The sequence below is a fragment of the Rhipicephalus microplus genome, unplaced genomic scaffold (assembly GCF_043290135.1).
Source record: "Rhipicephalus microplus isolate Deutch F79 unplaced genomic scaffold, USDA_Rmic scaffold_18, whole genome shotgun sequence".
NCBI lineage: Eukaryota > Metazoa > Arthropoda > Arachnida > Ixodida > Ixodidae > Rhipicephalus > Rhipicephalus microplus.
In genome coordinates, this window is record NW_027464591.1 from 5,755,722 (window position 1) to 5,827,810 (window position 72,089).

The following is a 72,089-nucleotide window of genomic DNA, read 5'->3' on the forward strand; positions in this document are numbered from 1 at the left end:
CTGGGATACTGCGCAGTTTATTTCGCAATACTTCAATCATAGCCAAATGTTCCAGCAGGTCCCTGGCCTGTAGAACCACTGAAGTCCTCTTTCATAACCAGATATCTAAGTGCGCAACACATCAGGGCATTCGCTTGTGGTATATGGACACGCTCAAAGTAAAACGCCCAATACAGGTGATAGCAAGAGAAGCAATGTTCAAAACCGGGTCAAAATGAACAAAGTCTAAAATACCAAAGTTGACACAAATTATTTAGAAGTGATTCAAATAAATATTTAATATTACTAAAAAGTGGCAGCATATCCACGGAGTGAATGATGGAGAGTGGGGCGAAGCATCCGTCCGTCCATTCGTTCTTGCTTCCGTCTGTCCATGCGTCTGTCTGTGTGACCATCTGTGCGTCCATCCGCCCGTCCGTGCGTGCGTCTGTTCGTGCACCCACACGTCCATCTGTGCGTCTGTCCCTGCGTTCACCCGTGCATCCGCCCCTGCGTCCGTCCGTGCATCCATCCGTCTGTGCAGCCATCCGTGCGTCCGTCCATGCATCTGTGTGTGTGTCCATTAATCCATCTATTCAACACTCCAAGTACCACCATCTCGCATCTTTTGATCATATATTCCCCATATAGAAGCACCGCCATCCAGCGGACATTCCAAGGACTAAAGGAGAGGTGGCACGCGCACACTTTCTTACGGCTTGCGCTTTGTGTCTACTTCCCACCTTTAACCACCTCGAGTTCATGGTATATACTAGTTCACTGTATTCATGGCACTGCGGCCCAACGCTCGCTAAACCTTTCTAAAACCAAAGAGGTTACGCAAAGCAAGTATAAGGCAGCAACTCTTTCTTGTAAGATAGTGCTCAATAGCTACAAATTGGAAAGTCACGCGCAGAATGGCAAGCAGATCGAAACGTGCCCCGCGTTTCTCACGAACAAATTACGCACAAAACACACTCACAGAGAGAGATGAACGCGAATAAGCGTCTGAGTTGTTACTTTGCTGTGTCTCAAAAGCGCGCCCTTTTCGCAAACGGAGGCCGTGCAATGATTGCAGTGACCTTTGTGCGCCCGGTAACAACAACAGAATCGTTCCAGTGAACGCCCAACGCCAGCCAACACATACGATCTTCCTCACCACAAGATAAAGCTACTCGGGAGAGTGTCCACTTCTCTCTGCAGGCCAAAGTACGCGTGGGAGATGAGAGCGCGCGCCGCCACGTCGTGGCGATGTGGCGACGCGCGCTCAATGCGCCATCTTGCTGATAATGCTCAAAACAGGATAGTTCCTTTCCGAGATTCCCTTCAACAGCGTTAAGTGGTAGATATAAATAGCTTGGCTATTGAACGTTGAAAGAGGTACTCGTCGGTGGCTGAATGGTTAATGCCTCGCATTCAGATTCAGGGCCCCACGTTCAATTCCGCGCGTCGGAGTCTTTCTCGATTATTTTTCTTTCTTGCGTTTTCGTGTATATGGATACGTATACATATACAGTGAGTGACAGCGACGCCAGCGGCAAAATCCAGTGGAGAGTATATAATTGCTATGGCAATAAAAACGAAGTGCTCACGCTGCAGAACCGTTCACTGGCCACCCCGTATGTGTACAGTCACCGCATCTTGACCTCCAAACTGTAGTGCCGGTAGGAGATTGCTCCTCTGTATTGTTGAACAATAAATGTTTACAGCGTGTGCGTTAATTAAAAGCGGATTGAAGGTCTCTGCGTCCAGTCAGAGTATCCTTTCTCACTGCCCATTAGCAGCGATCAGTATGTTCCAGTAGGAATCCCCGGTCCATCACTGCATGCTTTGCGCCTCCCCAGGTTTCACTTCTGCGCAACACCGTGATAAGCGCCAGCGTCAACGTCGTGACCAGTAAAAGCGTTATGTGATTCTTAAAAGAGAAAAGAGATGAGCCCCGTAACTGTCTGCATCACAGTGCGACACCTCAACAGCAGCTCACGAGGGATGGGGGTAAGGAGGGATACAAATAATAGGAATAAAGGTATGGATAGAGAGCAGGAAAGAGAGAGCGTGGCACAGGGACAGCGAACGACGGAAGTAAGGAGAAGATGGGTGTTATGCCCGCGTCAGTAGGCGCCATACTGTCGCTGCGAACCGCAGCCCGGCAGCGCTCCAGCGTCCAGCGGCGGGGAGCGACAAGGGGATTAGAAGATGGTCCAAGAGCCAATGTCCCTACAAGCAATTTCTCCGGGCCAGCTTGTTTAGCGAGACGGCGAAACAGACCAACCGCACAGGTCGTGTCTCTACGATTCAAGTTGTTACTCCTTGGCTGTCCTTCCAGGGAAAGGCGGAAGAAGCAACCCAACCACCAAATTGTTCCGGGTGTAAAGGGGGTTTATTGAAGGACTGAGCAAGCGGGTGGTAGCTCTGATAGGAACGCAGGCGAACCCAGATGACGGTGCTTGATCGCCGATCTCGTGCCTTCTTCTTGTGCTGATGATAGCTCACCTGCTGGTATCAACGTCTTTCTTCTTCACTACAATTACCCCCGGCGAAAAAGTTGAAGCCATCCTGGCGATCTAACACGTGGGGACAAGCGGGTCAAAGTACGGCTTCAGACGGTTTACGTGAACGATATCACGTCCACGCCGACGACGGTCGCTCGGTGGTGTGAGGGGTTCAATGGCGTAGTTCACGGGTGAAGTACGCTCGACCACGCGGTAGGGACCATGATAATTGGAGAGTAGCTTGGGTGATACACCAGGGGCGCAGGGCGGTACATGAACACATACAAGTGCTCCAGGAACGAACGTTGGTGCAGAAGGATGGTCGTCGTCACGGATCTCCTTCTGGCGCTGTTGGTCGGATGTAGTAAGCCGCTTGGCTAGCTTGCGGCACTCTTCTGCGTAACGAGCGGCTTCCGAGACAGGCTTGTATTCGGAGGGATCTGGCGAGTATGGGAGTAAAGTGTCGATGGTGTGTGATGGTTCGCGACCGTACAGGAGAAAAAATGGGGAAAACCCTGTAGTGACTTGCGTAGCGGTGTTATACGCGTATGTCACAAATGGGAGAACGAGGTCCCAGTTTGTTTGATCAGAAGCGACATGCGTAGCGGGCATGTCCCCCAGAGTACGATTAAACCGCTCAGTCAAGCCGTTCGTCTGTGGGTGGTAGGCTGTACTCTTCCGGTGAACCATATGGCACTGTTGAAGAAGTGCTTGTATTACATCGGAGAGGAAAACACGCCCTCGGTCACTGAGGAGTTCTCGAGGAGGACCATGACGAAGCACAAAACGATTGAGTATGAAAGTTGCGACGTCTTGTGGTACAGCTGTGGGGAAAGCAGCAGTTTCAGCTTACCGTGTTAGATGATCCACTGCCACGATAGCCCATCGGTTGCCTGCCGTTGTTAATGGGAGTGGTCCGTAGAGGTCAATTCCTACACGGTCGAATGGGCGGTCTGGGCATGGAAGTGGCTGCAATGAACCTGTTGCAGGATGTGGCGGGCTTTTCCGCCGCTGACATTCGTGGCAGCCGCGAATGAACTGGCGGACGAAGGTAAACAATCCGCGCCAGTAATACCTTTTTCGTAAGCGCTCGTAGGTCTTGAAAACACCGGCGTGAGCACATTGCGCCAGCGACAGCACGTAACTTAGCCGGGTCTGGAAGTATACCGTCCTTTGATACGACGTGCCCGAGAATCGTAAGTTGGCGAGCAGCGAAGTGACACTTCTTGAGGTTGAGTTGGAGCTGAGCATTCTTCAGGCACGTGAGAACGTGTTTGAGGCGCTCGAGATGTGTTCCAAAGTCTGGCGCAAAGACGACTATATCGTCGAGATAGCAGAGACAGATTTGCCATTTCAAACCCCGAAGAACCGAGTCCATCATACGCTCGAAGGTGGCAGGCGCATTGCAGAGGCCGAAGGGCATGACATTAAACTCATACAGACCGTCCGGTGTCACGAAGGCTGTTTTTGGTCGATCGGCATCGGCAAGGGGGACCTGCCAATACCCTGAGCGCAAATCTAATGATGAAAAAAACTCGGCACCTTGTAAAGTATCAAGGGCATCGTCAATCCTGGGTAAAGGATACACGTCTCTTCGAGTGATCTTATTTAGGCGCCGGTAATCCACGCAGAAGCGAACGGAACCATCCTTTTTTTTAACGAGCACTACAGGTGAGGCCCATGGACTTTGGGAAGGTTGAATGACGCCACGTTGCAGCATATCGTTCACCTGTTCGGTAATAACTTGGCGTTCCGTCACGGAAACACGATATGGTCGCTGTCGTATTGGCGCATGGGAGCCGGTATCGATGTAATCTAGAGTGGTAGAAGTGCGGCCAAGTGAAGGTTGAACAACATCGAAAGATTCGCGGTACTGGTACAGCAGTTGGAGGAGTTCAGATCGTTCAGATGGTGACAGTCCGTCTGCGATCGCTGAATCGAACACTTTTGAAGCCTGTAGATGAGAGTGGTTAAGAGCACTGAGGGCGGTGAGGTCACTTTGGGATGATTCTTGCGGCACGGTAAAAATTTGTCCGTTATCAATGGGCTGTACGCATCCAAGAGACTCGCCTTTAAACAGTTTGATGGTATGCGGAAAGGGATTGGTAAGGCAGAGAGCACTGGCTCCATTAGAAATTGAGAGGGCTGAATAAGGGAGCAGAAGTGGTTTCCAACTTAGAAAGAGGCGTGATGGCTCGAAAAATGCTACTTCATCACGCATGCCGTCGGAGACCACAGGGAGCAAAACAGCTGTTGTCGGTGGAATGTCAGTGTCTTCTTTGACAACTAGCTTGTGCGCGGCTTGATTAGTGTGGTCGTAGGGCTGCTCGAAGAACGGAAGCAGTTCAAGTTCGGAACGGGCACAATCTATAACGGCACGATTACGGGATAGGAAATCCCAGCCAAGTATGATGTCATGAGAGCACGAGGAAAGGACGATAAACTCAACAATGTAGTGGTCCTCCGCAATTTTGAGTCGGGCAGTGCAGGCGGCTATAGGTCGAACAGGTTCTCCATTTGCTGCCCGTAAGAACATATCAAGCGGCGTGGTCACCTTTCGGAGCTTGCGGCAAAGTTTGGCGTCTATAACAGACACAGCGGCACCGGTATCCACAAGAGCGTATGCATGGGCGCCGTCTACAAAAACTTCGACGATATTTGACGGCAAGGTGCGAGGACTTGAACATTTCGATAGCGCAGTTCTTGCCCCTTGAACTGCGACGGCTAGTTTCCCTCATTTTGAGGGGCTGGTCGCGGACGCATGGGTGACAAGGAGCGTCGATTGGGTGTAGGTGAGCGACGAGACGAAGTTGCCGGATAGTCACGGGAAGACATGTTTGACTGACGATCCGAACTTTCATAACCAAAAGGTGGTCGGTCCATGTAATTGCTTCGTGGTCGGACGTCTGTGTAGGCGGGCACGCGACGACGGCAGTATCGGGAGATATGGCCAGGTCCGCCGCACGCAAAACAAATCGGCCGGTTATCGCGCGTTCGCCAGGCATTTGCAGCAAGGGGCGCCGCCCACGCGGCATACGGCTGAGTCGAGGCTGTGGTAGCGAGGGGAGGAGCCCATGCGACGGAAGACTGAGTAGGAGCGGTGACATGCGGCAGTCCATTGAACGGCGAGGGCTGGTGTGGCTGCTGCCTCTTTACTGCGTCAGCATAAGTAAGGGGCGCGGCGACAACTTGCTGCTGAAAGGGCACTGGCATAGCCTCGGCAATCTGGTCCTGAAGTGCATGTCGGAGCATGGGAGCTAACGGTGTCGGTGGTTGCTCTTGCTGCTGCTGCGGGAGCTCTTGGCGCTGACAAAACGGCAGGAGGAAAAGCTGACGTGCGACCTCCTCACGCACAAAGTCTTTCATTTGTGCTAGAAGGCGGGAGTGGTCAGGTACGACGTCCAGGGCAGCGAGTGGTTGGTTAGGCTGAAATGGACGACGGGTGAGAGCTTGTTGCCGTCGCAATTCGTCGTAGTTCTGGCACAGAGTTACCACTTCAGACACCGTGCAAGGAGACTTCGCCAGGAGCATTTGAAAGACGTCGTCATCAACACCTTTCATAATGTGCTGGATCTTGGCACTTTCGCTCATTGCGGCATCGACGCGCTTGCAGAGATCGAGTATATCTTCAATATAGGCGGTAAACGTTTCGCCAGGTTCTTGTGCCCGTGAGCGCAGGCGTTGTTCGGCGCGCAACTTCCGCACGGCAGGGCGACCGAAAACCGAGGATATTGCCTGCTTGAAAGTGGCCCAGTTCTCGAACTCGGATTCGTGGTTTGTATACCACAGTTTCGCCACATTAGCCAAGTAAAAGTTGACGGTGCTCAACTTAGCAGCGTCATCCCACCTGTTTGGTCCACTGACTTTTTCGTAGGACGACAGCCAGTCCTCGACGTCCTGGTCTTCGGCGCCCGAAAAGATCGGGGGGTCTCGCTGGTGAACCGGGCCGGGGCAAGTAAGAGCCACGAGAGGTGCTGTCTGTTGGGCAGCGTCAACTTGCATGGTCGACGGCAGCGTGCGGGATCGGAGTTCCAGGGTGTAGGTGATGCAGTTACCCAGCACGATCCACCAAATGTAAAGGGGGTTTATTGAAGGACTGAGCAAGCGGGTGGTAGCTCTGATAGGAACGCAGGCGAACCCAGATGACGGTGCTTGATCGCCGATCTCGTGCCTTCTTCTTGTGCTGATGATAGCTCACCTGATGGTATCAACGTCTTTCTTCTTCACTACACGGGAAGGAACCCCATTTCCCCTCTTTTTAGAGCATTGCATCAAGAGGTGGAATAACTATTCGGCGGACCGTGCGTTACTGACCGATGCCCTGTGGGTAGTGTTTTGTGTGTGTGATCGGTGTTCCACTCAAGGAGGAGGAGCCCGACAGGGCTTAAAACGACGCTGCAGAGTGCTGGATGTCGCTGTGAACCCCGTAGCGGTTCAACCACTACGCTCGTGGCTTGTGAAACTCCTAACCTCAAGCTGTAAATAATCGTAAATAGTGCCATAAAGCTGTTTGTTTTCGTATTCCCATCGTATCAGCGTTCGTTTCCTCCACCTGAAGTTGTGCCACGCCACCACAAGAGACCGTGTAGACCCCCATTCTCAACATAGGCAAGGTGGACACGGTCGCAAGAGTCCGAGGACGGAGAACCACTCGGCGACAGCTCCTGTCACTGCCAGGAGATGGCCCAGGGGGAGTCCAGTCGGCCAGAGCTGCGCTGTCGTCGGAGATCGCAAGGGCACAACCGGTCGCCACGAAATCCAGAGAGCGAGTAGTGTAAGCTTTAGCGCACGCTCCTTCGCATCTGCCCATGGTTCCCAGCATGTACACATGGTTGCCTTTAGCGGGGGATGGCATCATTTTTTTTTTGTAGCGTAGGCCAGACTGGCCGAGGTCAAGCAATATCGTGTGGCTTATCGAGATCCGTGCTGCGCATGCCCGATGACAGACAATGCACAGGTGGCGGACAGGAGAAGGCGTGGAAACTCCTGTAGGGACGTGTCACTAGTGGGATGGCGCTTGACTCGCTTGAGCTCGCCAACTAGACTGTTCATCAGTCCGTCCATCCATGCGTACATCGGTAGCTCGCACTCCGTATTTCCAGGCATAGCAGAGTGAAGTGACTGCTAGGTTTTTCACATTATGTTATTTTTCTCCTATTCCCCATTCATTTACGGCTGGACGATGTTGACACTAACGAGAAAGGGCACCAGGTGTAAATTTACCCCAAAAGCGCAAAAAATAATCGCTGAAATGGCTGCTGTAAGGTCCTAAAAAGATAGCACAGCTCAAATAATCATCGAATGACATCGCCAGTGGTTCGTTTCTGGTGCCGGCTTGATATGTATGCTGTGATTACATTACTGAAAAAAAGTTGTATCGTCGTAGTAGACGTTGCAAGAAATAGCTACCTTGTTCAGTTTATGTTCCCGTACATCGTTCTCTGGTTATTTAAGGTTATGGATAAAGCTCTAAGCTACTTGAACTGGCCTAACTCTTACAGGGCTGTTGATATCATCGGATGGTATTATTTGTGAAGCAGTGATGTCACAACAATGTTTTATATGGAAAGCCTAGTTGATTTTTCATGTGAAAAATTGCTTATGAAGCAGGTGCTACATGCATCTCGCAATTCATTGCTGATGCGCGCTTCCTTGAAAGATTCAATGAGAAGGAAGGTTATCTTACCACGCGTCACTGTCGCGTTTATGGACTGTTATACATTCTTAAATAAATATATTAGGAGTGATGAAGGAAACGTTTATTGCGTCCTTGTCAGTGAGGCTTCGGAGGAGTGAACGTACAACTAAAGTTACTAGCTTTATGACTTTCGTAGTTCTTTCGATGCATTTAAAACGTGTATTACATCGCCCCGCTCGTAGTGGTGTTCGTGGCAGTGTAATTCTTTCTGGTGGCCCCCGTGGGCTTTCCTATGCTCTACTTGGAGACTTTCCTGGGACAGTTCGCCGGATCGTCCATCCCGCAAGCCTTCGGCGGATTCCCCATGGCCAAAGGTACACCCACTGAAATCCTTTGGGGAAACCAGTACAGATTTCAGTGGAAATGTTTCCATTTAAGAAATCATTATGCGTTAAGGCTACGTTTTTTTGCTCACTGTAGACTTTTAGATGCGGAGCATCTTATACTCGCGCCTTGTAGTGCGCCGTCCGCACCGCTTCTCGAACATTCGACAGCTGACGCGCGCGCATGCGCCGTCGCGCCGTCGCCCACTCTTCCACCATCTGTGCATCCCTTCCTCCTCTACACACCGCGCGCGCTTCACTCCTCCACCATCTGTGCACCCTTCCTCCTCTACACACCGCGTTCGACATCTACAATTCTCCTGATTCTCCAGTGGACGCGCATGTAGCGTCGCGCTTCGAGAACATTCAACAGCTGACAGTGCATGAGCCGTCGTGTCGTGCTATATATATACTCAAGGTCGGCGCTCGCTCGCTCAGTTGCCGCTCGTCGGTTGGTTTGTACGGCGCGTCGACGTCCAAGGTCGCGGTGAAATGAATTCCAACGAATCCACAAACACAATGATCGACGTCCCTTCGACCAGCGCCGCCCTTTCGCATACGTGTGTACGTGTTCACTCATTTAACACCCCCTCCTACAACCACGTTAACCAATTTAGCCATCGACCCAAGTAAGTCGCAATTTAACACCCCATTTCACAACCACGTTAACCAACTTAGCCATCGACCCAAGTAAGTCGCACTTTAACACCCCGTTAACCAGTTATATGGTCCGCATCCTCCTCAGTGTTCCCCCGAGGGAAGCTGCGGGCATTTTTTTTTTTTGTGAGATGTCATTGAACATCAAGTATGAGTTTTGTAACGGTTAGCAGGCTGAGCCATCCGTGCGGCTATGGCCCACGGACACGGGCTCACGGAGGTTGCGTTCTATATGAATTTTTGTGACGTCACGGCTGGTTTCTTTATGTGGCTATGAGATTTGGCCCATGACGAACAACAAAGACATTCATTCGGTACTTATGGTCCCGTCATTATGAGCTTAAGCGCATTTTACGTGCCTTTTTGGCCCGAAGTTGGTTTTCTTGTTGTCCCTACGTCGTTTTCAGGAATCGCGAACCAGATGGCCAATTAGGAATAGGCGATAGCTGTTAGATTTTTCTCGATCGTTGAAGCTATTTGAGATCACCTCCTCGTGTAGTGTCTATCTTTGTTAGCGATGCCAATGTGTTTGGTAGCAGTTAGTGTATCCGCCACATGAACAGTATAGCATGTTGACACGTGGTCATGACGTGGAAGAATGCAGCAGTATGTTTCTGCCATTCTTCAAGCTGAAACTCTTTAATTGACCGTACTCGTGGCTGCGAGACAAAAACAAATTACAGCAAGCAATGGGCGCTGTTCACTGATATCGGCGTACGGAACATCGGTCATCGATGAACTGATCATCGCCGGGTCGTGCCCGTCTTGCATACATCACGCATCGAACTTTCCAGACTTATTCCTGGTGGTTGCGCTAGCTCTAGAATAAGCTCGAGAGTTCGCGTCCTGTGCGCAATCTTAACAAAATGATCTACTACAGTCCTGAAGTTTCTCGAACGCTGAAGCGTTATCGGCGCTGAGCATTGCTGACAGTCTTTGTGAGCACACCAAAAAAAAAACATACGTGGCAATATGGCCAGACCATGGAATGCTTCATAGGAGACAAAGACATGCATAGATGCATGCATTCAATTACTTCATAAAAATATAGTGCCCCTGGGGTATAGCGGATTTTTCGCAGTAATGTGGGTGCAATTCGCGAAAACGGAGCATATAATAACTGTATCTAGTTGAGGGTGCTGATGGGCACAAAGAATTGCAGAACCCGTGAGTAGGTGTCATGAACTACGTAAGATCACAGCTTCTTTTGTAAACCATCTATACCGTGTGCTTTGACAGGGAATGTCTGGTTAATATTGATAATATTTTTATGTCTATGACACATCGCAGACTATCATCATAACAACTCTGCTCCGAAAATTGTCCTAGAAGGCGCAGTGGGATGTCTCTAGAAGGAAGAGTAGGTGAAGGGGCACTGGACATATAAGCGGTTTTAATTCTCAGGGAATTAAGTGCTCAATTTATTGAACTAATGAGCAAATGAAGAAACGAACGAACGAATGAATGAATGAATGACTTTTATTGAATGGAAGGAAGAAAGTAAGTGTATTTGAGGCACAATGAGGTTGTTGAAGTTAGGTTGCCAGTGATTACAAGGGTAGTGTTTAAATGTTTACCACGACTATTTGAGCTCGGTTAATCACTCCTGCCTGAATATGGCTGTCGGTTGCCGACAAGACTAACTGACACGTCTCGCTGGAGAAAGCTGTCAGTCTCGTCTTCAAAGATGGGTGCCCGTTGCATTTCCATGGGATGCTATATTGAGTAGATTTCATGCAATCGCAAAGCGAAAAGTTTAGTTGCGTTTGATCTGAGTAAACTTTTGACAGCCGATGACGGCTACGAAAATAATCTGTTTAAATTTGCCTCCAAATCGTAACTTTCTCTTCTTAGGTATGTGTGCAAGTGTACGTATGTTTAGTGATGTTCTTTGTAATAAGTCATAATTTGTGTCGATCCATTCTTGCGATAAATCCAGGTTTGAAGAATTAGCCTCCAGGTTGATTATACCTCAGTTTACCCGGTGCGCTGGCTTATTCCTTTAATTCCCTGCTTGGCACTTACAAGTAATAAAAAACACTTCTCCATGATTTCACAAACGAACGCTCAACATGAGCATTCAGCATGCTAGTGCTTGCAAAGCGTCCTTTGTGTGTTGGTCGTCTCGTGCAAACTGCTGTTGTTAGCGCAAAGTGGCGTCAATAACCTCTTATTAATTTCTACCTGGTCACGCCGAGCTGCTTTTCCTCTGCACGTGTTCGTGCCCGCACACAGGTCTCGGCTGGACCATGGTGTACGTCGCGGTGCTGATGAGCATGTTTGAGACGCCCCTGATGGCCTACTGCCTCATCTACATGGCCGAGTGCTTCGCGCTGCAGCTGCCGTGGCAGTCATGCCCAGGCGTAGGAAGTGGAGTGTCCGTAGCTGTTTCCGTTACGGACAACACCTCTTCAGTGCCCTATCCGGCGTCCGGCAACCTCAGATCCAGCGACGGCTGCTACGAGATCAGGCACGGCATGGTCAGTGAATACCACACGAATCACGCTTTGGGGCTATAATATGCAGTTTGATTTCTACAATTTAATGTTTCAAACTATAAACACAAGAACAGCCTGGGCTAAATAAAATGAAGCTGTGTTATTAGAAGGGCTAGTTGTAATTGGTATACTTCGTGGATTCCTGTAAAAAAATTGCACCATCTTCGCAAAGAGAACACTGATGGGATGCGAAGCAGCAGCATTGCGCACGAATGGCGCCACGGGTTGAACGGCGCTAACGCAGGTGCTGCGGTGAGCGCCGGAAGATTCGTTCGAAGCGATGGCTGACTTAGGTCTTGTGACACGTACAGACATGTTTCAATACGTACGTTAGGCACGCGTCAGATTAATTGCGCATGAACCGACGAGTCGGCAGTGTAGCGAGTGGTGCTCGTGGTAGCGGCAGGTGTTGCGGGCGAAAGGACGAGGCGGTAGCTGCGGGCGCTGCGGCGAGCGCGTGGCAGGCGAGGGAGAGAGTAACATCAGTGCGCACTGCGAGGAGACGTTAACGCGCAGCTATGGCGCAACATACTTGGCACCGCCCCAACACCTGCGGTGCGTTCTTACGGATGCACGTACGTATGGCGTTACGCATGTAAGTCAAAGAGCTGCTTCGCATATAAAAGGGGCAAAGATTTATCGCAACGGTTCATAAGTTTATTAGTGTTTGGTAAACATCTGCCCAACCAAAGAACCTGCTGTTTCAGATGCCTGAAATTGCTGGGAATGTGTGGTTTCTCAGCCTCTGTAGGCCTATAATGCAGTGAAGAAAAACGGCTATTTGGGCTAGTTGGTTAAATTCCATGGTAATAATGCAGAGACGGACGCTATACCCTAGCCAATTGGCGTCTCTGAACAGGAGTCCGGGTTGGCGAACCACATGTCGGAGGGCGTTGTTCTCCGGGCTCGTGCACAGCCTGATAAGTACATAGCTGCCAGGTAAACAACGAAACTAATTGTTCACCCGTGCCACGCGATTATGCACAAGTAGCTTTAGTGTAACGCTTCAGTATAGCAATGCACTAACGTCATTTCTTCCCCCCCCCCCTGTTCCCAACTTTAATACTACCTAATGCACAAAATGTCTCCTTTTCTCCTTCCATATTGTAGAGTTACCAGGTTAGAGAGAACCAGCTAAGACTTACGGAACTTCCTTGGGGAATACAATGAAACCTTGTTGGTGTATACGGTCTTCACGGGAACAGAAAGCTGACACACATCATATGCATTAGCAGGGTTCCCCATTAGTGGGGGAGAATTGTCACCGCAGCCCCCCTCCCTTTTGCTGCTGTGTCATGTTCGAAAAAAAAAAGCCCGAAAATGAAGCGGTGACATGCTTCCCACAACAGCCTGTCTTTGGTGTCCGGCTTTCGGGGGTAAATACTGGAAGTAAACAGCGTCTGAAATTCAGCATCAGTGCTCCTCGGCATAGACGAGGACTACTGCAGGACTATAAACTTGTCCCCAAACGAATGAAAAAACCTGCATGCTCATAACCTTGCACTTGAACGAACTGGCATGTACTCATACTATGGCTGAGCAAAATCAATGGAGCGAACTTTTTGAAATGAAAAACCGTCTCCTCGCGCTGCACAACCGTTTTCTGGTCAGCCCATATATACAGGCACTGGATCTTTACCTCCAAGGTACTGCCAGTGAGAGATTTCTCCTGTGCGTCAATAAAAATTCGCAGCGTGCCCGTTAACTTAAAGTGGATTGCTGGTCTCTGTGTCCAATCGGAGTCTTGTGTGTATCATTGCCCATCAGCAACGATTGGCATGTTCCAGTAGGAAACACCGGTCCATCACTGCGTGCTGTGCGCCTCCCAAGGTTTCTCTACTGCGCAACGCCGCGATGAGCGCCAGCGTCAGCACCACCACCAGTGTTAGCGGCCGCTGATTTGCATCTACACATGGTTCATTTTAGCGAGATATGGTGTAATTTTTTCTTTTACTTCTTGCTTAATCATCCGTTAGCGTACATTTTACAATATCATATCAATGACGGAAATACGTCAGTGAAGTCTTGGTGAACCCCGGCATAAAACACTGAAGTGTTAAATGTTTTCGGTCACAACCTTAAGGTGCAGGCTCACGTGGCGGCGAGTAACACTATTCTGCATGACATGTTATGCAAATAGGCGTTGTTCGACGCCGTACAAGCCGCAGTCAACGCAGTCTTAATCAGCAACGTTGAAATGGTTCGTCACCTTTCACTGGCCTTGTTTTTTTTCTATATACATCTTTTGAAAGCCTCGTCTGGAAGTTAAATAAACAAAACAAAACAAAAACGCTCTGTCTTCCCTCGACCGAGCGTTTTCTGACAAAGTCGTAACTATCTCTGCAGTCGCATTATCCAGGTGAAATTACAGTCGCATTGCTAATTTAGTCGTTCTTCAGGAAAATGTACAACAAAGTATCATGTCGAAACGCGTACTTCTGCAGAACTAATTAAGCCACGGAAAGTGAGTTGTTTTATTAGTTATGTGTGGTACATTAAGCGAGCACCTCGGGCAATTCCACTACGTTAGCGATTTGTATTGTTTTGACCAAATGCCACTGTATGGCTTCCCTCTGCTTCTGTGTGTCACTACGTTGCAAAGCTCTATACAATCGATATATTTAGATAAGCACGGTTGGCTAGCTATATGACGTTCTCTCTAGTTTATGCTTATGTTTTTACGGTGGCAATGCAGCAACCGTGCGTGCGCGTGAACTCGACGCTGGTGAGGCGTTACTGGTTGGCCAACTACTCGGGCAAAGGCGCGGTGGCCGTGTAGGCACCCAGCGGCAGTGTGGTCGCCGTGCCAATGGCCGAATACGAGGCGCTGCACAACAACTGCATCAATGGCACCCTGTCGTCGCAGGAGTACCACTTCCGGTACGGCCACAGATTTGCTTGATTGGTCGTCAGATTGAATGGTCTATATCGAGAAACACAGTCAGCACGTTTGTTCTGGTCATGATCATTTGTCCATGTTTTGTTAAGTTTTGCGCCGCTGTTCCCAAAACTCATAAACGCCAACTAACGCGCCATGACAGATGAATCATGGCAGATGACAGCGAGACATGGCAGGTGAATAAATTTCTACAAAAACCCATCACTAATGACGTCATGTTGCAGTGCGTTTTCATAACGTCACAAATCCCATCTGTTCGGGACATTATCATGACACCCTTAGACGGCATCATCATTTGGTGTCGTTGATTGGTCAAAAATGTGTCGATCCAGGAGAAAGCACAACGCCAAGTGAGGTGCCTCAAGACGAAAGGCGCAATGCTGAGAAGCTCAAAGGTGCGTGTCTTTCGCACTGTTGCTCGTTTCGTCTTGTAAGAAGTGTGCCCCCAGATCGTACAACTCAAGGCGTTACTAAATGTGCAGAAGGCTTTTGCATTTAGTGTTACAGAGAGTGTAGTACCCCACTGAGCGATTTCGTCTTGATGATCCGAGGTGCAGTGAAGGCAAAAGGCTCCCTTCCATCTTCGCCGGCGCTTTTACGATTAGGTCGCAAACTTTTTAACTGAAACGTCCCAGCGAAGTGACGATATTTATGCGCGCACAGCTTTCAGGGCTGCGACTTCATTTTTATTATTAATTTCTAAGCTTTTATTCCGAAAAATTACGATTTATAATGAGACACGTGATAAAGAGAGAAGGGGGTATGGATTAATTTGACCACCTGAGTTATTTCACGTGCAGCTATTGGCGCAGGGGTGTTTTTGAATTTAGCCCCTATATATGGTAGTTGAACCCGTGCCCCGACCTGCGCCAAAATCGTAGCATGTGCTACCAACCATTTGGTGGAATTCATGCCTAGTTGCACGCATCGGAACTGTCAGAACTTTCTCGATTGCTCTAATCAGATTGCCCCGCCGCAGTGGTCTATAGTGGCTAAAATACTCGGCTGCTGATCCGCAGGTCATGGGATCGAATTCCGGCTGCGGCGGCTGCACTTTCGATGGAGGCGAGAATAATGTAGTCCCATGTGCTCAGATTGGGATGCTCGTTAAAGAACCTCAGGTGGTCGAAATATGTGGAACGCTCAACTACGGCGTCTTTCATATTCATATGGTGGTTTTGGAACGTTAAAACCCACATATCAAAGCTCTAATCTGATCGCTCGAGTGACGCGTGAACAATGGCGCGTAAAGTGGAACCTATATACGTTTATGAGCGCCAGTGATTATGCAGGAATCAACACGAAGGGCTTTATCAATTTAAAATCATGCCTTTTGGATTGTAAAGTGCGCTTACAATTTCTAACGCATGAGGGACTCCCTTCTTTGCGGTTTTAAATGGTTGACGTGCATGTGCTATCTATACGATGTCATTGTTTTCTCGCCAACGTTTGAAAGCCACCTTCTACGTCTGTTGGCCGTTCTTGACGTTTCTCACTGTGCTGGCCTCCAGCTTAACGCGTGGAATTGCATTTTTGGACGCCGTCAGATCAAACTACTTTGGCCATCTTGTTAACGCTACTGGTGTATGACCAACACCACCTAAATTAGTTGGTGTTGGTACGACCCGACCCTGACAAATCCGCGCTGTACGTGAGTTCTCGTTTTCACGTTGCACGCAAGCAGTCCACACTTTTTGGGGCTCTGGTCATACTTCTACCGTTTTAAAAGTCAGCAACTTCGCGAGAATTAGTCAGTCCCTAAAGGATCTCTTTAGAAAGAACGTGGCTTTTTTATGGCTTGAAGACCAAGAACATTCCTTTGCGTCGCTGATTTCTGTTCTCACATCACCACCTGTGTTGGATTATTTTGACCCAGCCGATCGAATGGAGCTTCACACGGACGCAAGTGGCCATGGCATAGGGGCAATACCCGCTCACATTCAGAACGGCAGAAACCGTGTCATAGCGTACGCTAGCTGCCTACTTTCCTTGTCGGAAATCAACTGTTCCATTAGTGAGCGGCCGCACCAGGCTCTCGTCTGGCCTATCGCAAAATTTCGTCCGTACCTATATGAACGCTTGCTCACAGTTATCACAAACCCCCGTGTGCTCTGCTGGCTGTCAACACCTCAAGATCCCACAGGAAGACTCGGGCGAAGGACATTGGGATTGCAGGAGTACACGTTGTAGGTAGTGTACAAGTCTGGCAAGCTTCGCAGCGATGCCGACTGCTTATCTCGACACCCTGCCGATTCACCCAACTCCTCTGAGTTGGAAGCTGATGACAACATCCTAGCCTTAACAAATTTTTGCACATCGCCGACGAACAACGCTCAGATCCGTCGCTGCTATCTATGATTGACCGTCTTCAATCCGGCCATAAAGACCCTTCAGTGAGCCTGTTTTTGCATCAAGACAACGTTTTGTACTGCTGAAACTTAAGCATGATGGCGCGAAACTTTTGCTCGTCGTCCCACGTCATCTGCACGAGGACATCTTGCAAGAACTTCACCATGCCCGAACGTTTGGACATTTAGGTGTCTCCAGAACCTATAACCGCGTTCGCTGATGGGTATTCTGGAAGAGCCCTTACCGTTCCGTTCGGCGCTACGTTGCTGCGTGTGACCTGTGCCAGCGACAGAAAAACCCCAAGTCTCTCCTTTCCGCTCACCTTCGACCTATTCAAAGCCCAGCCAAGCCGTTTCATCGGGTGGGGTTGGATTTGTTAGGTCCCTTTGCCACATCGACAACGGGAAACAAATGAATAGCAGTAGCTCAGGATTATGCCACACGGTAGGCAATTACTAAAGTGCTACCAACCAGCTGCGTGACAGACGTCGCAATTTTTCCTTCTCTACGACAACATCCTTCAGCATGGTGCTCATTCTCAACTACTCACGGACCATGGCCGTTGCTTCCTCTCCCGGGTTGTTGACGACCTCCTTAGATTCTGTGCTACGCGGCACAACTTACGACTGCTTACCATCCTCAAACTAACATACTTACTGAACGCCTCAACCGCACACTAACGGTCATGCTTGAAATGTACGTTTCTGACGGCCACACCGATGGGGACGCTGCCCTTCTGTTCGTAACCTTCGCCTACAAGTCGTCGTGTCATGAAATTGCCGGCTACTCACCATTTTATCTACTCTTTTGACGTGATCCCTTACTACCTTTCGATACCCTGCTTGCGCAGGACCCTCCGTTCACCACTTCATATACGCGCAAGATGCTACATTCCCTGCTCTCATCACACGTACAGTAGCCAGCACCAACCTCTCACCGTCCCAGAGAGCACAAAAGTCACTCTAGGGCCACCGACCGATTTTCTCCGTGCTCTCTCGTGCTACTGTGGCTCCCATCTCGCCGTGTCGGCTTCTGCGAGAAACTTTTATCACGATACCTTGGGCCTTACCAAGTTCTGCGCCAACTCACACCCGTCACCTATGAAATTTCTCCTACTACGAACCCCACTGTTGTATTCAGAAGTGACATTGTGCATGTTTCTCGTCTGAAGCCCTACCACAGTGACCCGTCCGTCTAATAACAGCAGGCACCGGGACGGTGCTTTGCCGCCCGGGGTAATGTCACGGGTATAGAAAGGTACCTCAGGCACAGGCGCCGAAATGACACAGAAGGAATGAAGACGACGATGTTGTCGTGGGGCTGCGCCCTGTTGTCCTGCATCCTTGCACGCTGTGAGCAGTGTTAACCCAACCGGCGTTAACCTATTAAATAGTCCCCGTTACATATTTATAAACAGCTGATTGTTTAATGTCTATTGGTTTGGCGAGTCCGTTCTTCGCCATCGCAAGCGCGTGTCAATATTAAAATTTTCGTGATATTAATCCGAAACCCTGTTTATTTAGTTGGCCAAACTGTACAAACACACACTTTCTATGCGTTTGCAAGGCTCAAACAAAAATAGGAAATCGTGTGATCGAGATGGAACCGAGACAGCTCCTGAATGATGTAAATGTGGAAAAAGGACGGCACACTCTCACGAATCAAAACGAGGTGTTTGGCACCTATAAACTTACATTTGAGTCCAGAAAGAAAGAAACATTGATGTTTTTTTCAAGAAGTTTTGAGAGTGAGAGAAACATAAAAAGAGAGTGAACTCTGGCAGGGTAAGAAAGTATGCTAGTAAAGGCAGGTAGCAACATCACATAATTAAAGCGGCCGACGTATACCATTTTTTATGTGCTTATAACTTTCCCATTAGACTTCGTCTTGAGTGCAGTTACCCGCCTACGGTGCTTTTGAAGAAAGGTCGTCGTGGCAAACTTGAAGCGAATTTCACATATATGTATTTCAACAAGTCAAAATTTCGCCAAGTCTTCATTATATATAATACTTTGTGACAGTTTGACTTGATCAAATGACTGCAAGAAAGGACGTGTTTTCGTTGCTTTATTACGAAATTCAGCCACATAAGCGACAAACTATAGGTTGAATGAAGAGCAGATAGGCCATTGAAAACGAACAGCGCAAAAAAAAACGAGATTCGGGGCGGATTATGCACTTAGTCGGTCTCTGTTCACAATGTTTCTCGTTTCTCGTCTTCTACGGTACCATCCGGACCAAATAAGCACCCCATAGCAACATCTTCTGAGAACAAGACCGCAGGGTGAACGCGTACTCACAACTGAGCATGGCAATGTGACCGATAGCATTCGGTGATGATATGACATTCTGCGTATTGAAACACGAAATAGCTTTGTAATTGTATTTTTTGAGATTAAAGTAATATAATGAGTAGTACAACTACGACCAGCATTGTAGTCAGAATTTTGTTTAGGTGCAGGGGGCCCGACATAATCAAGGCTCAATCACACCAAAGGCGGCGCGGCCGAGCGGCCAAGCGGGATTTTCGAAACGGCGAGGTGGCGAGTGCGTGAGCCTGTTCAGGCCGCCTCCTTCATCCCCCTAGCCCGACAACTGGTAACTATTCCTCACCTAAAACACACCCTATATGCAGATGACGCTATGCTCTACCCATGGCAGTGATGATGACATACAGGACACCATTCAAGCCGCCACCAGCAAAACACAAAACTATGCAGCTTGTGTAGGACTTACCTGTTCTCCAGAGAAGTCCGGACTGCTCTGCATCCGTCCCAAAATCCGCAACTCCCTTTCCTCCGCTATCGTTATCGAACTGAATGGCAGATCGCTACGCGAGGTCGACACTCTCCGGATATTGGGCATGCATATCCAAAGGGATGGAAACAACACTAACACAATCCGGAAACTCAAGCTGGTTGTAGGGGCGATTTTGCACCTGGTCCGCCGGGTCTCGGGCCTCCACCAGGGCATGAAGGAGGGTGACCTATGTCGCCTTATTCATGCGTTCGCACTCAGCCGCGTTCTCAACTCCACTCCCTACCTCCAACTATCTCGCCGAGGCACTGACGCCATGGATGCCCTCATCCGTCGGGCATACGAAGTAGCCCTCCACCTTCCCATAAGTACACCCACCGATCGACTTCTCAAGCCGGACCTTCACAACACTATCGGAGACTTATAGACGCGCACCGCCAAGCGCAATATCTTCGTCTCACACAAACTGACACCGGACGGCATATCTTGCATTCTCTTGCAATCCAGATACCGTCCAATGATCCGACAATACTCCCCATGACAAGACCACTGCACCGAGAACTCCTCATTACACCTTTTTCCCGTAACATGCACCCCAGCCACCATGATAAACGCCGCTGAGCTCGTGCATAGAAACACAGGTGTTATGGCTGCGAACTGGACGCCGTAGCCTGCGTGGGCGATGTAGCGGTCGTCGCCATGGTGGATCACACACTCTCCCTAATAGGTACACACACACTTCCTTCGGATACCTCCCCCGAAGCTGCAGAGGAAGCTGCCATTGCCTTAGCAATTGTTAACACTGAAGAACTATATGTTTTATCTGATTACAAAACCGGAATTCTAAATTTCGTGCGAGGCCGAGTTCACGTCCCTGCTTTTTTGCACACTGGGCTCGCCCGCTGCACCCCCGCCCCGTCATGTGCAGTTGATCTGAGTGACCGCGCACTTCAGGAATCCCGGAAACGAGGCCGCCAATCTCTTAGCACGAGGTTCTCTAAACCGGGCACTGGCGGCCTCCTATCCCGGACTCACGAAGGAGTGCGCGCACACTTTCAACGAGCTGACTCAGGCCTATCAGGCAGAGCATCAGCGTTATCTTCCACCGCACAAGTCTCTCAGCAACCGACAGGCCACCCTCTGGCGCCAGCTACAGACTCACACTCTTCCTTCTCTTCTCATTCTGTCGCACTATCACCCCATTTCCTAACACCAGCCTGTACCCTCTGCCCTGAATCACATGCTTCTGCTATACACATCCTTTCTCACTACCGGCGGATCGTCCCCCACGGGTCCTAGAACATCTCAAGACCTGGGAAAACTGGGAGACCCTACTGCGTTCAGAGGACCCGGTTGAGCAGACAATGGCTGCCGACCGGGCTGCCAGTGCCATAGAGCACCACCAAATGAGCGCTTGAGCGCAGTGGGATCGTGCGAGGGCCCAGGAGCCTGCGTGCTTCAAACTCCTCTGTTGAAATAAAGTTTTTCCCTTCCTCCTCGGCTGGCCACGTGGCAGAAGAGGCGTGCATCTCACGCTATTGCGCACGTGTCGCTATGATGTTTCAATGCTTCTCCCAAACGTACACCCACGCCACAACCGTGACTTAGCTGCGTGCCATTCTCATTGGCCGCGGCATAGCGGCAAGCCTCGGCAGGCGGCAAAAAAATTGCTCCGAGAACGATCGCCCTTGCCGCCTAGTTTTTATCCCGCTTTCGCCACCTGGAGAGGAGCTTTCCTCCTTTCCGCGTTGCCGCCACGTCACTTTGGCCACCCCACATTTGGTGTGAACAAACCTTTATGCGTGTAAACCTTTATGCATGCGTGTATCTATGCACATGCAGATTGTACAGACTTCGGGGAGGGTGTCGGAGCTCCCAATGACATGCCTTGGCTACGTTAAAGCTCTGCATCAAATGTACACAGCCTAGTCGCTCTAGAACGAAGGACACATTCGAGTATCGTCTGACTGCTATAAACAGAGCTGCACGTTTGTATTTACGTGAACCTCTCCGGAATAATATACTCGGTATTTTTTGCAGGAAGGACGTTCTTCACTTGAGCCCCAGCATCGATGAGTTCGAAGCCCTCCAGGTGACCGTGGCACTAGGGGTTGCCAGCTGCTGGTTCCTCGTTTTTCTCAGCATCAGCAAGGGACCACACTTGCTGGGCAAGGCAAGTGGCAAAGCCCTCTATTTTCGCTTTTCAGGAGCCGTTTACCAGGTTAGCCCATTCAAAACCCACAAGCGAGGCCCAGGGATCGGTCACTGACGATTTTATCTGCCAAATATCACAGATGAGCGGTGAGAAACCGGCCGAGACTTATAATGGAGGGCTTCCTGCGCTCCCTCCCTCTGGAGACGTGCTTGTACCATAAATTTTTCATGCGTCGACAACGCAAGTTCCATGCCACTCAAACGAAAAACCCTAAAGAAGTAAGCATGCAATAAAGTCAAATTGGACATTTTGGACATACATTTAGGATTTAGTTGCAGGGTGCATGATCGGTGCGGGGAACGAGACTGTATTCTCTGAAAAACAAAATAATAGCTGATCCCTCTGTCACAAAAATCAGTATAACACGAAAGTGAAACGTCCCTTCACAGAAGTAAGTGAGTGTTTAATGTGCATTGTTTCACCATATAGGCGATGGAATGAATGCTGTAGCATGAAATCGCAACGTCGCGCGTACAACGGTAAGGAGCTCCATTGATGCAACTCTCTGCTGAATCAGAAAGGACACGCCGGAAGAACGTACTAATTTTTTTCTTCTAGTTTATGCCTTGTCATTCGTTATTGTAAATTTTATGACGTCACATTCGTGACGGGAATACGCCAGTGGAGCTGTGGTGGATTCCAACATAAAACAATTTCGTCTTAAACGAGGACAAGTAAAGACGTGCATAGGTGTGCAAGAGCCATCCACGGTGGCCACGTGAAATACGACGAACGTGCTTTCCCATGAATTCCGTCGACAACGACGCCACAACGTTGCCGTTGTCTAGTTGGCTTCTCCTTCAACGGGATTTACGTAAAAGAAAATGGCAGCATATCCACGGAGTGAATGATGGAGAGCGGGGCGAAGCATTCGCCCGTCCATTCGTTCTTACTTCCGTCCGTCCATGCGTCCGTCCGTGTGACCGTCCATGCGTCCATCCGCCCGTCCGTGCGTGCGTCTGTTCGTGCGTCCGTCCCTGCGTCTGTTCGTGCGTCCGTCCCTGCGTTCGTCCATGCATCCGCCCCTGCGTCCGTTGATGCGTCCATTCATGCATCTGTCTGTGTGTCCATTCGTCCATCTATTCAACACTTCAAGTACCACCATCTCGCATCTTTTCATCATATATTCCCCATATAGAAGCACCACCATCCAGCGGACATTCCAAGGACTAAACGATAGGTGGCACACGCACACTTTCTTACGGCTTGCACTTCGGGTCTACTTCCCACCTTTAACCACCTCGGTTCATGGTATATACTAGTTCACTGTATTCATGGCACTGCGGCCGAACGCTCGCTAAACCTTTCTAAAACCAAGGAGGTTACGCCCAGCGAGTATAACGTAGCAACCTTTTCCTGTCAGATAGTGCTCAATGTACATGCCAATGGCTGCTAATGGGGATCGTTGCGTGCACTAAAAGCGGAATGCTCCTGTCTCTCATTCCCCCTTAGCAGCCATTGGCATGTACATTAAGCACTACCTTTCATTGTTCAACAACGCACAGAAGAAATCGTTCACCGGCACCACCTTGGAGGTCAAAATGTTAACTTGTTACACACTACAACGGCTGCGAGGGACGAACAGGTGCTGCCATAAAAAGCTTCGCCCCTAAAAGCAGCGCGTCTCGAAGGAATAAACCGCGGAGTGAGGGACATGGAGTCGGTGCGTGATCAGCGGGGTGCCTCAAGTGCTGCCCCGGTGCCAATAGGACTATGCCATGCCAATCATACATTCCTTATTTCACTCTAGAAATCGCCCAACACCAGGGGAGGAGGAGGCTGGTCTTGAACGGGGAAGTCCACACTTGCAAATGTCTCTCTAACCATCTTACTTACTGTACATATATGAATACAAAGTTGTTCTCGAAAGCACAAGCAACCCTTCAGGGGGCTTCGTCGCCCACATACCCGGTTTCCTAGTCACAACGCCGGCAATGGTTTAAAGTTCTTTGTCACCAATGTGTCGTATGCAAGACAGCTTCATATGGCCTTTCGTTTTCAGAGTGTGGAATGGCTCTCAATGTTATCTTCATTTATTTTCGGTGTCTTCACACACACCCAGGTGCACACACACACGCACCCCCGCACAAACACACACACACCTATGGGGTTTTACGTCCTAGAATTATGACGTGATTATGAGAAGTGCCGTGTTAGAGCGTTGCGGAAATGTCGACCACCGGTGCTCATCAATGTGCGCTTAAAGCTAAGCTCACAACCTCTAGCATTCCGTTTCCATCCTAGTGCGGCCGCTGCGGTCGGGATTCCATCCCTCGGCCTTAGGACACGAGTGAAGCCGGAGAACCCCTAGGATATCGGGGTGGGTTTTATACATGACAGAACATTTCTGTGATGTATGGTTTCTCGCACCTTTTTATTGTGACAATCTCATGGTTTTTTAGCACAAATTGTCCCTAAGCTCGTCAATTTTCTTTATATTGCTTGAAAACCATTTCTCCGTCGTAGGTTTCGGTCGGAATTGTGTACACGACGTTCGCGCTGCTCGGTGCGATGTGCGCAGCCGCACTGGCGTTATAGGGATCTTCTATTGGGCTTCAGGAATGCTTCAAAGCCGACGTCCGGAATCTCATGGACATCAATGTGCACAGTTGGTCGATTGTGGGTGCACAAACGCAGATGAATTTATTAACGGGCGCCACATAAGGCAGCAGCAGATTTTCAGGTCGTGTTGAGATTGACGTGATGTCGTTAAACGTTCACGGCAGAGGGGTGCCATTGTTAGTAGTCTAGAACAGGAGTCGGCCACCTGTTGCGCAGTGCCATAGCACTGCACGGGCCCGGCCTGGCCGCGGGCCAGACCTGGCCGGGCAAGGCATTGTTAGATTGGGCGCGGACTGTGCCCAGGCCCATGCGCTTCGGGCTCAGATCGTGCCCGGGCCGGAGTCAGGCCCGTATTAGGCCCGGGTCACATATGAAGGGTGTTTCGAGAAATGAGTTCAATATTATTTACACCGTACAGAAAGAAGGCATATGCGTGCTACCTTAGGCGTTCCCTTTACTTTGACAGTAAGCGTCTTCAGATGTGTACAAACTATAATTACGACAATTTAAATCAATTAAATTTTCATTGAGGGCGTTTTCGAAGTGAACAGTAGATGCACTGTTTGGTGCATCAGTGTTGGTTTCGCCAGCTAAATTATCCACATTTCATCGCTTCGCGGTGATTACCAGTGGCCGCTTTTCCAAAACTTTTAAGGATTTATAGACTATTCGTAGTGTGAGGAAGAACATGGACACATGCGGAAGCGCAGTGCCATCACCTGGCTCGCTCGGCTGTTCGCTCCCTGGCTACGCTTTGCCTGCTGCTGCTGCTATCTTCCCGGTCACTGTGTACTTCAATAAACCCCCGTAACAGTAGGAACAACATTCATTTGCTTATTTGACTCGGCCGGCTATTTATACTGGCTAAAAAGTTCATTGTTCTCATTCTTATATTTACTGCAGTAATTAATGTTTCTACACATCTGAAGATGCCCTCTGCCAATATAAAGGGAACGCCACAGGTAGCACGCAGATGATTCCTTTCTGCAATTTTTAAATAACATTGGACTCATCTCTCTAAACACCACGTATATGAGACCCATTATATATGGATATAACGGCGTGTCTATGCTGTGTGGTTTTGTTTGTGATGTGAAGCAGCTATTTGACTCGTGTGTGAAACCCCGTAACCTACATGCGTCCGTAGGAACGCGTCGCTACGCTTTCCCCTCGCCTCAGGTCTGGAGCGGTGCCAAGTAGGCCGCGCCGCAGCTGAGCGTTTACGTCACGCTCCCCTCACACTTCCCTCGCAGGTGCGTGCTGATGTCACTCTCTCCCTCACCCGGAGCACACTCGCCGCAGCATGCTGATGCCGGCTCCTCCACCCGCTCGAAACACACTTCTTATCGCTTGACCCTCTCCACCACCAGCAACGCCCCAATGCAGGTCGAGTGAAAACACTCGACAGACTTATTTGGGCGTTCGAAGCAGCCGTATGAACGCAGCCTGCCAGCTGCAATGGGAGGCTGCGTCCGTATAGCAGCTGCAGACGCGCAACTAAACCTGTCTACCTTTTCAGCTCGTTTATCTGCGATGAAACTAAAGTTAACCCACCTCCCATGTCTTCGAATTTAAACAAACGTTTACTCCAGTACACGCTGCACCGATTTTCGCTTCAAACCATTCTTCCACTAACTGCGTACGCCCGTTTCAACCGGGTTCAACGCCGTGCGCACCGCTGCTGTTTCGCATCCCATCAGGGTTACCTTCGTGGAAATGGTCTATAATTTTTGTGGTGTTTAACATCCCGAAGCGACCGAGGTTACGTAAGATGATGTAGTGGAGGGCATCGGCTCAGTGAAACCAGATGGAGTGCATTAGCATGCACTGAAAATGTAAAGTACAAGACGTCTACAATTCTTCTCCGTCGATATACGCTACATGTAAATAAAAAAAACTGGTCAAATAAGTTTCCACCATTATATTGAAGAAAAGACGTTCTGGTATACCGTAAGGAAATGTTTGCCAGGTGGTACTGTTGCAATAGCAATGATACACTGATCACGTTATATAGCATAGATCAGATATGCACGCTAGTATATATAAAATTCAAATATTAAGACGCCTTCGCATGCCCACCACGCATTCTTCCACGTGCGTGCTCCGTAGAATCATCTAGCAACTCGTGAGTCATGAATATCTCCAGAGTACTTGGAGGAAAGAAACACAAATCGTAAATACCATGTTAGTACTCATCAGCCCCCTACGTGTGCCTTAACCACGTCGCTGATCTAAATGGCAATGGTGTATTCATGTCTGGCGAATATTTGCAGACGTGGCACTCGGCCTCTCGCCACCTTTTCTACAGCCTGGGTCTCTCTGTAGGCACCACGACGTGCTTGGCCAGCTACAGCGACTTCCAGGACAACCTGTTACAGTAAGCAGTTAGCATTGTTGTTCTCAATCATTTGTTGGGAATGGTAGAAAGACAGATTGACTTTTAGGACAAGAAGAACGTTTAGGACAGATTGAGCGAACAGCAGTTAGACATATCAATGTTTATCGCTACGTGTTTTGGAAAGAAAAAAATGGAAAAGATAATTATACGTGCTGATAAAGGCACGCATTTTCGGGTCTTTGTGATTTAGGCCAGTGTGTATGTGGAGGGAAGTGCCTTGCGATGGCGAGGTTGTTAGATTGCCAGTCTTGCGTGCGAGAGGTTCATAGTTTATAATCCCAGTGCCTCGCAATTCCTCACCGGATAAAAAATGTTAATCTCGTGATGATGGAATTTCATTAGGAGACCTGGGGTGCGGCCTCACCGGTGACAACCGCCGGTAGCACACTCCCTCACCAGAGAAGAATTGGCCAACCAGTAACCACCGCTGGTAACGCACTCTCTCACCAGAGAATTGGCCCTTCTGGTGCAGTGTCTGTCCCCTACCTCCTACATGGCTAGGCCAATCATCTCTCGGTCTGCAACGCATGCGAAGGAATTGACCTCGACGGCAGCGGCGGTCAGATTTGTGACACAGTAGATGGTGCTAAGAATCTCTTGAGTGCGGACAGGCCGCCATTGGAACCTAAACTTGGCAACGTTTAACGTGAGAACCTTATCTAGTCAGGTAAGTCTAGCTGTGCTATTTGAGGAATGAGAGGGTGTTAAATAGGATGTGACAGGGCTCAGTGAGGTTACGAGGACAGATGAGGCCTATACAGTGCTACAGAATGCGCACGTCCTTAGCTATCGTGGCTTGGCTGACTGAAGAAATTTGAGTAGGGGTTCCTTACCCCCAGAAATATATCTGATAACTCAAAGTAATACGATATCAAAAATGAAAGAGTGGCCAGGTATCGTAATAAACTTAATAAAAGATACAAGATGAAGGTGGTACAAACCTACGCGCCTACATACAGCCAAGATGATGATGATTAATTGATATGTGGGATTTAACGTCCCAAAACCATCATAGAGGACACTAGAAATTCCAACCACCTCGGGTTCTTTAATGTGCACCCGAATTTGAGCACACGGTACAACAGCATTTTCGCCTCCATCGAAAATGCAGCCAACATAGCCGTGATTTGATCCCGTGACCTGCAGGTCAGCAGCCGAGTACCTGAGCCACTGGACAACCGCGGCGTGGCCAGCCATGATGACGCATTAGTTGAAAGCTTCTATGATTCTCAAAAAAAAAAAGCGATAATCGCTGCCTGCTCCTGTTCCCGTGCCCACAAGTGCTCTGTGAAATTGTTGATGAATGTTTTTCGATGGTTTTTTTGTTGCTATGCTCGGGTGATGTAGAGTTAAATCAGGGCCAATAACTCGCTCTGTAACCGCACTATAAACAGAAACTTTGCCGGAAGAACCATCACAGCAAATGAACGTGATTTTTCAGCTACTCAAAGACCTTCAGTCCCGTTCTGTGCAATCCGCCAAAAGCCAGACTAAATTAGCTACTGACATAAAATCAATTAAAGCAAGCCAATTGCAAATCGAGACCAAAATTGGCAATATACAGAAACGATTTGATGAACTAGAAGAGAAAACCAGGGCACTCGATCTGAACGGGGAAAGAATGGCCAGCATGCAAGAATTGATTGATTTCCTAACCGGACAGCAGGACACTCTGCAGTCGCGATTATACAAGCTAGAGGATAGGTCGCGGCGCGAAAACCTACTCTTTTACGGCATTCCGGACGCTCACGAAAGCTGGGAGCAATCCGAAACCAGTATAGTTGGGGCACTCAGCGGTGTAGTTTACCCTCTCCCGCAAAACGCCATTGAGCGAGCTCATCGGTTGGGAGCATACCGTCCACATAAGTGCCACCCTATCATCGTCAAGTTCTCAAGCTACAAATTGAAAGACTCCGTACTAGCTGCCTGCAAGAAGTTAAAAAAAAGGTACATCACAATTAGCGAAGACTTTTGCCCAGCTACCCGATACGCTCGCAGAAAGCTACTTGAATTCGCAAAAAGCCAGCCTAACACCCCCGCGTATAAAGTACGCTACAACAAACTTACGATTAACAAAACACAATTCGTCTACAACTCGGCAACAATAGCGCTAAGTAGCTTGCGCCACACTACATCACTGCAAACGATCAGGGAACAGCATCGCCACGAGCAGCTATCAAGGAGCATGTGCCACACCACGCCACTGCTAACAATCGGGCCACAGCATCGCCACACGCTGCTACATAGGTAGACGCGAGGGGAAGTGGTCATCCACTATCACACGTCACAATCCTCTTCACTAACATTCGAAGCGTTATCAACAAGCGAGACCAAATAACTTCTGCTATAGATACTTGCAACGCGGACATACTTGCTCTCACAGAAACCTGGCTACACACACAAATTCACGACCACGAACTTTTTCTGCCCGCGGATAAATTTTCTATTTTTCAATGCGACCGCACTGCCCGTAAAGGTGGTGGCGTCCTCTTCGCAATTACCAAAGATTTTCCTTCCCAGTGCATTCATATTAACAGCGAGTTAGAGATCACATGGGCACTAACCAAACTTAGTTTTCAAAAAATCATTATCGGCGTTTGTTACAGGCCACCAAATTTTTCCGGCAACTTCGCGAATGAACTTCATGACGTAATTAATCTGGTCTCATCAAGATTTACCTTTGTTTTCTTGGCGATTTCAACCTGCTGAACATATCATGGACTTCAGATACACCGATTATGCAGCCTTATTCGACTATTAGCCAATAGTTTTTAGACTTATGCACTGTCTTTTCCCTCACCCAACTTATTACTCAGCCAACACGATTAACCGAACTTGCTTCGAACACCCTAGATCTCGTACTAACGTCGAGGCCAGAGCTTGTCTCGGGTATTACACTGTCACCTGGCTTAAGTGATCATTTATTAATATCATTCCAGCTAAATATTCAGCGTTCCAAGAAGCCTAAAAAACAAAAATAATTAAAAACTATTCAAAAGCAAACTTTGAAGCCATTAACAGTGAACTTGGCTCATTTCTTAGTACTTTTTTGGAAAACTTTCACGAACGCAGTGTGCAAGAAAATTGGGACATGTATTCAGCTGCCGTTGCCAACTTGGCAAACAAACACATTCCTGTTTACGCAATAACAATGACCCAAGATTCCCCATAGTTTAACGCACACCTAAAGCGCCTATCGAACAAAAAAAAGCGATTATACAGGTCTGCCAAGAAATGCGGGAATGAAGAACGCTGGAATGCCTACAAGCTCGCGTCTAAAAATTATGTAACAGCACTAAAAAAGGCCAAAAGTTATTACTTACAATACGTGTTACCATCCATGCTAACGAACGATATTAAAAAATTCTGGCGCACAATAAACCCCAAACCCGACGACGCAATCACCCTAGAAGACGCTAGCGGAAATCAAAGTCCTTTTGACTTATTTGCGAACGTTCTAAACGATGTTTTTTTCTCTCACTTTTCCGTTGATGCAAATGACGTTTTACCTAATGCAGAACCCTTTCCCCATCCCGTTATGCCTCCAATATGTATTGATTGTAGTGGTGTTGAAGCGATAATTAGGTCCTTAAGATTGTCTTCCGCTCCTGGTTGTGACCACATTGACCCAAAATTCTTGAAGAGTACGTGTGCTTCTTCATCGGTCATACTAACAATGATCTTTCAGCAGTCACTCGACCAAGGTTGCCTGCCCGCTGAATGGATGATCGGGAAGGTGACTCCATTTCACAAAGCTGGTAACGTCATTCCCCACTTAATTACCGACCTATATCACTTACCAGTATACCGTGCAAAATATTAGAACACATCTTATGTTCGAACCTTGTAAAATTCCTCGAATCTAACTCATTCTTTACCCAGCACAACATGGTTTCCGAAAAACATACTCCTGCGAGACCCAACAGGCATCTTTCACACATAAACTGAACGTTATACAGGATCACTCTTCTCAGGCTGACTGCATATTTTTGGATTTTTCTAAAGCGTTCGACAAGGTTTCCCACAGTTTATTAATGCACAAATTACTTCAACTAAACCTTGACAGGAAATTACTAACTTGGATTGAATTCTTTCTCAACAATCGTTCTCAGTATGTTGCTGCTAACGGGGTGAATAGCCGCCACACCGCTGTTCAATCTGGAGTACCGCAAAGGTCAGTTCTTGGTCCTCTTCTTTTTCTTACTTATGTTAACGACTTACTTGCATGTCTTTCCTCTCATGTGCACCTATTTGCTGATGACTGTGTAATATTCCGTGAATTAAGCTCCGATGCCGACGTAACTGCTCTTCAAACTGACCTTACTGCTGTCTCAATTTGGTGTCAAAAATGGTTAATGCAACTCAACGTCAACAAGTGCAAAGTTATGAGAGTGTCTAGAACAACTAATCCACCTCCTACCTGCTCTCTCAATAATCTTGCATTGAATACCGTTTCTAACTATAAATATCTAGGCTTACACATAACCAGCACTTTAAATTGGGCAATCCACACTGAACACATAATTGCAAAAGCAAACAGAATGCTTGGGTACCTACGTCGCAACTTTGCTAAAGCTCCTTCTTCCTTAAAACTCACCCTCTACAAAACACTGATTCGCCCTAAATTAGAATATGCTGCCTCAGTTTGGGATCCTGTATATGCCAATCTAATACACTCAGTCAAAATGGTTCAAAATAATTCTACCCGCTTTATTCTTTCTAACTATAACCACACCGCAAGCATATCGGCAATAAAATCTAGCTTGAATCTACCATCTCTAGCATCTCGCCGTCAGATTCTTCGTTTGTGTCTTTTTCACAAAATATATCACCATCCCCAATTACATAATGAACTTATTTCACTACCAGATTATGTATCACCTCGTCTAAATCATCGTCACAAGGTCGGAGTCCCATTATGCAGAACAAATGGCTGCCACACATCATTCCTACCACGCACGAGCATCGAATGGAATCACCTTCCCGCATCAATAGCAACTATCCAAGATCATGAACTGTTTAAAAACGCCATTAGCTAAGACAGTATGAGTAGGAGCCGCACCACTGTAATAACTGCATATCCATTGCTGCATTTCTGTATTCTTTTTTTCCCAATGTGCTAATACCACTCCCCTCTGTAATACCTCCCGGTCCTGAGGGTACCAATAAATGAAATGAAATGAAATGAAATGAAGACGTGGAATCGGCAATGAACACTGTATACTATATATGTATACACTGTATGTATATATGTATACTATATATGTATACACTGTATACAGTGTTCGTACTACTATAGGTACGAACACTGTATACTATAATGATGGACGGCTTAATGTCATGATAGGGATGAAGCAGGCTGGAGACGAGGCAGTGGGGTATGATGGCATCGGTAGAGAAATGCCAGAAGGGAGTTGATAGTAGAATTTGCAGAACGTAATGTATATGGATCTTGAATACCTGCTACGGAAAATGGGTGAACCGCAAGCAGACTTGGAGGAGCCCTAATGTCAAAAGTAAGAACGAAATAGACTTGAGGCTAACTGCACACCTCAACATCGGGCAGGATGTGGAAAAGTTTGGCAAGGTATGATGCAGTGGTCATAGATTGGTAAGGTCTTGAATTTCCCTAGACTTGAAGAAGGAACGACAAAAACTGATATGCAAGAAGCCAATCAATGAGCTAGCAGTGAGAGGGAAAGCAGAGAAATTTCAGTATCGCTTCAGAGCAGATACTCTGCTCTTATTGAGAAAACCGGCCTTAGCGTTGGTGCAATTAGTAGTCTGACGAGTATTATTGCAGAGTGCGCAGTGAAAGCTGAAGGTACGGTAGTTACGCAGGACACTAGCAAGCTGTCCCAGGAGACAAAAAACCTCATTAAGAAACGTCAAAACAAGCAATCAAACACAACAGGAAAGATAGGTCTGCCTGAGCTTTCGAAGCTAAGTGTAAGGTATCCGACGTAAGAAGGTATGACATGGAGAGAACTGAACATGCTCTAAAGAATGAATGGAATGTCAAGGTGATGAAAAGGAAACTTGATTTGGCAAAAGCCAGATGTATGTACAAAGGGACACGGAAAGCAAAGTAACAACCAATATGAATAGGATAATTGAAGTAGCGGAGGAGTTGTACAGTAGCTGATAATGTAAGAAGTGACAGTACTCCAGATGACATCGCACCAGCAATGACAGAATTAAGTCGAGAAAGCCTAGAAGAGAATGCAAAAAAGGCAAATGTGCTGGTAAAAATCAGGTAACATCAGATCTGCTGAAAGAGGGAACTGGCCACCCTGTTCACGAATTGTCTTTTGGCGGAGAGGCTACCAGAGTCTTAAAAGAATGCTAACACCATCTTAATTCATAAGCACAAAGACAAGGACTTGAACAACTGATGTCCGATTAGCTTACTCTCCGTCGTATACAAGCTATTTACAAAGGTAATGGCTAACAGAATGCAGACAACATTGGAAGTCAAACCAAAGGATCAAGCAGGATTTTGTACAGGCTACTCAACAATCAACCACAACCATGTGATAGAGAAATGCTCGGAATACACCCAACCACTATACGTAGCCTTCATAGATTATAAGAAGGCATTTGATTCAGTATAGATATTAGCAGGCATGCAGACACTGCGGAGTCAGGCTGTCGACGAAACATATATAAACATCCTGGAGAAAATATACAGGAGATACTGCCACCATAGTGCTTCATTAAGAAAGCGACAGAATACCAATAAATGAGGGTGTAAGACAAGGACATACGATTTCCCAAATGCTATTTGCCGCGTGCTTACAGGAGGTTTTTAGAGGCTTAGAATGGGAAGGGTAGAGGATAAGAGTCAATGAAGAGTATCTAGTAACCAGCGCTTAACCGATGACATTGCATTGCTGAGTAACTTAGGGGACGAATGACAATTCATGATTAGTGAATTAGACTCGGAGAGCAGGAAGGCAGGTCTTCAAATTATTCCACAGAAAACGAAGGTAATGTACAACAACCTCGGAAAAGAGCAGTGCTTCGAGATAGGTAGCAGTGCATTTGAAGTTGTTGGAGATTACATCTGGTTAGGACAGGTATCAACCGTGGAGCTGAACCACGATATTTAAGTAACTGAAAGAATAATAAGGGGGTGGTTGTCACAGGTCCCTTTAATTAGGGAGGCGATTGCCGGGCTAATTCCAAGGGCCGGAGTATCAGCCCCCCGACCCGCACCACGAAAGCGTGGACAATTTAGAAGTGGTCCTATTTGGTGCGCCAGCGGACGCCGGCTGTGGCCCAAAGAACAACTCAGAGCCGAGAGTTGATAAACAAAACAAAATTATATTCTCAATAATGGCAGATAAAAACGATACACAAATGTGCACACTCGACAATAGTTTAATACAATATGTCACCAATCAAACAATGTACTACAGAGTACAATCAGCCGCTCTCGAAACAACGGACACAGACAACAACACACACTACAATGCATTCGCATGCATCGAACAACCAAGACACTTAAAGACTAAAAAGATAGAAAACCTATTCAGTCCAAAGTTCTTGAAACAAAAGTCTGGATGATACTCTTCCGAGAATCACTCACTCAAAGTCCAGCGTTGTTGTCGTTCCGCTGCCCGCGAAGTTTCTCTTCCAGGAAACCTCTGTCGTTCCGCTGCCCCCGAGGTTTCTCTTCCAGGAAACCTCACGTCTTCACTTGGCCGCTCTCCAAGCTTCAAACTTCTTCGCCGGAAACACGTCGGCTTCACACTCGCAGCTGTTGCCACGCGTCTTCGCTTGATAGCAGTAGACACACACTCTTGCCTGTAGCTTGAGTCGTCACCCCTCAGGTGGAAATCCTCTTTTTCTCCTCCTTTGTCACGGCAGACAAAAGGCTTCGCCCACAAGGCGGTACACCCTACGCACTCTGGCGCATACTTTCTTCTTCTCCTGCTTTGTCACTAAGGACAAAACCTTCACCGACAGACGCGGCGGCATACCCTACGCACTCTGGCGCTAACTTCCTTCTTCTCCTGATCTCCCATCTCGGATGCTCGATTAAATACCTTCCGCGCGAGATTCCAGAAAGTTCTCATCATTTCGTCGGCGCGATACGCAGCGAAGGCTGGGGAAAGGGCGAGACGGTACGAGGGCCGTCCGCGACGGATGACGCAACCCGGCTTCACCACGCCCCTTTCCATCTAGAACATTCCAGGGCTTGCTCGGGCGCGGATGAGAGGAGGTTCATCGGCGAACCCACGCTTCCGAGAGAGAAGGACGCGCGCCCGGGGAGTCTTTGGATGCTTGTTTTCTTTTTTTTTATCGTTGATCTCTGGGCGCTTCGACGCGAGAATTTGGCGGCGTGCCCTTTTTGAGCGCTCGTTTTGTGACAGTGGTACACATTCGGCAAGAATTCTCAACTCTTGAATGGTAGATTGCCACTATCGCTCAAGAGGAAGGTAAATAACAGCTGCATCTTACTGGTACTTTCCTACAGAGCAGAAACCTGGAGGGTTACAAATGGGTTTATCTTAGGTTTAAGAGTACGCAGCGAGCAATGGAAAGGAAAATGATAGGTGTAAGCTTAAGCGACAAGATGAGAGCACAATTTATCAGAAAAAAAAACAGATGTTATGACATCGTACTGAACATCAAGAAGAATAAATGGTCATTGGCAGGACACGAGAACCTTTGGTCATCAAGGATCACAGATTGGATTTATAAAGGCTGGCGGATGAGGGGGAGACAGAAGATGAGGTGGGCAGGTGAGATTAGGAAGTTTGTGGGTATAAAGTAGCAGCAGTAAGTACAGGACCAAGTTGAGTGGGGGAACATAGGAGAGGCCTTTGTCCTGCAGTTGACGTAGTGAGGCTAATGATGATGATGCATGTAGAGGGAGGGGCGGAGGGAGGAGCGTATAGAACAAGTTCAGCTTTGTAGTAATTATTCTTTCTTAAGAAGCCTATGCTAACTCCAATACCAATGCAGGAAAATCTCGAGAAACATTCCTAATATAATGCGGGAAGGCGATCACACATTGAGAGTGTGTGCTTTCGTACCATTTTATGAAATCTACAAGCATATTTTCCCGATATCTTTGAGCGTATGTTGAAATGTGTTACGTACCGTCTTAGGAAAGGGCTGTGTGGGGTGTAATGCTTGCTTATATCGGTTCATTGTAGTATTGTACGTGAGGAAAAGCATGCCTTTGCACAGCAATAAAATCACTGAGTTTAATGCAACAGGCTTTTTTGAGACACGTGCCAGAATAAGAGGACAACGGACACGAGCACCGTGATACTATCGATGCGCGGGATGATGCTATGGCTAGGAATTTCACAGAACGTTACGGCGACTGCATAATTGGCCTGGAGTGTCCATAAAATTGGGGAAGCTTTGAATGTTTTCTCTGACACATTTACATTTATGATGGTAACTTTCTGTGCACACCAAAGCTCTTGCAGCTTTGTTAAACAGCCTCACTGTTAAAAATTCAGCTTGATAAAGGACGCATAGATAGTGCCTCAACACTATCTAGGCGTCTCACTAAGCATGTGTCAGCCCTTTATTACCATTTAACCATATGTCCGGTTTTAACAAATGCAGCAGTTTCTCCCGTTACACGCACGCTGGTTGATCCGGTATCGAGGCCTTGTAAAGTGATAGCGCCTCTGCTTCGAGTGAACAGTGTCAATAACTTCATTGAAATTTAGGCAAACCCTTGAAATACCTGCGAGTTGCGTTCCAGGCTAAGCATTCGCAAACGAACAAACAAGCAAAAAATATCACAGCATATCCCCGAAATGAATGATGACGAGTGGAGCGAAGTGTTCATCCGTCCGTGCGTCCGTACATGCATCCGTATGTGTGTCCGTCTTTCCGTCCATTCAGCCGTACTTCCGTCCGTCTGTGTGTTCGTTCGTCCATCCACATACGTGCATGCGTGCGTCCGTGCGTCAATCTATGCTTCCGTCCGTCCGTCCGTCTGTCCATCTGTCTCTATTTTTGTCTGGCTATCTGTCTGGCAACGACCACGAGCCGCCGTGGCCATCCGCGCCTGCCTCTCCACTTTGTCTATGCCCCACAAACGATACGACACGTACGGTGACGATCGAGGAGACAGAGAGGCACTCGTTCTTCCCGTACCCAAGCACAGCCCGTGCAGCAGCCGATCACAGAGAGGTGGTACAGCGCCATCTAGAACATGCTCAATCAACTGCAGTTTGTATGTACTTCTATGAGACCGTGCCATCTATTGTAGTGTTCGAGATATACTGCCGCTTACGCCTGACGCGGGACAAAGCAAGACTAGAAGAAGCTTCGTTCCTTAGAAAAGCACATGCGTCTTAATAATCCTTAACCCCCGTTTGTTCCCTAATAGATAGCTGAAATCAAGAAGAAAAAATGGACATGGGCCGGGCATGTAGCGCGTAGACAGGATAACCGCTGGTCGTTAGGGGTAACTAACTGGATTCCCAGAAAAGGCAAGCGGGTTAGGGGGAGACAGAAGGTTAGTTGGGCAGATGAGACTAAGAAGTTTGCTGGTATATATTGGCAGCAGCAAGCACAGGACCGGGCTAACTGGCGGAACATGGGAGAGGCCTTTGTCCTGCTGTGGACGTAGTCAGGCTGATAATGATGAATGATGATGATGATGTCTTAATAATGATTAACAAGAGCTCGTTTTTTCTGCACTCTGTCTCACTTCAAACCACCAAAGCCATGCAGTGACGGTGTGCCTGGTGTACTTCGTGTGCAGCCTGGTGGGAGCACTGTTCGTGTTCGGCCTGTACGGTAACCTGGCCCATTCATTCAACATTGAGATCAGCGACATCGTCACTAATAGTGCGTGCGTTTTATTTGAGTGAGACAATGTGCGCAACCACGCTGTATTAAGAATATTTCCAACGCTGAATGGGCACGCCTGTCCGTGGTGTGGAGTTTCGCCGCAACTCTCCCACATTTCATGGAGATGCCTGAATCGACCACCAAATGCATATTCTTTTTTAAGTCACTACAAGCTCTCTAATACTGTCGAGCAATGGGAGGCACAGCTCGCCAGCTCTTACCCAGAGGTGCAGCTTGCACTTCTGTGTCACATCGGGCAAGCGGCAACAGTTAGTGCAGCCCTGGACTTGGGGCCCCAAATAAAGTTTTCCCTTCCTTCCTTATTTGCCGAATCTATACATATTACCAATATGCTTTAGCGCGAGGCAGTGCAAAGTTTTGAAATGAAAACGGGATAGTTTGGGTGTTTTGATTAGAAAACGGGACGGTTTGTGTGTTGAGTTACTTATTAATTTTCAAGTTTCTGCACCAGGAGTTTCATTTTGTCGAATACTTCTAAATTCCGGATTGCTCAGGATCATCTGCACTACTGTTCTCGATGTATAGCAAATACATACTTTTGAGGGGAACAGCGTGAAATACGAGATGGAGAAAGAATGAAGACACGCCACAAGCTCTGATGAACAACTGTTTGTAAATTTACTACACTTGGAAATATATAGCTGAAAACACAGTTGTTCGTCAGCGCTTGTGTCGTGTGTTCATTCTTTCTCTGTCTCGTATTTCGCGCTGTTCCCCTCAGTATGATGTACCAACTGGCCCTTGAAGAACCCCTTCTGCAACATACGTATTTGTTTTGTATGGTCTGCTCACCATACGTTAAAAATGTTTTCGCCAGCGAAACGTCTTAACCGACAATAAGTAATTTCTTTTTCACAAACCCAATGTTGTTTACGATGGAGATCCTGTTATTAGTGTAGCACACTACAAGGTACTGGCCTCGTATTATATGTTCACAAGTTCTCGATTCCTTGAACAGTTACACGCTTCGTATTGCAGGACTGTGTCGCCTCATAATTCGCGTAGAAGTTGGGAAAGAGGGAACTTCGTGTTTGAGGTTTGAAGTTTAGTTGCTTTTTTCACCACAATATGAGTACGATATCAGCAACTTTTCTTAGGGCCGCCACCTCCTCAGCACCATAGAAACAAAATGAACTATTAATTTATTTGCTGCAGCAGGGGTTTTCTAGAAGGTTGGTCCCAGGGAACGCTTCCAAGCTTCATTAAATGCCAAAGAACCTTCCCCCTCCCCACGCTTTCTTGCACGTATTTTTCGTTTGGTTCACAATACATTCACGAGCGAGAAATTTAAAACCAAGGATATGTGATAAGTTTATTCGCTAGAATGCAACTGAACTTACTTTTCTAGCACCCCCAAATCGATGCGACGCTCAAACAGAGGGCCGGGCGCATTTCGGCTGCTGAATTCAAATGATTCCTGTGCTTCTTTTCTGATAGGCTAGTGTCGAGAATGTCTGCTGACAAGCATATGCTGATGCAAATGGCAGCACTGTGTCTATGTACTACTTTTCTTCCACACCTATTTCCTAACAGGAGAAATTCACATGGGGGTAAGTGAAGGCTTCCGAGATTCAAGTGCAACAGCTTAACTGCGTGGCCCGTTTTCGAAGTTTGGCTGGCTACAAGTTGCTGGTGGGATTTATTGCGGAAATATCACGCTTCTGTTATACACTCAGATGTGCTTATTGGCAGTCGGGCGTCACTAATGGAGGTTGCCTAAATAGATTGCACCTCAGGGTCACCATTTAAGTGACTTGGTGAGTGCGGAACCAGAAAAAATGTGCCAGAGGCCCGCGAACTCCGGGAAGGGAACCCGTAGGTTCCGGGGAGCCCACTTTGAGAGTGCTCTAAAAGGGTACTGATTACAAACGTATACACTCAATTGAAAGGGACTGTCTATCATTCTCCACTGCTTTTCTGCATCGTGTCGCAATGAAGAGCGTACCATCTGAAGTGTCTAACCTTATAGCTGTTGCTTTGGAAAGTGTGTAGAATTTTTTAAAACAGAATTTTTTGATCTGCGTTTGGTTTGCTTCCGTCGGTGGGGTGAATCGCCACAACATTGGTCAGTGGAAGCGTTGGCAATTATACTGCCCGTAAAAGTCAAAAACTGAAACCGCGTGTGGTTCTTGCAGGCCTTCATCAAGTTTGGATAATAATAAAACAAATACTTTGGTGGTCGTTTGAGGCACGCACGCACTCTGTTGTTCTCATGAGCGGCGGTGGGCGCTGTGCTTTCGTTTCTCCGCCGTGTACAGGCAGGCATGCAGGCAAGAGAACACGCCGATGGCAGCGCCACCAAGCGCCTATTTGAACGCGTGAGAAAAACAAAGCGAAAATCTGGCTCTGGCGCAACCTAAATGTGCCTCAAGTGCGTAAAATGCAATTTCGAGGTATGCATATTTGTTTTAAAAGCAAACTAGTTCTACCTACGAGGATGTTTTGTTCTATCAGTTGATTGAACGTATCGTGGTTAGATGACGCTAGCGGTAATTTTTTGTCGATTTTCAGCATCAAATGAAAATTATAATCGATTTTTTATGGAACAGAAGCATGCTAGTTGCCGCCGATGTGACCAACAATCTTTGCTCTTGCGTCACAATCAGAAAACTTTTTTTTTGAGTGGCAGACAGTCCCTTTAATATCTTTTTTGTTCTGACTGCAAGATACTTCCAGCTGAGCAATCGTAACCGAAAGCTGCGATATCTCTTCGAGTTAAGAACTGTAACAAAATTATGACGTGGCGTTCGCTCTTGCAATAATATCACCCCCATGATCGCTAATTGTATATGTAACTTCAGAGGAAAAAGCAATGAAACATGTCAAAACGGCATTTATTTTGCTCCTATTGATAAATTTACACTTGTAGCCCCGGAAGCCCTTCAGAAGTAGCTGTTGGAAAAATATCTGTCTCAGTCTTTCGTGGCACTTACTGATAACTAAATTTTGTTTAACCTGTTGTATTCCGCCCACATGCCACATGACTTGCTCCGCGCGTGTTTGGTGCTGAATATATGTACTTATATGTTTAGCCACTTTAAACAAATAAAACAATTGTGAAATAGCGCTCGTTTGTACTTTCTTTGTGTGCGTCCCCGTCTTTTATGCGCGCTACGAAAATTTTAAAAAATTTTAAACATGAAATTATACCATCTCACCCAGTTATCTATCTGTTTTACTTATACTACGTGAACTCGAGAACTTGTCTGCAAACATTGTCACGTGTAGAAACACATTCAGACAGAAGGAAACGCCCGAAAACATTCATGCCCTGTCTGCGAACTTTGTCATCGTTTGCTTTTCAACGTAGAACCATCCGAAGACTGCAGAGAGAATCTGGCACCGGCCTGAGCGTAATGTCCTAAGTTTTGACGCAGGCATCGATTACACGTTCGTCGGTTTCCCGGAGGTCACGAGCCCACGCTACTTCCAGCGACTGTGGTGTTTCGCCTTCTACCTCATGATCTTCGTCCTCTCATTCGGAAGCCTGGTACGTGTGCTATTTTCAGGATGATCATGGTACCTACCAACTGACACTAAAACAAAAAAAATTTTAAAAATCAAGCGGAGCCAACTCGCACTGTAGCCTATGTACCCGCTAAAGAAAAAAAAAGTCTGAAGTTTAAACTTTGGTAACGTAGATACTACGAATGAAATGTATGTTTCGATTGGCTTTGCAATGACTCCGTACAGAAAGCGGCTCCAGCAGCTTTAGTCATGCAGTTGATTTCTTTACCTTTTTACCAGTTTCCTTTATGCCGTTCCGTATAGCATTGATTAGCATTATTGCTTGCATAAATAATCCCTGGTTACACACCGCTATGGTAGGTATAAAGCGTGTTTTATTATTTGTATATTTGATTGCTTGTTGCATAGAAGTTGACTTTGTTTCTGTATTGTTGCTCTATGCTTTCGCAATTTTTCCACCTAGAGCAATATAAGGGTGGGGGGAGGGGCTTTGTTAGGCATTTTAATTTGCCTTTAGCACCTTCTTCTAAGACAAGGACAGTCTAAATTTATATTCAAGTTCAGTTTTAGCTTTGGTTATATTTTCTGTAATGTGGCTGATGTACGGGGCTTCACTTTGTTTTGGTGTTTCAGCTGGTCACTTTCTATTCGCAAGAGATTTGACTGCCTGCCGTCTTGCTAGAGCTTTTGGATGGCTGAATTCAGCTCTTTGCTTTCACTGAAGCGCAAGCACAGAGGGTCCAGCTGACGTGGCATCCACGGCGCGATTGAGTGATCAAGCACCGACAGCTTATCTCGTAATAATTCAACGGCGTGGATCCTAACGCGCGCTGCCCCGCCGCCTCTCTGCAGCAGATCAGAAGGCCTGAGAGTTAGAAAGTTGCAGGACTAAAAGAGCAGCACATGCTGCTCTACCATCCGGTGTGGCTGGCAATTGAGAGCATTCTTTTATTTATCTGGCCCCTTCCCGAGCCTTGCGGCTCTCTTTGCCAAGACCGACCGGACTTTCCTTGGGTTGCGCCCATGCTCCGGTGGTCGAGATCATTGAGTCGCAATGAATGCGTGATTAATGGCCCTTGAGGTACAGCTTTCTCTCTATAAAATTCTAATAGATTTGAATAGCATGAAGACAGCAAGAGTGAGGTCTTGCGTTTACTATAAATGCTGTTTCGAGCAAGGAACAATTTTTGAAATAAACTGATCGCTTCTGAAGGACTGAGTCTCTAAGAGCGAAAAGAAAACTTGACTGGTTAAAGAAGTGTTCTACGTTTAATATCAAGCAGAAATTTCTCAAACGTACAGCGTTATACAAGAGCGAGAGCTCAAATGTTTGTGTGGTAGAAATTAGTGGAAAACAGAGCCTCTAGCAAAAAAAAAAATTGGCAGCATATCCTCGGAGTGAATGATGGAGAGTGGGGCGAAGCATTCGTCCGTCCATTCATTCTTGCTTCCGTCCGTCCATGCTTCCGTCTGTGTGACCATCCATGCGTCCATCCGCCCGTCCGTGCGTGCGTCTGTTCGTGCGTCCGTCCCTGTGTTCGTCCACGCATCCGACCCTGCGTCCGTTCATGCGTCCATCCATGCATCTGTCTGTGTGTCCGTTCGTCCATCTATTCAACACTCCAAGTACCACCATCTCGCATCTTTTCATCATATATTTCCCATATAGAAGCACCGCCATCCAGCGGACATTCCAAAGACTAAACGAGAGGTGGCACACACACACTTTCTTACGGCTTGCGCTTCGGGTTTACTTCCCACCTTAAACCACCTCGAGTTCATGGTATATACTAGTTCACTGTATTAATGGCACTGCGGTCCAACGCTCGCTAACCTTTCTAAAACCAAGGAGGTTACGCACAGCGAGTATAACGTAGCAACCCTTTCTTGTCAGATAGTGCTCAATGTACATGGCAATGGCATCTGATGGGGATCGCAGCGTGCGCGTTAACTAAAAGCCGCATGCTCACGTCTCTCCTTCCCCCTTAGCAGCCATTAGCATGTACATTGAGCACTATATTTTATTGTTCAACAACGCACAGAAGAAATATTTCACTGGCACCACCTTGGAGGTCAAAATGTTATACCTGTTACATACTACAACGGCTACGAGGGATGAACGGGTGGCGTTATAAAAAGCTTCACCCCTAAAAATAACTATCGATCATCTGTTTGAAGGGAACCTTGATGGGATGCGAAGCAGGAGTTGTGCGCATGCCGTTGACCCTGTTGAAACGGGCGTCAACGCGGGTGACGGAAGAATGGTTTAAAGGGAAACTCGGTGCAACATTTACTAGAGTAAACGTTCCACCGAGTTTCCCACAAACGTTTACTTACACAAACGTTTACTCTAGTAAACGTTTGTGTGAAACGCAAAAACACGGGAGGCGGGATGCATTGAGGATTCTTGAGCTCGGCTTTTTTTCGCTCGCGTCTTGTCGGTGTAACCCGCGCGCCGTCTTTATTCTCGAACGCCATCGGTGTTCTTGACTCGCACTTCGTTGGTGTAACTCGTCTTCCTTGTGCCGACGCTTGCGTTCAGCTTCCCTGGCTCGCACCTTGTCAGTGTTGACGTCGCCATTCGCGAATGCGATCGACTTCACTAACCCTCGCAACACCGGCGAAAGCCGGGAAAGGTACGCACACACTAGGGGGAAGCATGCCGCGGCGCGCTGTTCACATTGTCGGCGCCGCGAGATTATCGAGGCACGCGCAGTGCGCGCGCCCACCAGCTTGCGGCTTTTTCTCGCTGACACATGGAGAGAGGTGGTGCGGGTGAGCTGATGTCCACGTGTGGAGAGAGCTCGGGGGTTTTGAGCAGTGGAGAGGGTGAAGGTAGAAAGAGCTCACACGCGGCGAACTCGTGGCAGCGAGGGAGAGAGATGTCTCCGCGTACTACTAGGCGGGCGTAAGCTATTTGGCACCGCTCCAACACTTGCGGCGAGGGCGAGCGGGGCGAACGGAGGGACAGCGCTACACAGACTAGCCAAAGAATTGCTTCCCATCTAATACTTTTTCAGCTTCAAGGATTAACCATAGTGTGAGCGCGACAAGCGAATAACTCTTTATTCTCTTTGATATCATCATCACCTGTACATTTTCTTCATCTGAAAATATCATCGCCAGCGTGATTTAGCTCGAGCCTGGCTGAATAAACCGGTTCCTCACAAGTGGTGGAGGTGATAGTAGTGTTTGTAGGAGGTGTACGTGTTGAGGCTCTTGTAGACACTGGCGCTGCCGTTTCGATTATTCGTGCTGATTTTTGTTCCCGCCTTCGAAAAGTCACCACAACTTATGGCGGCCCACCTCTACGTGCGGCGACCAACGCTCTCATTCGTCCACTTGTACAGTGTACCGTTCGTGTCTGCATAGAAGGCATTCGTCATCACATTGTTTTCACGGTATTTCGTGAGTGCACCCACGCTCTCATTCTTGGGTGGGATTTCTTGTCTTCTGCGTCCGCTCTCACATGTTGTCATCAGCGCCTCCTGCATTTAAATGCCCCTGACTCTTCTCCGCTTAAACACGATGGACGCATCCGCCTTGTCACCAAGTCAGATTATGTACTTCGGCCATACATCGAAGAAATTATGAGTGTTAATTGCACCGACATTGTGGATGGCGACGTACTAATTCTCCCTTACGGTCATACCCTACGTAAGGGCATTGTGATCACACCAAGGCGTATTCGCTTCTTCGATGGTTCTACGTATTTAAGCCATAAATCAAACGCCCGAGTGTGTACTGCTCCTCTGTGGCTCAACAGTATCTTGCGCGGTCGACAGTGAGCCTGTTGCGATTGTTACTCTTCCGAACAACAACCACAACGATGTTCCGAAGTCACAATCACTGCCATTCAATGCCTCTGCCACACCTGTGTCCGCAACAATAAGCGATGACTTAACACCTGATCAAACTGAAGATTTGCTCGCCCTTTTAAATAGACACCGTTCTCTATTTGACGTGAACTCGCCAGCCCTCAGCATGACTACCACCGCTACTCACAGCATCCAGACTGACGGCTCTCGTATTGTACATCGGCGTACATATCGCGTGTCTCCGGCAGAACGCAAGATCATCGAAGAAAACATCTCAGATATGCTACGACGCAACATCATATGTCCTTACTGGAGTCCCTGGTCATCCACAGTTTTTCTCGTTCAAAAGAAAGATGGGACAGTGCGTTTCTGCGTCGATTACTGAGCGCTAAACAAAATAACGCGCAAGGATGTTTATCCCCTCCCTCGGATCGACGATGCACTGGATTCATTACAGGGCGCAGAGTATTTTTCTAGCCTCGACCTTAGGTCAGGCTACTGGCAGATACCAATGTCGGAGTCTGATAAAGAGAAGACCGCCTTTTCAACGCCAGATGGGTTGTACGAGTTCAATGTGATGCCTTTTGGACTCTGTGATGCGCCCGCCCCCTTCGAACGCATGATAGACGGCGTATTGCGTGGTTTGGAATGGAAAACATGTCTGTGCTATCTCGATGACATATTAGTGTTTTCATCCACGCTCTCGCAGCATCTACAACGTCTTGACGAAGTCCTCACATGCCTTGCAAAAGCCGGTCTACAGCTTAACACCAAGAAATGTACCTTTGCTAGCAAGACAATCAAGGTTCTCGGCCACTTTGTCAGCAAAGAAGGAATTCGGCCCGACCCCGAGAAGCTTGCCACTGTCCTCGATTTTCCTCGTCCACTACGTCAAAAGGACCTGCGCAGCTTTCTTGGGTTATCTTCTTACTTCCGGCGCTTCATACGTGGTTTCACGGAACTTGCGTCTCCGCTCCATCAACTCCTCGCAAAGAACGTCCCCTTAATTTGGTCCGAAGACTGCGAAAGCGCTTTCACGGCATTAAAGCAAGCCCTCACGTCGGATCCGGTACTGTGCCACTTCGATTCCACCGCACCCACCATCCTTCACGCTGACGCAAGTAGTCATGCTTTTGCGGCGTGACAAAAACTCACGCGAACGCGTCGTTGCTTACGCAAGTCGTGCTCTTACCGCTTCAGAAAAGAACTACACTATCACTGAGCAGGAGTGCCTTGCTGTTGTTTGGGCAGTGCAAAGATTCCGACCATATCTTCACGGCCGCCATTTTACCGTCGTGACCGACCATAACGCCCAATGCTGGCTTTCATCGCTGAAAAACTTATCGGGTCGCCTCGGTCGCTGGGCGCTTCGCTTGCAGGAGTATGATTTCGATGTCGCCTACAGATCTGGGAAGAAGCATCAAGATGCTGATGCTCTATCGCGCTGTCCTTTGCCCACCGAAAGCCACTCACCATCGATACTCCGAAACGACAGCACCTCTCCAATCGCAGCGCTAAGTTCATCACCTGCCACCCTATCCGTCCTTGTTTCACAACAACGTGTCGACCCATACTGCCGCACCATTGTTGACCGCTTGACCGGCTCTACTACTCCTCCAAACGCCAGACTCTATCGACAACTTAAACAATTTAAGCTTGTCGGTGATGCTTTATGTCGCTACATTTACCACATCGATGGCAACAAGTGGGTACCCGTCATCCCACGTTCTCTGCAACGTGAAGTTTTGGAAGCCTTTCATGATGATCCAACCGCCACTCATCTAGGCTGTCACAAGGCTTACGACAAAATACGAAGTCGTTGTTTTTAGCCTGGCCTCTCTTCAGCCGTCGCTAAGTACGTCGCCTCCTGTGTCCATTGCCAGTGCCTCCTGTGTCCATTGCCAACGGCGAAAACGACCAACAACTGCTCCGGCTGTCTTAATGCAACCTCTTCCTTGTCCCGCCTCGCCTTTTGAAGTCGTTGGAATCGACTTGTATGGCCCTCTTCCTATATCATCCAATGGGAATCGCTGGATTGTCACGGCCGTCGACCACCTTACCCGCTACGCAGAAACAGCTTCTATACCATCTGGGACTGCCACTGAGATCGCCGATTCCTTTTTTTGCCACATCTTTTTGCGTCATGGAGCTCCACGTATTCTCCTCAGTGATCGTGGCAAAGTCTTCCTATCTTCCATTGTCGAGCAAGTTTTGCGTGCCTCGAACACTGTTCACAAGAACACTTCTAGCTACCACCCGCAGACCAACGGATTGACTGAACGGTTTCATCGGACCCTATCGGACATGATCGCCATGTACATTCACCCCAACCACACGAACTGGGATGCAATTCTACCCTTCGTGACATTCGCCTATAATACGGCTGCCCAACACACTACCGGCTTTTCTCCATTTTTTTCTCGTTCATGGTCGCTCGCCGAGTTTCGCTCTGGATGTCTCTTTCCTTTCGGCCCCTGCATCCTCGACGGCTCCTTTCTCTGAAGAATTCCTATCTCGTCTCGCACACTGCCGTCACCAGGCCCGTGTTAACACCGGCCTCTCTCAAGACACTCGAAAATCTCGCTAGGACTCGTCTCGCCGTGTTGAGAGTTTTTCCCCTGGTGACGAAGTTCTTCTATGGACTCCACTACGCGTCCCCGGTCTATGCGACAAATTCATCAGTCGCTTCATTGCGCCATACACGGTGGTCGAACAGACATATCCTGTCAATTACCGCGTTTCTCCTCTTAGCGCTAGTCCTGACCATCGTTGTAGAGGAACAGAGATAGTGTACGTATCTCGTTTAAAGCCTTATGCGCGACGCATTTCATAATACTGTCAACCGACCAGGCGGCCGCTTTCACCGCGCGGGGGAATCAGTGTGAGCGCTACAAGCGAATGACTCTTTATTCTCTTTGATATCATCATCACCTGTACATCTTCTTACTCTGAAAATATCATCACCAGCGTGATTTAGCTCGAGCCTGGCTGAATAAACCGGTTCCTTACAAGATTTTGTATGCATCAATGAAGAACCTATGCTCTTCTGTGGTTCTTCAGATGCAAAGCAGCTCTTTGACTCGCCTGTGTAACGCTGCCCCCCGTGCGCACCACGCTCCTCTGGCCACAGGTGACGGGGCGGTGCCAAGTAGGTCACGCTTTCCTCCGCAGTGTGCGTTCGTTGACGTCACTCTCTCTCTGGCCTGTCGCTTATCACCGCGTGTCATATCACTCGCTTCACTCTGAGCACCACTCGCCACGCCCGAACGCACAACGAGCGCACAGTTTTTCTGCAATGAAAGTTACAGGAAACCCAACCTGCCTCCCGTGTCTTTGCGTTTCACACAAATGTTCACTCGAGTAAACGCTACACCGAGTTTAGCTTTAAACCGTTCTTCCAGCACTCACGTCGGCACCCGTTTTAACCGGGGTAACACCGTGTGCACCGCTGCTGCTTCGCATTCCATCAGGGTTCCCTTTTGGGAGCTGCTCCACATTTTTTTCACGTTGTTTTCTTTTCCGACCAGCCTTCCATTTCCATACGCTGTATTCAGTATGACGCACAACTTTGCATCCAGGGCATACTTGTTCGTCATTGTATTGACCTTCCTTGACATGGAGCATCGAAAAAATACCTCGACGGCCCTCTGACTCAACAGGACAGTCATTATTCAAAACATGTCGTAGAAATGGCGTTTTTATCAACATCCGTTATAACGTGCGTGCATAGCGGAGAGGGTGTAACCAGTCAACAGGCTATACAAAGCCAAGTGGACTCAAAGCGTTTTTATATGAACGTTCCTTATTATTGCAGGTTACTTCGCAACAAAGTCGCTTGATCTTTATCACACTGCATGTGCGTATAACTGATTTCCTATGCCTATTGCGTCCGCAGGCCTGTCTAGTCGGGGGTTTCCTCGGCAGCATGAAAGACAACTTTGCAGTGCTGTGCAGGAGACCAGTACAGACCACGCTGTTTGCTTGCGCTGGCGGCTTCGTTCTGACAGTGCCCATGACCTTTCAGGTACTGAGCGCAAGTGATAGGCGTACAGGGGCCTTTTAGGGGCGAAGCTCCTTACGGCGTGGCTTGTGCGTCCCTCGTAGTACGTAACCACCAATGGCACATACCCGAAATAGCGGTCCTTACTATTTTGACCGCCAAGGTGGCTCCGGTGAGAGATTTCTTCTGTGCGTTGTTGAACAATAAAAGATAGTGCTCAATGCACATGTTAATGGATGCTAAGGGGGAATGAGAGACAGGAGCATTCGGCCTTTAGGTAACGCGCACGCTGCGATCTCCATTAGCAGCTATTGGCATGTACATTGAGCACGATCTGACAAGAAAGGGTTGCTACGTTATACTCGCTGGGTGTAACCTCCTTGGTTTTAGAAAGGTTTAGCGAGCGTTGGGCCACATAGCCATGAATACAGTGAATTAGTATATACCATGAACTCGAGGAGGTTAAAGGTGGGAAGTAAACCCGAAGCGCAAGCCGTAAGAAAGTGTGCATGTGCCACCTCCCGTTTAGTCCTTGAAATGTCCGCTGGATGGCAGTGCTTCAATATGGAGAATATATGATGAAAAGATGTGAGATGGTGGTACTTGGAGTGCTGAATAGATGGACGAACGGACACACAGACAGATGCATGGATGGGCGCATGAACGGACGCAGGCGCGGATGCATGGACGAACGTAGGGATGGACGCACGAACAGACGCACGCACGGACGGGTGGTAGACGCATCGACGGTTACACAGACGTACGCAGGAACGGACGGAAGCAAGAACGAATGGACGGACGAATGCTTCGCCCCACTCCCCATTATTCACTCCGTGGATATGCTGCCATTTTTTTTTCTTCATCTCTCATACAAGTATATACACACCAAAGTTCCTGAAAAATCTCCCAAGCATTTACCCGAGGGTGAACATGGTTAAGTGCGAATACACGGGGTGATGCTATGAGGAGTATTTATTAATTCGCACTATTATATTTATTAATCACACTATGGTGCCTTTATGGTGTAATGGTTCCTGGGAATCGCAATTTGATCACACGGGGGAGTTTACGTTAACTCACTGGCGAATGCCAACTAAATTTAACTTTACTCCTCCTCACGACCCGCTCTCGACGGGAGATTGAGAGAGAAGGCGGGCGCGCGAGAGAGAGGGGTGCGCGCGCAGCTGCAGCGAGTGAGGAGAGTGGAAGAGCGAGCGAAGAGGGAGGGGGTATAAGGCGCGTTATTGACACCGATATCAGCGTCGCGTCCGTGGCTTATTCGGTAGAGCGTCGCCCTGCGGCCCGCCAAGTCCTGTTTCTTTTAAAGATAGAGAGAAGACTGCGGACGCCGCCGACGGCGGTGGATGGTTTGGGGTCGCTTATAAAGTGTATTCACACTTAAAAAACTAAACTAGTGCTATTCGTGTCAATGTGCAGGCTCCTCTCTCCTCGCGTGCATAGCAGATAGTAAACGACGCTAGTTGAGAGGCTGTGTGGCTCCTGGCCTCAAAGATGGGCGTGTGCTCATCTTTCCGTTAGAACTCATTTGGCCGCTGCGGATCTAGGCGATGCACCGAAAGAGGGATTGAGAAAGAAAAAAGTATAAAAAGTAACGTTAAATACGATGATCTGACGTGTATATAAGCAAGTTGCATGCAGTGGCAAAAATTATCACCGCAAGCATGTAATACTCAACACGATAGCCCACCGTTTGCGTGAAGACGCGCTCAGCGGTGACGCTCTCGACGGCAACGCCACTGCTGTGCGTGTAAACTCGGCGGTGCTAAGAATCTGCAGCCTAACGAACTAGCTTTTGTGAAGGTTTGGCAAATGCCATATTGTTTGTCCACTTTCACGAGCACGCGCTCCTCCAACACGCTCAGCAGTGCCCTAGCTGCCCAGGCGTCTGGCACATGCAGTGCACCCACGTGCTTTCGCATTCGCAGTTTCCTGGTGGGCACTCTAGAAGCACTGCTGTGGCTGCTGGCAGAGGTGGTAGAGGCGAAGGGGTGCGGTTAGCGCTACTTTAGATTTCTTCAGGGACATTAATAGACACTGTCAAGGAACGACACATAGCGGTATAAACAACGTCCGTTCACTAGGCTGGCTGTTCTTATTCTGCACTTCGCCATCCTCTGCTCGCTAGGCGAGCTCGCACCGATGCCCGAGCACCGCTCTTTCTTCCGTGCAACACACATAAAACAACGCGTTGTCGTTGGACACAACTTAAGACAACCGAAGTGCGGCAGGTGATAGCCTTCACGACCAAAGGAGTACTCCCGATCTTGTAATGCGGCCGAGGCGATGACACCGCTATGTTCTCTGCGAAGGTGGGATCAACGGACGTCCGGTTCATGACGTCGGTCCCAACGTTAGTAGAACATGGTTCAAGTAACGTTGGTTAGTCCGGAGTCAGCGGCCCTATTGGTGCAGGCTGATGTATAATCAACAGCAAAATTTTGCGGTACGTTGGATCCACAACAAATGCGAATTTCTGATGTATCAGCGCTTAATGCTCGTAATCAAGCTGGTGATTGTATAGGTTAGTATGCGAAGGGCACTATGGAACAATTATTTTGAAATTACATTCCCAGACAAAGCGGGAATTCACCTTTATCGAACATTTCCTGTCCCGCAAACGTTTGCTGTTAAGAGTACATCCACCTTTGAGTAGGAAATCCAAATATTGTTCCCGATGACATTTACATTTCGTTTTTAAATGTGAAGCATTTCTTAGCAAACTTTGGCGACTTTGAGCGTACCTATCTATCTATCTATCTATCTATCTATCTATCTATCTATCTATCTATCTATCTATCTATCTATCTATCTATCTATCTATCTATCTATCTATCTATCTATCTATCTATCTATCTATCTATCTATCTATCTATCTATCTATCTATCTATCTATCTATCTATCTATCTGTCTGTCTATCTATCTATCTATCTATCTATGACTTTTAGCTCTCCTAGCCGTTTCGACAATGGTATCGATACCAAAGTTGGTATGGCATAACATGACTATCTGAAAAACATATTTGACTAGTAATAGCATGAAAATCATGACGTGTATGTCACGAATGTCATGATTTTCATTCCATGGTCCTGCAGCTCTTGCGGTAGTTTCGTTCTCATGGCATGTTGAAAAAAAAAATGGCAGCATATCCACGGAGGGAATGATGGAGAGTGGGGCGAAGCATTCGTCCGTCCATTCGTTCTTGCTTCCGTCCGTTCCTGCGTACGTCTGTGTAACCATCCATGCGTCCATCCACCCGTCCGTGCGTGCGTCTGTTCGTGCGTCCGTCCCCGCGTTCGTCCATGCATCCGCGCCTGCGTCCGTTCATGCGTCCATCCATGCATCTGTCTGTGTGTCCGTTCGTCCATCTATTCAGCACTCCAAGTACCACCATCTCGCATCTTTTCATCATATATTCTCTATATAGAAGCACCGCCATCCCGCGGACATTTCAAGGACTAAACGGGAGGTGGCACATGCACACTTTCTTACGGCTTGCGCTTCGGGTTTACTTCCCACCTCTAACCACCTCGAGTTCATAGTATATACTAGTTCACTGTATTCATGGCTATGCGGCCCAACGCTCGCTAAACCTTTCTAAAACCAAGAAGGTTACACCCAGCGAGTATAACGTAGCAACCCTTTCTTGACAGATCGTGCTCAATGTACATGCCAATAGCTGCTAATGGGGATCGAAGCGTGCGCGTTACCTTAAGGCCGAATGCTCCTGTCTCTCATTCCCCCTTAGCAGCCATTAACATGTGCATTGAGCACTATTTTTTATTGTTCAACAACGCACAGAAGAAATCTCTCACCGGAACCACCTTGTGGGTCAAAATCGTAAGGACCGCTATTTCGGGTATGTGCCACTGGTGGTTACGTACCACGAGGGACGCACAAGCCACGCCATAAGGAGCTTCGCCCCTAAAAACTGGTATGGTATGGCATGATGGCATGGCGAACACAAGCGACACACCTCAACATGGAAATCATGACGTGCGTGTCATGTAACAACATGACTGCATGCCATGCTCAGGATACGCTCGCAGCTTTTTCGCTAGCATCACATATACCAAATTTGGTATTACAGTAAGTGAATGAATGACGAAGGTATGGGACTGGTGCAAACATGATAATCATAAGAGTCGTGTCATGTAACAACATGATTACATGCTACGCTCATGATTCAGTCACGGCCGTTTCGCTAGCTTTACATGTACCAAACTCGGTATTGCGTGGCGATAACGGACGCCATAGCTAAATGACACATCCAAAAACGATAATCATAACATGCGTGTCATGTAACAACATGACTACATGCCACACTCATGATGCACTCGCGGCCGTTTCGCTAGCTTCACATATGTCAAATTCGGTATTACGTGACGTCAATGAATGACGAGGGTATGTAACTGGTGTAAACATGATAATTATGGGATGCGTGTCATGTGAGAACTTAACTACATGCCACAGTCAAGGCGCCAATACATTTCGACGATGACGATAATGATATCCAAAGTTCTTTTATCACCAGGGAGGTCTCCATGTGATTGAGCTACTGGATGACATCATGCACGGGGACCTCATGCCTTGGATGGGCGTCGCCGAGCTTTTCGCCATCGCTTATGGATACGGTGAGTCACACGCGGTGATCAAGGCACGCCTGTGACATATACAATAGCGGCTCGACGCATTTTTAAAATTTTTTTGAGCATGTAAAGGCGACTAAATCTGTTCCTGTGTTAGGATACCACTGCGATAAGCTGAAAAAATACCGCTGAGCGCAGAAAACGAAACGACAGTTCTTGTTCAACCACCTTGTTTTGCCCACTTACTTCATATCCGTATTGTGAGAGAGGCGAGACGTAGGTTTAATGACATGAAACAGTTAATGGGCAGCCAAACGAGATGGCTGCGTGGCCTCTTATGCAAGTACTTCACACACAGTCGTCATCTTCTTCGGAGGGCCCCTCACTTAATTATATTCATGACGCAACGTAACATGACTCCCCCGCGGTGGAAGCGCCGTCACGGCGCTTGGTATGGCATGGATGAACTAGCAGGGTGATACGGTTTCAATCTAGAAATGCGCACAACGCCCGTCTGGAGTGAGGGGGCCGATGAAGCTTTGTTGAGGGGTGCGATTTCATAGTTCAACTCACTGAATTGTAGTAAGGCTTTATAGGGGCCACTGTAGCGGGATAATAGCTTCTGTAACAAGTCGACTTGGTGGTTTGGTGTCCGGAGATCGACCAGAAATCCCGGTAATAAGTGCACGCTTTGGAGCTGACTGTCAAAACGGTCTTCTTGGTGCTTTTGCGGCAAGTAGAGTCGGTCATGAGCAAGCTGACGAGCGGCATGGGCTCGAGCAACGACATCCCTGGCGTACTGAGTAGACAAGGGGGCAGGCAAAGGAAGGAGCGGGTCAAATGGTAACGCTGGATGTCGGCTAAATAGCAAATAAAACGATGAATGATTAGCGGTGGGGTGTCGTGAAGAGTTGTACGCAAAGGTGATAAAAAGGAGTGCGTTGTCCCAGTCATGGTGGTCTGGTGAAACGTACATTTAAAGAATCTGCGTCAACGTGCAGCTAAAACGCAAGGTCAATCCATTCGTCTGTGGATTATAGGCGGTGGTAAGCTCAGTGGAGCAGGCCTGAAGAATATCCTCCGCAACACGTGAAAGGAAGTACCTCCCTCGATCGATAAGCAGCTGCCACGGGGCACCGTGATGAAGAATGACTTCATACAAGAGAAACCCAGCGACGTCAGTGAAACAACTTGTTGGTCGTGCTCGAGTGATGTCAAAATGTGTGGCGTAATCTTTGGTGACGTCAACCCATTTATTTCTAAAGGTGGACGTAAGAAATTGGCCCAGTGGGTCAAAGCCTTTGAATGATTTTCAAAAGTGAAAGGGTCAGCCCGAAATGAGTGTCGAACTATTTACGTATATACTGAAATTATATTCATTACGTGAATAGTAAAAGTCAAAGAAATATCTTCGTATAAGCAAGCTCGCTAACGTACTAAGGTACACCTCGAAAAAGGTCCAGTATAATGTCTCTACCGATTGCCAAGAGCAATACATATGCAGTGAAGAAGCGTCTGTCAGGGCCATAATTAACGACTCCGTAACAAACATATGGACAAGTAAAAAGAGACGCCATGAGCGCCAACTTGTTTATTAGAAAATGTGAAATGTAGCGATATCGAGTTCAGCACACACACACACATCTGTTGGACCATAACAGTTCATGCAGTTGCAGCTCATTTTTTGCAGACACAGACTCTTTCAAGAGATAGACAAAAATAAGAAACCGGAAAAAATTAAGGCGTTTCATACAAAAAATATGAATAATAATTTCGCCAGTCACAAAGTTAGACGAGGCATTGACTTTCGTTTCAGAACACCTGTATAACACCCGTTACAGGTGTGTGACGTCGGTTTGGTTCTGTTCGTGCATCTAGCTTGATATAAGTTTAAAAGCTTTATTGTTTGCATAATGTCAGTTTTCTTAATTTTTTGTGCTTATTTCAATCGTACCATCGGTACTAGTAAAGGCAGTTCGTTTCACTTTTAAAGACGATAGTCTTTCTTGGGGAGCTTCGACGTAAAAATTTTGGTCCCTCTGTCTATCTGTCTGTCTGTACAATTGTCTGTTTGTCCGCCCTTAACTATACTCCAAACGGCACCAAACGATACCTAAACGGCGGACCCCATCCGCAGCACCCACCAATATTGCTCAAGGTTCAGCGTTCATACTTGTGTGATTGTCAAATAGAAATCAATTATTGCGCATATTTGAGGCACCATAACAGTACGTCAATATTCTGTATGTGTGTCTTCTTACTAGAAAATGCATACATCAGTAATTTTAAGGACCTTAGCTATATTGTGTAATTGTTCATACATGAGTAACATAGTAATACTGAGGACCATAGCGTTTATCACGCTGCACTGATAATGCAACTCTTGCATCAAAAGGCAAATGTTTACGCTTTGTTAAGACGACGCGGGGGTGACACCTACCCGTCGCCTTGCGTTTTACACCTTATCGCCTCCGAGATGGACACGCACACGTCGCGCACTTTGTTTTCCAAGATAACTGCCATATAGCGCTCATGTCTCACGTGTGACGTGACTTGATGCGCTCGTTCGCCTCCGCTGCACGCTCGAGGCACTCTAACGCAGCGCCTCCAGAATACATTTGACCGTTTTCTTGCGCAGAACATTTGACCCACAGGTCGTGGGACCGAATCCCGGCGGCGGCGGCTGCATTTCTGATGGCGGCAGGAATTTTGTAGGCCCGTGTGCTCAGATTTGCGTGCACGTTAAAGAACCCCATGTTGTCGAAATTTCCGGAGCTCTCCACTACGGTGTCTCTCATAATCATATGGTGGTTTCGGGACGTTCAACACCACATATCAATCAATAAATTGCGCAGAACATCTAATAAACCTTTTGTTCACTCTCTTCAGACGCAAGATTATCGTATTTCGACTACATTTGCAATGTAACATGCAGATACGGGTCCAATATTTTTCTGATATATTTTTCTTATATATAACGCCAATACGTCAGTGCATTTGATAATAAACTCTGGTAAACACTCACTTTAGAGAGAAAAAAATGAGTCAGTGGTCGCACGAAGCATGTTGGGTTACTTAGCATGGGCCTTTGGGAGGCAGGCATTTAGAAGGGAGCAACATTCGAAGTAAGATACACCCTGGAATGTTTAAGAGCAGTTGAACAAGGAATATCCTCGGACCTAACAAAGTTGCTGTCTAAGTGACCACTTGTTTTCTTAGCTACGTTCACTTCATCTCAATGTGAGGGGAGCGTAGGTTGGCAAGAACTGTGGCGCTCATTCAGACTCGCTCATGAATTATGATTTTTGCTTGCGGCTCACACGGGCTCTGACTCGCCACAATTTTCCGGAGCCGGACTCACACTCAGGAAAATTCTCTTAACCAAACTCACTTGGACTCAGGCTCATTACTCTCCCATACTCACTCAGACTGAAGACTCGATTCAAGTCTCACTGAGTACAAGTTAGTGGACTCCTGAGTTCGTTAGCCTAGAATCGACTTGTTCGACCATAGTGTCAATTCCCTTTAACAGCAATATCTGATGTAATCGGTGCTCTTGTGAACGCCTTTTGATATAGCACCTTCAAATAGGAATTATGAGTGATTGCGAACGAGTAGAGACATGTTCCTTAAAAGAGATAAGAACATAATATATATTTGTCAAAACATTTCTTCGTAAATTTGGTGGCGAGAGGGAGGGTCAAGGCAACACCCTCCCCCCACGTAGTTCAATTCTTTGATCAAAGAACGATACTGCCTTGCAATACGTGTGAGTAGATTAGGTAGCGTTCATAGTAATGCTGAACATGAGTAGATATGACCGCAGGTTGGCAAAGAAATGTGGAGCTCACTCATACGCACTCAAGAAATATATCTTGCACTTTGGACTCACTCGGCCTCAGACTGACCAAAGTTCAGCAGAGCCAGACTCAATCAGACTGGATTTCACAAAAATTTGCTTCAACAGGACTCCCTCGGACACGAGCTCGCCAAAATATTACTCACCTGAACTTCCTCAGACTCACGGCTTGATCTGAGTCTGAATGAGCCCGAGTGAGTCAACGTATGAGTGAGTTAACCGACAGATGGGTAGGAGGCCATCAATTTTCATGGCACTTTGTTTTGCAGGCTGCGACCGGCAGCGCAACGACATATTTTTCATGTTCGAGACGCCTCCGCCACGCTTCATTACGTTCTGCTGGCGCAACATGTGTCCCCTTGTGCTCGCGGTAAGTTTAAATTCTAGTTCAATTTGAAGTTTACTTACCAGAAAAACTGGGAATGTCGTCAAGGCTAAACAACGGCTTGACAAAGGCCCTGGTGACCTGTGCACGCACATGGCAATTCTGTGTTCTATAGCGACACCAACCGCTTTAATCTTTGACCTTGTTTATTTCATTAAAACACATTGCTTCGCAGACACTTTGATTGTATATGTCTGCCTGGCATTTTACATAATGACGTAATTTCAGACAATTTAGTACGTAAATAATACACATGTCCCGAAGGCTGTATTGAATTGAAGGAAGGAATTGATCAACGGCTCGCTTTATTTTTTAAACATAACTTGACGAAACCAACAGAAGTGAAGCCAAAAAAACCATAGCAGATAGTATTTGTTGTTTATAACTAAAGTGTAGAGGTTATGCTTTAAATGGGAAATAATTAAAGTGGACCAAAACGAACACACTTTTTGTCGATGGGATCCGTAGGTTGTGGGCTCGAGAGGAATAACGTGCCGCTAAATTTGAGTAAACTCGCATTTTCGAATTTTGCTCCCACCGACACGTTACCGCAGTGGCCTGTACCGAACCCACAACCCTTACACTATACCTCGAGCTCCACAGTGCAATGCCACAGCAACTAAGATACCGCAAGGAGGCTGCATCAGTGAGGCTGGAGAGCCTACATTCACAGGCGTAATCACAACGCTAGTCCTCCTTGAGACTTTTGCCAGCTCGTAAATGCACTGCATTGCATAAGATATCGCAAGGAGGCTGCATCAGTTAGGCTGGAAAGCCTACATCCACAAGCGTCATCACAACGCTAGTCTTCCTTGAAACTTATGCCAGCTCGTAAATGCACTGCATTGCTCGTAATATGCACATATCAGGAAGAAATAACGTCATTCCTTGCAGAGCATGAATCTAATGGGCGGATCATAAAAATAGGTGGACAGTTGAGCTTCAGCTTCAAGAGCAGATCGCGATAGCGCAATTGAGCCTCGTACGCATCCCCTTCTGAACTACCAGCCTGCTTCGGATACCTGAAACCGTGCCGTAAGAAAACGAGTGGCTGTGCGCATAACGTTAGCTACTTCAACGTTTTATTGAATGAGCACTGCAAGCACAGTTGTAAAGTGTCCACTACGCCATAAGTATTCCTTTTGCGAATGGGCCTAGAACGCGTGCGTAGGGCAACACGCGAATTTACGAAGCTGCGCACGTTCTTGGTGGCTCTGCTGCTGCTGACGACTAAATATGTCTGAGCGCTTTGTAATGTGCTCTATCACAATCCTATGCTGCTGGCACAAAATATATGATGCGTTAAAGAGGCCTCTTCCACTAATGGCATTCATAGAGATATTTTTTTTCCAAGGCAGCTTCATCATATAATGATGGTTCTGTAGTAGAACACCTGCTTGCCACGCATACGGCCTGTATTCAATCCTCACTAAGGGCGGATTTTTTTTATTTATTTTATTTGTATCTTTCTCGATTTTTCTGTCACGCAACGATATGATTTTTCACTTGAAATCAATGATGCCAACGCCGAAATTGATGGGATACGAGCTCTTCATGCTATAGCGTTGAAGGGCTCGTGCGATTTGATGTCAGGAAATGATGACGAAGGAGTCGTGATCACGTCACGGCACCGTCTCTTCGATGACATACGTGTAGAAGCAGTACGCTTTGCACAACTCGCCTCCGTTTTCCAGTGGTTTCTTGAAAAGCAGTCTTCTGCTAGTTATTCGTTTTGGTCTGTTTGCGCCTATGGTCTTTTTTTACGGGGAGGAGGATTTCTTCCTTTCTGGGCTGTTGCACGAGAGTAGAAAACAAAATCTGACGTCACAGCTTCGGCAGTGCATTTTTGGGGGTTTCACACGCAATGAAAACAGCCCAGAGAGAACTATGGCAGCACCCAGGGAGCCTTGAGTTAAAATGTATATAGATAAGCACAGGAAGAGCACACGCACGTGCACCCGCTGCTGTATACTGCAGCCGGTCGTCTGACGCGAGTGGTTAGGTTCTGCCGCTTCTCACCGCCAGGCGCCCTTTTTCGGTGCGCCACCTATCCAGCGCTGGTCTCCCATTCTAGAACTATTAGTATTATGATTATGTTTATTCATCAAGTGACATCGCAATGAGGTCGTAACGGAAAAGGACCATACGGCACGGCTGGCAAAGGCGGCACAGGTTCTCGCGCAATCAGAACGTAGGCTTTTTTTCCTCTTTCGCAGGTGCATACATGGTGGTGCATATGCTCCACTACAGTATTTACGAACAGCGGCTATGCGATTCGTAGAGACAATTGAATATGACAATGTAATATAATATACTCATGATATTACCACACGCGCTTCTTTTTCGATTCTATATACCCGTCGCACTGATAACCACTGCCTTGTTCAGGCCGAGCCGGAATCTTTGGGACTTTTCTCGGTAGATTTAAGCTCTACAGATTTCGTCACTCTTTTAACGTTAACATGGGAGACTGGGATTAACGTGTCCATCAGTGATAACGCTGGAATCTCCGATTATACGCGAATAAAGCTGCCGCGCTGCCGTACAGCAGATCAGATTACCGACTCCCGAGGACAGTCATCGCTGTTATCGGTGTGCTCCGTGTATTGCTTGTACTTTCGTTTACTGGGCACAATTATGCCCAGTAAAAAGTTTCGTCAAGAACATATCGACAGCCGCCATCTTCATCGTCACGAACTCTCGGCAATACTTGCCAATTTTCGCACGTCTTCACGTATTTATGTGAAAATACGTAGCTTCAATGGTTGATCTCTCTTGCTTGTGCAACGGGCTTGTAAGGGATAGCGCATGGACTCTGGAGCGTTCTGGTGTGTGAATACTCAAGTGCAAATGTGAGCAGATATAAGGCAGACAGTATAATGCTGATTGAGTGAATAGGACCATAGTTTGGCAATGTAAGGTGCAGCTGTCTCAGATTAATTAACGAAATGTATGTCACCTCTAAAGCTCACTTGGACTCAGGCTCACTGACATTTCACTCAAGCGAATTCACTCGGACTCACTCGAACTCAAACCAAAGTGTCCCAAACTCACTAAACTGTTACTCACCCGCACTCACTCAGGCCCAGACTCACGGCTAGGCTTCAGTCTAGGTAATTCTGAATAGAGATTAAGTAATAAGTTTGCCTGTTTATGCGTATGTCTTCAAGATGGCCAGTTTATTCTTGCCCTGATTCCATCTTGGTTATCCAGGTGATCGGGCTGAACACGTTCACGATGTCAGACAGCCGCGAGTACCACAACCAGCATACGTTCTCAGCGTGGACCGGAATCGGACAGTTGGTCATCTTGGCCTTCATAATGGTTATCGTGGGATCGTTCGTCATAAGCACGCTCGCACAGAACAAATACGTGAGCAGACCTTTCTCCTCTCCCTCTCTCCTTGCTGATAACTGTGGACTTAAAACAAGGGTGCCTGTACGAAGTGCCTTTTGAAAGCAGGCCGCCCAATCCGTTACAGACTCCATATTATAAATAAATAATCCTATGCTTATATTTGATGCTTAGTGTGAGAACATTGTTACGTGAAAGACAAGTTTGAAAGACTTGAAGGAGTGCACTCAAAAGAAAGATCAAGTAAAAAGAGTGTCTTTTTGTCCCACTGCAATAATCATCTGGCTTGCTTGAGTTTCCTTTTTTGAGAAACTAGCGCTGCCCACTTTACTATCAAGCGCGCCATGTCAAGCTGATAACCCCCATGTCATTCATGATATGCAAGTACTGGAAGCGTGCTAATAAGGCAAGAAAAGCAAGAAAAGGAACGCAAGATAGATGACGAGTGTTGTTGTGGGACAAAAAGACGCCCTTTTTACTCTGTAGCGGCGAGAGAAGAGAGACGTGAGACGGCGTCGAAGGCGGCAGATGGGGCCGTGCTGATCTCGCCACTTTATTCCACGCCTGAAGCGGAGCCGCGGTGGCTGTCGACGTCCGACGCGCCAGGTGCGTGAGCTCGTTCTAATCCTCGCGCAGCTCGAGCTAGCATCAGCTGCGCGAGAGGCGCGGCGCGGTGATTGAGAAATGATGATGGCGATGGTGGCACTACAACTCGATCCATGGTGCGGATCCTTTCTTTGGGTGTGAGTACATGTGCATTTACAGCTGGTTTGGCGAGCAGTGCTGCCCATCCGAACAGCTAGCACCAGTCCATTTTTTGTCGTCCATCTTTTCGTCTTCTAGATCCCAGTGTCACTGGTACGTAGGAATACAGTGAATTGTTACTTCGCAAGAATTCTCTGTTTGCGTAATCAAAAAGTATTTTGTATTAAAGCTCCTAGCCCATGACCTAAGCCAATGCTTCTTTTATTTCATTAAGTGCCAATACAAACACGCGCTCTTCAACTGCAGCCGTCGGTCTGCCTTAGTTCGGTGAGTGGTCGTGTTGTGACGCTACATGTTGGGTAGGGCTTTAGGTAGGGCTGCTTGCATCCCACGTGAGTCGGAGTGCTTTCCTACGAAGATGCGATAGACGAGTTTCCCTCTCCAAAATCATATGTCTGTGAAACTAATTTCTTCCGGCTCTTTTTTTTGTGGATCAAAGCTATGTCACCGCCATCTCACAGCGCTCGCGATGCAGCAGCGTCACAGTGACGCGTCCCCATTGGTTGCCCGCATAGCACCACAAACGGAGACGTCCTATCTCAAAACACCGTGTCTCTATTGTGTACTGGAATTGAGCAGTGTGCCCTGTGACTGCGAAAACGTGGCTCTTTTTGCGATGACGGCCAGTGCTGCTAGAGCACACCGTACTACTGTGTCGCAACCTGTTGCCACCCCCAAAGTAATTTCTAAAAAGCTGTGATACAAAGCCCCCGAGATCAATAGTTGTGGTTGCCGCATTGGCCGTGCGTGTACCTCGAAAACTCTAATTGCTTCCTATTGTGTCTGAAGATGCGTTTGCGAATTTCGCTGTCTGCATGGCACACTCGGCGAGGAGATCTGATTATTTTTAATTTTTGCAGAATAATTGAAATTAAGGGCATTTTCTCATATAGGGTAAATACACTACCCCGAATACACCTGGTGCATTTAGCTGCATTCCTGAGCTTTGGCGTGCCCATGAGGGGTAAAATACCTGAACAAATGAAGCTGCATTCGTCGTCGAGCGTACACCTTTTCTTACGTTTACGTTACGCTCCTGGCTCATGCTGATGAGGGGCGGTCGTAGGGCTCACCTGATGATCCCATTGTCCTTCTGGAGCTCCTCCTTCGTTTCGTCGCATAACTTCCAGTTCGTGTTACATGCTCATATGCATGGAATAAAGATCGAGGTGTTTTTTTTATCCCTTCTGCAATAAAACAGTAAGCAAGCAGATGATCTAGGTCGCTGTTCTGCGATAAAAATTATGTAAGTTTGGAAGATGCAGAGGCAGCTTCCTTTATGTCAATAATAAATGTGTTGGATGCGTTTTCGTCTTGCAGATACTTTTAAGTTTCATTCGCGTGATATGACTATTTTACTTGAAAACAGCAGAAAGTTTTACAATGAAGATTTAAATTGTGCGCGCCGGTATACCATTTCATCCTGGCGCCCTACAGGTTTTGTCGTCGCCAAAGCAACTGCTACCTTTTTTCCATTGGTTTATTGTAAAGACGGAACACTGTCCCATTCTAGTACTCCATAGTGCCTCTTACAGAGTCAGCGTGACCACCAACATTGTGAACACGAAGAATTCAAGACACCACTCCTTGAATCTGTACACAACTGAACTAAAAAGGACGTCACTTGATTTCCGTCGTGAGGCACCACATGATGGGTTCTTTTAGAGTTACTGTATATGCTACCTAAAGGTAGCATATAGAGTAACTCTAGGTTCCTTCTTTCATGACTGCAAAGCACCCAAGAAGGCTAGGTGATGGGCGAGAGTAGAAAGGGCTAGATGAGAGGGTGGTGAACGGGTAGATAAGGCGCATCTGGGTGCATTCAGAAAATAGAGGAGGCGTATACGGAGAACACACGAAGGCGATGCCTTATTGTCCAAGTAGTTTACGAATGCACGCAAAATAGCTATTCGGCGTTTACAAGCCTAACTTGAGGTAACGTTTCACATCAGTGTTCATGTAAAGCAATGTGAAGCGAGCAACTTTCTTGGCGACTATTCGCTTACACTGCAAGTCGTCGTTGGTAGTACACCTGCACACTTCATCGGTCACCACTCGTTCATCACTCACTCGGTCACCACTCGTTCATCCAGGACCTGTACGCTGCCATCGAACCCGAGACGACGTACGGGCCACGTGGCCGCGCGGAGTTCATGCGCTACCACATGTACCTGGCCGACCGGAATGCACTGCCGTGCTCAGCGTCACCCGAAAGTCGTCGTGACGTGCTGGACCTCGGCGCCTCTCCAGCACGCTCCAGCAGGCTGCGAGCGTCGCAGGGTGGCGCCGCGGCTGAATCGAAGACCGTGGTCTCGGACAAGCCCAAGATTGTGGTCATCAGCTCGACGGGCATCGTCGAAGCCTGTGGCAGCTCGGTGCTCGCAGCCGGTTTGGTCGCGGTCGACAGCGCTGCCGTAAGTGGTGCCGGTAGCCCGCTGAAAAAAAGCAAGAAGAAGAGCAGCATGTGCCAATAGGTCTGCCATCTGTGCATTGTTACGCCCCCTGGCGTTGTTTTCAGGTGGTACACACGTGTGTGTGCTGTGCGTGACGCTTTGCGGGATCACTGCACAATGATATTACGACACGTTGCGCTAATAAGAAGGAACAATAACTCTTGCACCACTATACCGTGAACGATTGCGTGTTCCAAGATACGCCACCGCTCAGAATTGTGCACGCTTTGTTGATATAATGTAATCAATGTCTTTTGATTCTTAGCTACTTCATGTACAAGTACATCAATAGACAGTAATCGCCATTGAAATGATCGCCTTGAAAAACATTCCCGCATATCACTTTTTTTGTGCACCTCACTTTTTTCTGCATGGTCGAGTGGTGGAGCCGTAAGGGGGTTAAGCTGACCAGTTGAGTTCTTTTCAAAGTGTGGAGCGCTGTAAGGTCTTGGCTGCCGTATGTCGTATGTTACCATTTCATGTCTTCGCTTGGTGTCACGCAAGTACAACTAAGCATTGCACAGCCATATAGGGAATAGCCAGGTATACATATTGTGACGATGCAAGATTGACAAGCACACAAAGCGCCTCAAACAAATACGATTTATCGATCACAGGAAACAGGCTGCAACGACTTCTTCGTCTTTTGCCCTCGGCCAAAGACACTCGCACTGCTTCGTTGTCCTCACCACTGGCACATACGCGCGTCATTATTCCCCCTTTAAAAAAACATCGTCCCGATGTTAAGCGTCTGAGAAGCAAGGCGAAACCAAAACTGCACAGTTAGTCACTGAAAGTAAGGCTTCATCCGAAGCACGTGGACAATTTCTGGTGAATGTGTGCACCGCTTTGAACACTGCATGCCGTCTAGAACAACCTCGTAGTTGACGTCACTAATGCGTGGCAGAACCTTGTAGGGTCCGAAGTATCTTCGCAACAGCTTTTCGGAAAGCCCACGCTGACGAACAGGTGTCCAGACCCATACTTTGTCGTCCACGTTGTATATGACGGGTCTGTGCCGGAGGTTGTAATACTTGGCACCGTCGTCTTGCTGTTTGGTGATTCGCAACCTGGCAAGTTGTCTGGCTTGTTCTGCTAGCTGGGTAAACTCTTCGGCGTCTGTGTCATTGCCATCATTTTCATGAGGGAGCATTGCGTCTAACATTGTTGTAACCTCGCGTCTGTAAAGGAGACTAAAGGGTGGCTTCCGAGTGGTCTCTTGACGAGCCGTGTTGTATGCGAACGTGACGTAGGGCAAAATGATGTCCCAGTTCTTGTGCTCTACATCTACGTACATGCTTATCATGTCAGCCAGGGTCTTGTTGAGGCGTTCGGTGAGCCCGTTGGTCTGGGGATGATACGCCGTTGTCTTCCTGTGAGCTGTACCACTGAGTCGGAAAATGGTATCCAAAAGCTCGGCCATGAACGCAGTAACTCTGTCGGTGATGACTATTACGGGGGCACCGTGTCTTAAGACGATGGCTTCGATGAAAAATTGCGCCGCTTCAGCTGCCGTTGCCCGTGGCAGAGTGCCTGTCTCCGCGTATCGGGTCAGGTAATCCGTGGCGACGATTATCCACCTGTTTCCAGTGGCAGACTTTGGGAAGGGGCCCAGAAAATCCATGCCAATTTGTGCAAACGGTGTCGCCGGCACTCGAACAGGCTGCAGCAGGCCAGCTGGTTTGACGGATGGTGGCTTGCGGCGCTGGCAATCTAGACATGCCTGCACGTAAGTTTTGACAACTTCGGCAAGTCTTGGCCAGTAATAGTTCTGCCTTATCCTCGCCAATGTTCTTGCGTAACCCAAGTGACCAGCGGTAGGTTCGTCGTGACAAGCTTGCAGTACCTCACGGCGAAGCGAAGAAGGAACGACGAGCAAGTAGCTGCTGCCGGTGGGTGAAAGTTCCTCTTAAAAAGAACGTCATTTCGCAAGCAGTACGACGGCAGCCCTCTCGCAAATAACTTCGGAACGCTATTCGCTCGCCCTTGTAGGTAATCTATAAGTGGTAGCAGCTCAGCATCGCCACGCTGCTGTTGAGAAAAGGTGGCAGTGTCCACAATTCCGAGAAAGGCCGTGTCGTCATCGTCGTTGTCCGGGGATGCCGTCTCAACAGAAGACCGAGAAAGACAGTCGGCATCGGTGTGTCGTTTTCCCGACTTGTAGGCAACAGTGAAGTCAAATTCTTGGAGCCGAAGACTCCATCGTGCAAGGCGGCCAGACGGATCTTTCAAGTGACTAACCAACAGAGAGAGTGGTGATCGCTGATAACGGTGAATGGGCAGCCGTACAAATAAGGACGAAACTTCAGGACTGCCCATACCATTGAAAGACATTCTTTTTCCGTCGTAGTGTAATTAGCTTCAGCTCGGGACAGCGTCCTGCTGGCGTAGGCGATCACGTTTTCGTTGTTGTCCTTCGACTGCACGAGCACTGCTCCAAGACCAACATTACTAGCGTCTGTATGAAGTATTGTCGGCGCGTCTTCATTGAAGTGGGCCAGCACGGGGGGTGTTTGCATTCGCTGACGGAGCTCGTGAAATGCCTGCTGTTGGTCTTCGCCCCATCTGAAGGGGGTACCTTCCCGAGTAAGCTGTGTCAATAGCCATGCGATGTGCGTAAAATTAGCAATAAACCGCCGGTAATAGGCACAGAGTCATAAAAAACGTCGCACTGATTTTTTGTCTGATGGCTTCGGGAAGTTTGCCACGGCGGCAATTTTATCCGGGTCGGGTCGGATCCCTTGGCTGCTCACGACGTGACCGAGGAATCGAAGTTCGTGGAAGCCGAAGTGGCACTTTTCTGGTTTTAAAGTAAGACCGGCCAAGCGTATTGCTTCAAAAACTGCTTCGAGCCTTCGTAAGTGTTCCTCGAAAGTCGCCGAAAAGACAATCACGTCATCAAGGTACACCAAGCAGGTTTGCCACTTAAGTCCCGACAGAACCGTGTCCATGAGACGCTGGAATGTTGCTGGCGCCGAACACAAACCGAAAGGAAGAACCTGAAATTCATAAAGTCCATCGGGCGTAACAAAGGCGGTCTTCTCACGATCTATCTCATCCACTTCAATTTGCCAGTAGCCGTTTTTTAAGTCCATAGACGAAAAGTAGCGTGTGTTTCGTAGTCTATCCAATGAATCATCAATACGCGGCAAAGGGTAGACGTCCTTCTTTGTGATCTGATTAAGCTTACGGTAGTCGACGCAGAAACGCAAGCTACCGTTCTTCTTTTTGACGAGTACTACAGGTGATGCCCAAGGACTGTTAGACGGCCGAATAACACCATCTTCTAGCATCGTTTTCACCTGTTTTTGAATTACCTCACGCTCCTTTGGGGCGACTCGATAAGGATTTTGCCGGATGGGTCTGGCATCGGAATACGTGATGATGCTGTGTTTCGTCAGTGCCGTTTGACCAACTCTTGATGTGGATGAGAAGCAGCGGTGGAACTTGTTGATCAGCGTGAGAAGGCGGTCTCGCTCAATGGGAGATAACATTGGACCAACGTCTACAGGTGTCGGTGTAGTGATAGTAGACGCTGCTGCTTCCTCCACTAAATGACAATCTTCTGTTTGCGAGAGTTCGTCAAAATAGGCAATAGCCGTGCCTTTAACTATGTGTCGGCGTTCTCTGCTGAAATTTGTCAATAGCAGTTCAGCGCATTTATCAATAACAGTGATGACAGCCCTGGCAACAGAAATGCCGCTAGTGAATGCGAGCTCCTTGATGTGTTCAGCAATGCGAGTACCATTTTGTAATTTGTCACAGTGCACGGATACGAGAGAACAACTTCGTGGCGGCAGTATGACGTCGTCATCGGTAATACGGAAGTGAGGTGGCTGGTGTTCCTCATCTGTAGCAGTCTCCGAGCTTACAGTGAACGTTACGCTTCTGTCACGGATGTCAATCACAGCCCCGTATTCGCGCAAGAAATCCATTCCCAATATGAGCTGTTTACAGCACTCGTGGAGAATGACGAGGGTGGCGACAAAGGTGGAACCAGCAATGAAGAGTCGGGCCGTGCACTTTCCAACCGGTGTCATCAACTGACCTCCTGCAGTTCTTATATTGGGTCCCTGCCATGGCATTTTCACCTTCCTTAGTCTTTCGGCTAGCTGTAGGCTTATTATAGAAAAGTGGGAGCCAGTGTCCACAAGTGCCGTCACTTGGTGGCCGTCAATGTGAACGACGAGGTCAGCGCTGATAACATCGGTTACGTCGGCAGTTGTCTCATTCGTCGAATTAGTCGTTGCTGTCGTCTTCTTCGGTATCGATGGCTTCGAGCTGTCATTTGTCTGCAATGGGGCTGTTCGGAATTTCGAATATTGGCAACCCCACCCCCCGAGGTCGCTGCGTCTAGTTTCCCCGTCGCGGGCTAGGGGACCTGCCCCTGGTGACGTCGGCAAAACTGCGACGATTAGGTGAACTGGGCCGCGCAGGAGATGGAGAACGTGATCTGGGCATTACTGGATTCTGCGGCGGTGTGTTCACAGGGGCGTAGTTGTACATGCGTTGATCGTCGTACGCAATGTAATCAGGGTAGCGAGGAAATCTCGAGTACTGAGCGTCGCGATAACGGCAAACTCTGTAGACGTGCCCAGCTTCGCCACAAAGAAAGCATACCGGTCGACGGTCAACGGTACGCCACAAATCGGTTTTCCGACGCTGGTAGGTAAGTGGAGACTCACTATTGGGCCACGTTGTGGGGCTACGTTGTGGGGCATGTTGGTTATACGGCATTCGTCTTGTCGGAGGAATCGGTGAGGTTGCGAAAGTGGTCGGTGCTGACAGTGGCTGTGTTTGCAGGGTTGGTGGTGGTCCAGTAATTGGTGTCTGCTGTGCTGAAGGAGCGACGACGCGGCGTTGGACGGCATCGGCATAAGTAAAATGTCGTCGCACACCATTATAGCCGGATGAAGAGAGAGCATGGTGGACCTCATCCCGGACAACATCAGCGACAAAAGACAATGCCGGCGTCGGTTAGGTTGCTGGAATTAAACCAAGCTGCCGAAGCTCCTCCCTCAAAATCTCCCGGATGACTTCCCGCAGAGGCCTGTCGTTGTCGCAGAGGCTTGCCACAGTCGTGACAGGGCTACTCGCTCGAACGTTGACCGGGTTCTGCGGGCGGTACCGTTGCTGTAGGGCCCGTTCAATAGCTGTGGCTTCTTTCGTGAACTCAGCTACTGTTGTTGGCGGATTTCTCACAAGCCCAGCAAACAGTTGCTCCTTCACGCCTCGCATTAGATACCGCAGCTTCCTGTCTTCCGGCATCTCGGGATCCGCCCTGCCGAAAAGACGGGTCATGTCCTCGGCGAACATAGCGACGCTCTCGTTTGGTTTTCGAATTCGAGCTTCCAAGAGACGTTGCGCATTCTCCTTTCTGTCAAGACTACTAAAGGTGTCAATCAGCTGGTTGCGGAAGTCATCCCACGTAGCCATGCTTCTTTCCCTGTTGATGTACCACGTCTGGGCGTTGTCTTTCAGGTAGAAGTACACTTTCGCGAGCTTGTCTTCTGCGGTGGCCCACTGGTTGTACTTCGCGCAGCGTTCGAACTGGTCCAGGCAGTCTTGTGCATCTTCATAGGTCTCACCGTGAAAGCAGTCAGGAATCATGGGATTCTGAAGTGTCATGTGCGATGTAGCTGCAGTGGCCATGGTGGTTGAAGGAGGCAAGCGATTGCTGACAGTTTCTGGAAAGGGATTGAGCTCGGGAACTAGGCCTCGCAGACGGCGGCTGGAACGGTGGACTGGTGTGTCGACGGGTGGTAGTGATTCCGGGCTTGAATGTCGGGTCCGCGAAGGGGTGCCAAGCATGAAGACGTACCCAGCACCTCTACCAGTCTGACGACGCGAGATTGCCGAGCACACAAAGCGCCGCAAGAGAGAGAGAGAGAGAAACAACTTTTATTGAAACGGCAAGTGTTAGAGGAGTTGACTCCCCTCCCTTAGATGGCAGCTAGGAGTCCTTGGGCCCTAGCGGCATCTTCGGCTTGCCTGATGACCTGTAGTTGGTCCTCGATGCTTGAGCTTAGCAGCGCGGTCTCCCACTGCTCCGTATTCATACGCCTCAAACAAATACGATTTATCGATCACAGGAAACAGGCTACAACGACTTCTTCGTCTTTTGCCCTCGGCCAAAGACACTCGCGCTGCTTCGTTGTCCTCACCACTGGCACATACGCGCGTCAATATAGTATAGCAAGGGAAGTGCGAGGGAAGGAGAGATGTGAGGGCGAAAAGGCGGAAGAGGAGGAGGGGGTAATGGATAGAGTTTCCTACACTTACCTAGAGGAAAAACTGGCGGTGCGATCTGTTGGACGCATGGGAATGCTGGGATATGCGATATTCAAACTTGAATCGGATTTGAATCGTTCACGTAGAGCCCGGACACCTAGGATACTCGTGTGGTTTCAACGCGCTTCTTGCATAAGAATGGTTGATTTGTTACAAAAAAAAACTCGTAGTGAGCTATTAAACGCGAAGCATTTGTTTGCGTACTGCAAGCATTTCTGGCATCTATCTATCTATCTATCTATCTATCTATCTATCTATCTATCTATCTATCTATCTATCTATCTATCTATCTATCTATCTATCTATCTATCTATCTATCTATCTATCTATCTATCTATCTATCTATCTATCTATCTATCTATCTATCTATCTATCTATCTATCTTTTAGGCGACTTGAGGGTGGCGGGGGGGGGGGAGCCGCGTAAAGCGCGAGCTACAGAGGCACAAAATCAATCGCTGTACGCAGCGTTCATTATTAACACTTTTTATCAACTTCAGAGACATGGCAGATTCTTTATCATTGGTGTTTAAGGTGGTGGTTACATTCCCTCCATCTTGCCATTAGTTAGAAAAAAGACACCAGATAACGCCACTCATTCACGTTTGCGAAAATTGAGAAAATTGAATGTGCAAATATGGGCTGTGTTCCAATTCTTACACAGCACGTAAACAGTCTATGCATACAGCTTAGGAGACAGCACCGAGCCCATGCTGTCCGAAAAATGGAACATGTCTAAGACGGCTGGATGAATGGATGGATGGATGCAGCTGTGCCCTTTAAATCAGGTGGTGGCTCACGCCTCGTAGCCTTAAAGTTGAGCACTATAACTATGTGTTTAAGGATTGAATTCCACTCGAGCCTTGATTGTAGCTACCAATCAGTAAGCCTCCTCCTGGTCATTTCTACCCGTTAAAAGTCTATTTTGCATTTACAATTCCTAAACACCATTGCTTTGAAAAACTTCGTGCAATTATCTTGGACTATATGGTGGAGCTTTTTACACAACATTATCAAATGTTCAGCCATTTTCTTCTCCTCTCCACATGTGCCACACACCGTGTCTGTGCCTTCGCATTAGGTTCGGTACGTCTTGGTCCGCAATACTCCCGTTCTAGCTTCGAACAGCAGAGAACTACCCCGAGAATCATCGAAGATTTTTTTTCTTTTGAAACTGCCTGCTTGAAAGTTCTGTAAGTCTGCAGTGATGATTTAGTAAGTATTCTAATCTTCCAAATGTCCCTCTCTGTTTCCTTCACCTTCTTCTTAACCGATGTTTCCTTTTGGCTTGGTATCCTGCTGTTGTCTAAATACTTGCTTGACAATTTTCGAGTTTGCTTTCTCCATTTAGTATCAACATTCTTCATGTAAAATTAGCTGAAAACTTTCCGAGCTCAACGCTCCTCTC

General features: G+C 47.8%; 1 protein-coding gene across 1 annotated transcript; it reads left to right on the forward strand.

Annotated features, from left to right (window-relative positions):
• Positions 1 to 14,456: 14,456 nt before the first annotated feature.
• On the forward strand, positions 14,457 to 53,655 carry LOC142785181 (sodium- and chloride-dependent betaine transporter-like). Its single transcript, XM_075883635.1, has 7 exons — positions 14,457 to 14,527; positions 21,693 to 21,825; positions 26,703 to 26,806; positions 37,572 to 37,657; positions 41,059 to 41,171; positions 48,863 to 48,991; positions 53,521 to 53,655. The coding sequence occupies exons 1-7, from the start codon at positions 14,457 to 14,459 to the stop codon at positions 53,653 to 53,655; spliced, it is 771 nt and encodes a 256-aa protein (XP_075739750.1).
• Positions 53,656 to 72,089: the final 18,434 nt, after the last annotated feature.

Coding starts and splice junctions, on each gene's coding strand:
- LOC142785181 (XM_075883635.1), top strand. CDS start 14,457: ATGGCCGAATACGAGGCGCTGCACAACAACTGCATCAATGGCACCCTG. Junction 14,528..21,692: donor TCGCAGGAGTACCACTTCCG/GTACGGCCACAG, acceptor TATTTTTTGCAG/GAAGGACGTTCTTCACTTGA. Junction 21,826..26,702: donor GACCACACTTGCTGGGCAAG/GCAAGTGGCAAA, acceptor GAATATTTGCAG/ACGTGGCACTCGGCCTCTCG.